This window comes from Amblyraja radiata, chromosome 17, assembly GCF_010909765.2.
Source record: "Amblyraja radiata isolate CabotCenter1 chromosome 17, sAmbRad1.1.pri, whole genome shotgun sequence".
In the NCBI taxonomy this organism is placed as follows: Eukaryota; Metazoa; Chordata; class Chondrichthyes; order Rajiformes; family Rajidae; genus Amblyraja; species Amblyraja radiata.
The window spans coordinates 6,633,352-6,705,440 of NC_045972.1; the positions used below are offsets into that span (position 1 = coordinate 6,633,352).

The 72,089-nt window shown below is 45.7% G+C and overlaps 1 protein-coding gene across 1 annotated transcript; it reads right to left on the reverse strand.

Annotated features, from left to right (window-relative positions):
• Window positions 1–6,089: 6,089 nt before the first annotated feature.
• dpep1 (dipeptidase 1) lies at window positions 6,090–52,017 on the reverse strand. Its single transcript, XM_033035664.1, has 11 exons — window positions 51,833–52,017; window positions 47,886–48,004; window positions 43,260–43,386; window positions 39,165–39,297; window positions 32,378–32,528; window positions 30,265–30,334; window positions 26,951–27,127; window positions 25,170–25,254; window positions 18,908–18,983; window positions 14,565–14,700; window positions 6,090–6,334 (listed from the first exon to the last, which is right to left on the reverse strand). The coding sequence occupies exons 1-11, from the start codon at window positions 51,950–51,952 to the stop codon at window positions 6,161–6,163; spliced, it is 1,368 nt and encodes a 455-aa protein (XP_032891555.1). The 5' UTR covers window positions 51,953–52,017; the 3' UTR covers window positions 6,090–6,160.
• Window positions 52,018–72,089: the final 20,072 nt, after the last annotated feature.

Below are 72,089 nucleotides of genomic sequence, written 5' to 3' on the forward strand. Positions count from 1 at the left end.
CAGTGAAGAAAGCGAATGGCATGATAGCCTTCATAACAAGAGAAGTTGTGTATAGGAGCAAATAGGTCCTTCTGCTGCTGTGAGACTACACCTGGAGTATTGTGTGCAGTTTTGGTCTCCAAATATGAGTAAGGTCATCCTTGCTATTGAGAGAGTGCAGCGTAGGGTCAGCAGGTTAATTCCTGGGATAGCATATGTTGATAGAATGGAGCATCTGGGCTTGCATACTCTGGAATTTAGAAAGATTAGAGGGGATCTTATTGAAACATACAAAGCCCCTGTCCCACTTTCAGGACCGAATTAGCGACCTCTGCCGAGTTTGCCCTTGACTCATACTCGCAGCATGGTCGCCACTATGTCGTAGGAGGTCTTTGTAACTCTTCCTCCTGCTCGTGAGTGGTCTCCGCGTACTCGTGGCCTCAAGTAGGTTGCGCCGTTTTTTCCAGCCTGATAAAAAATGCCCACGAGTAAAAAAAAGGTCGGCAGGGAAAAAATGGATAAATTTTACTCGTAGGCAGGTCGTAAGAAGGTCCTGATGGTAGTCGTAGATAGTGGTAGGTCGGTAACTGGCCCGAGAAAAAAAATGCAAACTTGACATCATTTTATCATGTGATCAATCAATACAATATGTTTTATTCGTCACTGTGAAATGAATTTGTCAGCAGCAGTACAATGATAAAGAACACACAATACACAATAAAAATTTAAAACAAACATCCACCGCAGCATTCATCACTGTGGTGGAAGGCACAAAATTTGGCCAGTCCTCCTCTATTTCCCCCCTACTTCGGGACCTCAACCCTCCGCAGCCGTTGCTGTGGGCATCCAGATGTGCAGACAGATTAAACAGTCCAGGTAAGCTGATTCGGTGCCTCCCCACCGGAGACCGCGTTTGGTGCAGTCCGGCGGTCGGAGTTTTAAAGTACCCGCCGCACCGCAGCCAGAGCACCGCAGACCGCAGGGCCGGCGGTCGAAGTTCCCCTCCAGGGATTCCCAGGCCGGCAGTCGGAGTCGGAGTCGGAGCTTCTTCTTCTCCCGGGTCCCCAGCGAGGGATCCCAGGCTGCGGATGCCGTGCCAGCTGGAGCTCTGCAGACCCCGGCTTCAGGTTGCCGCGGGCCAGCGAACGGAGCGCTCCCCTCCGGCGACCCCCAGCGAGGGCACGCCCGCTCCACGCCGAAAGTCCGCGCTACGCCCGCAGCTGAAGCCCCGGGCGCGTCTCCGGGAAAGGCCGCACCGATCCTCGATGTTAGGCCATGGGGCAGGTGACATGGAAAAAGTCGCCTCTCCGTGGAGGAGGCGACGGAAGCGGTTTCCCCCTTACCTCCCCACACCACCCCCCACACAAGACACACAGAGGGACATTAAAAACCCACATTAGGACATACTAAAAAAAAAAAAAAAAAGTAGAAAGAACTGATACGCTGCTGGCCGGGCTGCCGGCTTGCAGCGCCCCCACCGACCGGAGATCATTTTCCACTCGTAGCTAGTGATAGTTGGCCTTAGGTGTGGAATACTGAGGTCGAGGGGGGTCGTAGGAGGTCATAGACATAGTTGTATGAGGTCGTCGGCATGCAGGATGTCGTACTCATAGTCGTAGTCAAGTGAGAGTTAGCTAGAGGTCTTAAAGATAGCAGAGCCCAGGGATATGGGGAGAAGGCAGAAACAGGGCCTCTAAACCCCTGTAAAGTCTTCTAAATCCCTTTAAATCCCTCTAAATCCCTATAAACCCCTCTAAACCACCTGCAAATCCCTCCAGACCCCTCTAAACACCCCTAATCCCTTGTAAACGCCTGAAAACCCCTGAAAACACCTCTGAACTCATCTAAACCACTGTAAACCCCTCTAAACCGTTGTAAACCCCTCCAAACTTGTCTAAACCCCTCCGGACCCCTCTACACACTTTTAAACAATACAATACAATACAATACAATACAATACACATTTATTGTCATTTGAGCCCCAGTGAGACTCAAACGAAATTTTGTTTCCACAGCCATACAAACAAAAACAATGTCCTACAGACATACACACAATTAAGTTCACACAAACATCCATCACAGTGAACCCACTGTGATGGAAGGCAAAGTCTTTTCTCTCCCCTGCTCTCAATGTCTCTCCCGATGTCCAAGCTCCAGGCGGGTGATGCTAAGTCCCACGGCCATTTTAGGCCGCGCGGTGCGATTTACGGCCCCGCTCCCTGTCTGAAAGTACAAGGTCGGAGCCCCAGCGTGCGATGGTGAGTCCCACGGACATGAAGCCGCGCCAGATGATGTACGGTCCCGGTCCGGGTCGTTCCAACCCCGCGACACGGGCTGGAGAAGTCGCGTTGCGGGAGCTCCGGGAAGCGGTCTCTCTCTCCCCCCGGACCCGCGAGCTCCCGATGTTCCAGTCCACCGGACCTGTGGCTGCGTTGCTGGAGCCTCTGAGCCCCAGGAGTCGAGTCACAGCAGCGAGTCACCACCGCTCCCCACGTTCCGAGGCCGGCCAGCCCCACGATGGTGATTAGTCCGCAGATGCGCAGTCTCCCGAGCCCCCGGGTCGTTCAGGTTGGAGGCCGCTCCACGGTGCTTGGCCCCAACGACAACGGAGACCCGACAGAGAAAAGGTCGGGTCTCCCGAACAGGGAAGAGATTTAAAACGGTTTCCCCCTCCCCCCCCCCACCCCCCACATATACACATTTAAAACCAAGCTTAAAAAAACACAAACACTACATTTAACTAGACAAAAAAAAAAAAAAAAAGACAGACAGGCTGTAGGAGCCGCTGCAACGAGTCGCGCCGCCACCAGGTTCCAACCCCTCTAAACACATGTAAACCCCTATAAACACCCCATGTAAACCCCGCTAAACTTCTCTAAATACATGTAAACACCTGCAAACTCCTCTGAACCCCTATAAACCCCCTGTAAACCCCATGTAAACCCCTCAAAACCCATGTAACCCCCCCAACCCCCTGTAAACCCGTCTATACCACTCCAAACGCCTCTAAAGCCCTGTATACCCCTCAATACCCTTCTAAACCCCTCTAACTCCCGGTAAACCCCTCGAAACTCCTGTAAACCCCTGTAATCATCTCTAAACCCCTGTAAACACATGTAAACCCCTCTAAACACTCCTCACCAACCACCCCATCAACCGTCGCATACAACATATAATCCTCTGACAATTTTGCCACCTCCAATGGGGTCCCACCACTGGCCACATCTTCCCATCTCCTCCCCTTTCTGTTTTCCGCAGAGACCGTTCCCTCTGTAACTCCCTGGTCAATTCGTCCCTTCCCATCCAAACCACCCCCTCCCCGGGTACTTCACCTTGCAACCGCAGGAAATGCTACACTTGTCGCTTTACCTCCCCCCTCAACTCCATCGAAGGACGCAAGCAGTCTTTCCAGGTGAGGCAAAGGTTCACCTGCACCTCCTCCAACATCTACTGCATCCGCTGTTCCAGGTGTCAACTCCTCTACATCGGCGAGACCAAGTGCAGGCTTGGTGATCGCTTCGCCCAACACCTCCACTCGGTTTGCAATAGCCAACCTGATCTCTCTGTGGCTCAGCTCTTCACGTCCCCTCCTCCCATTCCGAATCTGACCTTTCTGTCCTGGGTCTCCTCCATTGCGAGAGTGAGGCCCAGTGCAAATTGGAGGAACAGCACCTCATATTTTGCTTGGGTAGTTTACACCCCAGCGGTATGAACATTGATTTCTCCCACAAGCCTACTGTCTCTGCCTCTTCCTTTCTTTTTCCTGCCCCCCCCTCCACATCAGACTGAAGGGTCTCGACCTGAAACGCCGCCTATCCCTTCTCTCCATAGATGCTGCCTCACCTGCTGAGTTTCTCCAGCATTGTCTACCTTTGATTTTTCCAGCACCTGCAGTTCTTTCTTAAACAAATAAATGTACACACCATATCTTAGGAGGGATGTGCTGGCTCTGGAGAGAGTCCTCAAGGATCTCCAGAGGAGGTTTACAAGAATGATCCCAGGAATTAGTGGGTTAGCATATGATGAGCGTTTGACGACACTGGGCCTGTACTGGCTGGAGTTTAGAAGGACGAGGGGCAGACCTCATTGAAACTTACCGAATAATGAAAGGCTTGGATAGAGTGGATGTGGAGAGGATGTTTCCACTATTGGGAACGTCTAGGACTAGAGGTCATAGCCTCAGAATTAAAGGATGTTCCTTTAGGAAGGAGATGAGGAATTTCTTTAATCAGAGGGTGATGAAAATGTGGAATTCTTTGCAACAGAAGGCTATCGAGGCCAAGTCAATAGACATTTTTAAGGTAGAGATAGATAGATTGTAGATTAGTACGGGTATCAAGGGTTATGGGGAGAAGGCAGGAGAATGGGGTTAAGAGGGAGAGATAGATCAGCCATGATTGAAGGTCGGAACAGACTTGTTGAGCCGAATGGCCAAATTCTGCACCTATCACATGAATTTATGAGGTATCAGGCAGTGCTCTTTTTTTTTTGAGAGTCCACAGGTTTCAGACCACATCCCATGGTCAGAATGAAAGGATGTATTAAAGGATCATCATCAAGACGACACCCTGCCCTGAAAGCAGACAGGATCCTTAGTGGAGCATGGATAAATATGTACCTTGCAGCATATTTAAGGTAGTCCATCTTGGTTCAACACATGTGTAATAATCAGAATATGATTTTTTAATTATATGCTTTATCTCCAACAATATGTCATAAATGATAGGAGCAGAATTGGGCCATTCGGCCCATCAAGTCTACTGCAACATTCAATCATGGCTGATCTATCGCTCCACCTAATCTCATTCTCCTACCTTCTCCCCATAACCCCTGACACCTGTAGATGTCTGGTAGATGTATTGCCTAGATCTAAACTGCCTTTAGAAGGCGATGTTGAGCTGTCATATTGAACCGCTGTACTGAAGATATTCTTATAAGCAACAAGGAAGGAGCGGCTATTTCTATCAGATGCATAAGACTTGAAGGAAATTAAAAAAGGCTCTTCGGAGAAGTTGAGATTGGTTTTTTTAGTGCGCCAAGGAGGTGATGTCATGTATGTCATATGCCAAGAGGAACAGAAGGTTGTAGGTTAGATAAAATGGTAGATCTATACGAAAGCATCTTTAAGTCTCAAAGGAAAACTATGAATAGTTATGGCCACAAGAAGGGAAGAATGTTGAGGCTATGGGGAAAGTAAAAAGAAGACTCACTATAGTGATTCCTAACAAGAAAAATAAAAGAATGGCATGAAACATATGCCTTCTTTTTGTACCCCAAGTAACGTGAAGATATAATGAAATGATTTAAGATAGTAGATAGAAACAGAAGCTTATGGTAATGAGAGATCTACAATGGGGACACAGAGATATAAGGTTAAAGAACAGAGAAGAGGCAGTATTTTACAAAACCCCTTCCAATTACTGGAGTTAGTGATCAATGAGGCGTCCAAGCTAACTTTTGAGACTTGATCAGATTGATAGTTGAAGGAAAGATGAGTGGAAGGATATTAACAATAATTATTGAGTTGAATGGTCTATTTGTATGTTCTATATTTTCATGATTCTGTCGTGAATTAATCCTGCTTCAAAGGGAGACACAAAATGCTGGAGTAACTCAGCAGGACAGGCAGCATCTCTGGAGAGAAGGAATGGGTGAGTGCTCTGAGTGCTCCGGTTTCCTCCCAGATTCCCAACGGCTACAAGTTTGTAGGTTAATTGGCTTGGTATAATTGTAAATTGTCCCTAGTGTGATAGCACAAATGTTCGGGGATCTCTGGTCAGTGCAGGCTCGGTGGGCCGAAAGGCCTGTTTCCACGCTGTATCTCTAAACTAGACAATAAGAAGTTTGGAGGGATATAAGCGAGGTGTGAGAAAATGGGTGCAGCTTAAATGGGGCAGCTTGATGGGCATGGACGCGTTGGGCAAACAGCCTATGTTCATGCTGTATGACACTCCAATTCTCCAAATCTCTATCTGTGTGTTCATGGGCAGATAGTTTAAACCTAGGAATTCTGTGAAAAGGACATAAATAGCCACTAATGCCTCGATCCACAACATTGTTGCTGGTTGTGCTGAAAGATCAGAAGAAACCCTGTAGAAATTATACTGCACCATTTTTCCTTTTATTCAAGTTGCCTTTTGAGAATGAGTGATATTTTCTGGGGCTGCTGCCCCGTTATCTCTTACACTAATAAATGATGTGCTAGGTAAACAGATGTGACCACTGCAGGCATGAAAACCAGTGGATTTCCATTGTTAGTATCAGTTTGATCCTCATAACCAAAGCTTGTCCTGCACGAATTCTTAACCTGGTCATATGGAATGGGCTCATCATCTCCTGGCGTGAAGGTTTTAGCCTAGAAAAGGAACAGAAATAATATATTTTCACTCCTCCAGTCTATTAACACGTAGACCTGAGTTTTTTCCAAGAAGGCACCCAACCCGGGTGACTATTTGTGTGCTAACCACAAAAGCAGATTGACAAACTCATATTACAATCGCTCCACACTCTTAAGTATTTATTCCTACAACAATATTCCTTACTTTAATGATCTTCTTACCCTCGAACTATCCTTGATTGGACTTTGCTGGCTTTACCTTGCACTAAACGTTATTTCTTTATCATGTATCTATACACTGTAAATTGATTGATTGTAATCATGTGTTGTCATTCTCCTGTCTAGTTAGCACACAACCAAAGCGTTTCACTGTACCTCAGTACATGTGACAATAAACACAATAAACTAACATCTTGCAGAAAGCTCAACTCCAACCTAAAATACTAATAGAAAAACATAGAAACATAGAAAATAGGTGCAGGAGTAGGCCATTCGGCCCTTCGAGCCTGCACCGCCATTCAATATGATCATGGCTGATCATCCAACTCAGTATCCTGTACCCTCCTTCTCTCCATACCCCCTGATACCTTTAGCCACAAGGGCCACATCTAACTCCTTCTTAAATATAGCCAATGAACTGGCCTCACCTACGTTCTGTGGCAGCGAATTCCAGAGATTCACCACTCTGTGTAAAAAATGTTTTTCTCATCTCTGTCCTAAAAGATTTCTCCCTTATCCTTAAACTGTGACCCCTTGTTCTAGACTTCCCCAACATCGGGAACAATCTTCCTGCATCTAGCCTGTCCAACCCCTTAAGAATTTTGTAAGTTTCTATGAGATCCCCCCTCAATCTTCTAAATTCTAGCGAGTACAAGCCGAGTCTATTCTTCATATGAAAGTCCTGACATCCCAGGAATCAGTCTGGTGAACATTCTCTGTCCTCCCTCTATGGCAAGAATGTATTTCCTCAGATTAGGAGACCAAAACTGTACGCAATACTCCAGGTGTAGTCTCACCAAGACCCTGTACAACTGCAGTAGAACCTCCCTGCTCCTATACTCAAATCATTTTGCTATGAATGCTAACATACCATTCGCTTTCTTCACTGCCTGCTGCACCTGCATGCCTACTTTCAATGACTGGTGTACCATGACACCCAGATCTCGTTGCATCTCCCCTTTTCCTAATCGGCCACCATTCAGATAATAACATTTTCAAATTGTGGTTTCTAAATAATTCAATGGTTTTTAAATGTATTAATTCATAGAATTTTGTCAATACTGGTATTTATGATCCACTCCACATTGGTTCTGAACTGAGAAGGCACATAAATATCAACCACATTCATGGAATTCAGTCTGAAGAAAGGTCTCGATCCGAGACGTCACCCATTCCTTCTCTCCAGAGACGCTGCCTGTCCCACTGAGCTACTCCTGCATTGTGTGTCCATCTAAATACATTAAAGTGTTGCACATTGTATAAAAATTAGATTCAAGATTCAAGTTAGTTTATTGTCATACACGCACCAGGTGCAATGAAATTTCATGTTTAACACATCGAGGACCTTCAATTTTGTTAATCATTTTAAGTTGATATTCCTGAGTTACAGATGGGACTCATCACAATTGCAATGATTTTTGAAAGGATATATTGACTTTCTGACTTTGAGATAAGCTTTGCATAACACTTTAGTGGACCTAATTTAGTGGAAATAATCTTGGTTCTGATATTAATTGAACTTTGCCACCATCTATGAAGGATCTATGACATCCAGTAATGAAGCAATACACTAGCCAGACAGTTGGGGAATTCTCAGACACACAAAGCAGGAATCAAAGTGCAATTCACATGTACAGAAGTAGCATGAAGACTAGCGCATACCTATGGGATTACAAAACAAGGCTTGAATCTCATTCAACTAAAATTAAAACAAATGTTAACATAATATTTGATATTATTGAGAGACCGTAATTGTAAAATCGTTGTTCAAAATGTAAGTTGTTAACCAACAATAATCAAGATATAGGGCCATCATTAACAATAACTAGCGTTTGAAGAAGGGTCTCGACCCATTCCTCACCAAAGATGCTGCCTGTCCCCTGAGTTACTCCAGCATTCTATGTCTGCAACACAGCTGAGAAGTGCAGGATATCATTAACAACACAAAGGCTGGTGGGTGTATGGAACAAAGGCCTGTGAGAACACTAAAGTAGTTCATAGTCAGAATATAGAGGCCTATTTATACATTAGTTCTACTTCTATTGAAATTGAGACAACCATTTTCCTCCAATCTTAGCTCTCTCATCCTGCCGAGATCTCACCCCTTGGCCGCGTGTTCGGTTCAACACAACTCCTTCTGATTGTCTGTACACCCAACCTCTCCCCCCTCACATGTAAACCTGACCCCTCACCGTGACCTGTCAACCCTGACTTATTCCCTTCAATGTAAATCCCAGACCCTTCCCAATGTCCGTAAATCGAATCCTTCCCCGATGATTAGATGTGATGTGATCCCTGACCCCTCACCGTGACCTGTGATCCCTGACCCTCCTCATAGTCAATGATCCCCAACCCGTTCCTCGTGAATTGGGAATCCTGACCTTTCACCAGCAATGTGGGGTCAAGGAAAGAGTGTTCACGTCGGGGCCCTGTTTCCACCAATCTTTCTACCACCACGCACAAGAAGCGACAAGACAGACACCATTGTATGCAGATGCCGAGAAGTGTGTTGAGCTCTGGCTGAACAACATCTAATCTTGTGTGAGGATTCGATAAGAAGAAGACCGTCTGTGTGAACCGCGGCCCCTTTCCATAGTCTGTAAATCTAATCCTTCCCCAATGTCAGTGAACTCTGACACATGCCTATAGCCAGTGAACACTTCTTCAGACGGAATAAGGGTCTCAACCCGAAACATCACCCATTTCTTCTCTCCAGAGATGCTGCCTGTCCCCCCGAGTTACTCCAGCATTTTGTGTCTATCTTCGGTTTAAACCAGCATCTATTGAATGTCGGTGCTGGCTCGAAGGGCCGAATGGCCTACTCTTGCACTATTTTTTTTGTTTCTATCTGCACTTTCTTCGTACACATACCCTGTCTACTGAACTTCCTTTCAAGTGCTTCCGTACTGACTTCCAACCTCTCACCTGCCTCACTCATGCATTGGAACCCATCCACCTGCTAATCTTGTTTAAACCCTCCCGAGTTGTACTAGCAAACTTGCCTGCAAGGATATTGGTTCCCCTCTAGTTCTCCTTTACAGGTGACCTCTACCCCAGAAGATATCCCACAGGCTCGCGCGGTTGGTTGGACCTCGCAGTCAGCGGAGCATCGACCGACATTGCGGCAGGTCAACGGCACCAGGAACCCGCTCGTAGGGCCAGGTGGGAGCTGGAGAAGTTAGATGCAAGGAGCACGGGCCGGTAAGAGGGTGAATTGGAGTAATGCCTCCAGCACCTTCAGGTCGGCTGCAGGAGGCACCCCCGGGACACAAAGATAGCCGGGCGAGGAGAGGAGAGAGACGTTGCTCCAGTACATCGAGCACGTGGGACGACCGGCCATTGAGCTTTGAATAACGGCGCCGAAACATGTTGACGGCCGCATGTGTGATATGTGCAAAATGAAATTCACTGTGCAGTTGCTTAGGTGACAAATAAAACACTATTGACTACTGAAACATCTGCTCTCACCTGTGCTATCTTCTTGAATATTTTTATATTTTAATATGTTTTGACTTCAACTGTTTTCTGTGACAGAGAAGCCCACAGGTTTAGCACGCTTTGGATGAGGAAATCTCCTCTCATCTCAGAACTAAACATCTCAGAACTAAAGTAATTGACTATTGAATGCTTTGCAAAAGTGTAACATTGTTTAGAAAGAATAGCGAGTGATGTGGTACAGGTCAGCCCAATGGGGCATATATTGCACAAATTTTCACCATAAGAAATAACTTGAATAACTTAACTCCATCCTTGGACTGATCCAAAAATATGTATCTGTATATATAATGTACACACATGCACTCTGAACTTGCCAGAAGCATTTGTAAGGGAAGGGGTTAAATTGTGCAATGTGTCATTACTGAAAATACATGAGCAAAGTTAAAAACCTGTGAACTGTCTATCTTTTATACTCTCCCATCTGTATACACTTATTTGCCTATGTACCAGTTTAATTCATCCACATTGCACATATTGTTTAACCAGTATTGTTATTTCTAATATCTTGCACTCTGACCAGATGCTAAACTGCATTTTGTTGTACCTGTACTCGTATTTGTGCAATGACAATAAAGTTGAATCAAATCGAATCAAATCAAAACTGTAAAGAGGTAATCAAACTGATATTATCATTTGATACACCTCACAATCTGATGTGGCCTATCTGCAAATTTGCAAACATTAGTTGCAAGATGAACACATAAATCTAAAATAAGCTACGTCTGAATCATTATAGGCAGAGATAGAGAGATTCTTGCTTAGTTTAGTTTATTTTAGAGATACAGCGAGGAAACAGGCCCTTTGGCCCACTGAGTCCGCAACGACCAGCGATCCCCGCACATTAACACTATCCTACACACACCAGGAACAATTTACACTTATTCCAAGCCAATTAACCTACAAACCTGCACGTCTTTGGAGTGTGGGAGGAAACGGAAGATCTCAGAGAAAACTCACGCGGTCACGCTGAGAACGTGCAACCTCCGTATCGACAGCACCCGTAGTAGGGTTCGAACCCAGGTCTCCAGCACTGCAAGCACTGTAAGGCAGCAACTCTAGCGCTGCGCCACCGTGCCGCACTTAGTACGGGTGTCAGGGGTTATGGGGAGAAGGCAGGAGAATGGGGTTGGGTGGGAGAGATAGATCAGCCACCATAGAATGGCGGAGTAGACGTGATGGGCCGAATGGCCTAATTCTGCTCCTATCATTTATGACATGAAAATAAATAAGCAGTTGGAGACCAAGTAATTGGGGCAATTGAATGAGTGTGTGTGCCGCAGGGATTTATGGAAAGAGTGAGTTTCCAAGGACCAAGGCCAAGTGAGAAGATACCCGTCTCGTACATGACCCCGTCTCAAAGGTGTCCTTGGGAAGATGGATATAATGAACAAGTTTTGGGTCAAGGGGTGATGGCAAGAGGGTTCAAAGTAAATGAAAACAGCAATATTTTAATCTTCAACTAAAGAAATGAGAAGACCATAGGAAAACCAGCAAGAGGTGGATAAGGTAAACTAGCTGAAAAGTTCCCCAAATTGGGATGATTGCAGTCTTTCTGTCCAACATCAGGATTGTAACGTGAATAACGACCTTGTTACGATTAATGGTGTTTGGTCGATCCTCTACAAATATTACAGAAGTTGCAACATAATGTTACGGTTATCAAAGGTGTTTTTGTGTTGCCACACCATAGGAAGGATGTGATTAAGCTGGAGAAGGTGCAGAAAATATTCTCCTGCATGTTGACACATGAGACTACAGATGCTGGAGTCATCAGCAAAAAAAAGTGTTGTAGCAACTCAGCAGGTCAGGCTGCATCTGTGGAGGGAAATGGACATCAACATTTCAGGACGGAACCCTTCTTCAGACTGATCAATCTGAAGGGTCCCAACCCTAACCATCGTGGTCCATTCCCTCCACCGATGCTGCCTAGCCCACTGAGTTCCTACGAAGATCTTGTCAGGACTGGAGGGCTTGAGTTATAAGGAGAGTCTGGATAGGTTGGGATTGCTTTCCCTGGCATAAAGGAGGCTGAGAGTTTTGTAAAACCATGAGCGGCATAGATAAGGTGGATGGTCACTGTCCTTGTTCCCCCAGGGTTGAGAAGTTTAAAGTTCAAGAGTATTAAGAGGTGGAAAGTCTTAGACAGAGAGTAGTGGTTATGCGGAACGAGCTGCCAGAGGACGTGGTAGAGGTTTGACAATGACAGTGTTTAAAAGGTATTTCGACAGGTTCATAGATAGGAAAGGTTTAGAAGGAGTAGGTTAAATAAAACAGACAAATGGGACTAGCTTAGGAAGGCATCTTGATTGACAAAGATTAGTTGGGCCAAAGAGTCTGATTCCTCACCAGACAACTCTCGGATTCTATGACCTCAGCTTTAATTGAATAAACTTACAGTATTTCCCATCTGTCTTCACAATCACATGGATTATTTCATTTCAGATATTTCCAAAGTTTCGACTCGGAACTATGGAATCAGCATGGGCCTTTGTGCTATTCATTCCTGCATGATGTTTCTCCTTGCGACCTCTGACCTGACGACTTGGTCGACAACTTCAATTGTTTTCATTGTGTGAACACAGAATATGACACTTCCTGTTCTACTGCTGTTTTGAACAAATCTATCTGTACAATGGCAACTGAGGAGATGTTTTCAGCGAGATTGTGGGAGAGATTTACCACTCACCTCAGATTCATAGACTCATACAGCACATGAACAGGCTCTTCGGCCCAGCTTGTCCAGGCCGACCATTGTCTCATCTATGCTAACCACACCTGTCATGTTTTCCAATATCACTCTGATCCTTTCCTATCCATGTACCTGTCTAAATGTCTTTTAACATAGTTTCTGCCTCAACCATCTCATCTGGCAGCTCATTCTATATACCCATCACCCTCTGTTATGAATCCATATTTCGTCATATTTAGCCATATTTAATCATTTAGCCATTCTTTAGTGTGAGGGTAGTTAATCTGTGACTCATTGCCAGAGGGCTGTGGAGGCCAAGTCAGTGGATATTTTGAAAGCAGAGATAGACACATTCTTGATTAGAACAGGTGTCAAGGGTTATGGGGAGAAGGCTGGAATATGGGATTAGGAGGCCATGATTGAATAGCATAGTAGATTTGATGGGCTGAATGGCCTAATTCTACATATGACATATGAAAATATACCCACCGCCCTCTGAACTGAAAACTGAACTGAAATGATCATAAATCTCAATTTATAATTACTTTGTCAAAGATGGCTATAAAAACAATTGCAAAGTTTCTAAATTTACGTGGAAGTCAGCATAACCAGCAGGAGAAGCCTGATGTTCGGTTACAGCTGGCTAACTTGAAGCTATTTGAAGGAACTGCCGATGCTGATTTGCAAAAATCGACACAAAATGCTGGACTAACTCAACGGGTCAGGCAGCATTTCTGGAGAACATGGATAGCTGACATTCGGGTCGGGAGCCTTCTTCAGATAGGTTGTAGGCGAGTGGGGGGGGAGGGGGGGGGTGGGGAACTGGAAGAAAGTTTAAAGCTAAGAGGGGAAGGACAAAGCCTGGCCGGTAATAGGTTGATACACACAATATGCTGGAGTAACTCAGCGGGGCAGGCAGCATCTCTGGATAGAAGGAATGGGTGACATGGTGGGTTGAGACCATTCTTGAGACTTTTCTTCCACACAATAGGTTGATACAGGTGAGTAGAGTTTTTTGATAGACAGATGTTTGGTCAAAGGCCTGCAGAACTCCCAGGCGAGAACAGAGGTCCACCTGCACCTCAACTAGCCTCATCCATTGTATCAGGTGTTCCTAATGTGGCCTCCTGTACATCGGCAAGACCAAGCGACCACTTGGTACCAGTTTCACTACACACTTGCACTCAGTTCACCAAGGCCTGCTGGATCACCCTGTTACTAACCATTTTACCTCCTCTTCCTATTAGCATACTTACCTTTCTGTCCTGAGGCTCCACCATTGCAAGCTTGAGGTCACACACAAATGTCAAGAACAAATGTTCATATTTTGTTAGGCTAGCCTACAACCCAATAGTATGAACATTGAATTCTCTAAGTTTAGGTTACTATATAACCCACTCCCTCACCCTTCTTGCCCCACATTCCCCCCTCCTGTTCTTCACTGCCCCCCCCTCCCCCCCCCCCCACCCTAGTACCCCACCTAGACTCGCACCAATTTCTCCCCTCCCCCTCCCCTTCCGCCGACAAACATTCCTCTAGCTTCACAACTCTTCAATCCTTTTGTCTCACACCTTCTGCCTTTTCATCCCTGGCCTTTGTCCAACCATCTGTCTATCACAACCTGTATCACTAGGTTTTGTCCTGCCCATTCTCTCTTCCAGCTTTCTTCTCCCCACCCCCACAATCTGTCTGCAGAAGGGTCTCGGACCAAAAAGTCGCCCATCCATGCTCTCCAGAGATGCGGCCCGACCCGCTGAATGACTCCAGCACTTTGTGTTGCTATTGTAAAGATATCTTTCTCAGACAATGAGCCAGGTAATCGCTTTCCCAGCTAATCCTTACCTTTTCTACTTCCTGAAAGACTCTGAGAAAGTTATCTCCAAGGGCTGCTTTTACTTCTATGTCAGTCCACTTTCTCCGCAGTAGTTCAGCTACTAAATCAGGATAGAAGGACACATCATCCAAACCTGTAGGAACTCTTTAAAGAGAAAAATTGGAAACTGTAAGTTGTCTGTTTGATGATGAGATGATTCAAATGCTTCCCCCCCTATTATCCATAACCAAAACATTATAATATCACAAGAAATTTTACAGGGCTGGAGGCTATTCAGCCCATCAAGTTTTTACTATCTTGAGAAAAGCATTCCTAGAGTAATACAGCATGGAAAAAGGCCCTTCTGCCAACTTGCCCACACCGGCCAACATGTCCCAGCTACACAAGTCCCACGCCTGCATTTGGCCTATATCCCTCCAAACCTGTCCTATTCATGTACCTGCTTAACTGTTTCTTAAACATTTGGATAGTCCCTGCCTCAACTACTTTCTCTGGCAGCTCATTCCATACACCCATTTGTGTGAAAATGTTACCCCTCAGATTACTATTAAATATTTTCCCCTTCACCTTAAACCTATGTCCTCTGGTCCTCGATTCATCTCCTCTGGACAAGAGACTCTGTGCATCTACCCGACCTATTCCTCTCATGACTTTATACACCTCTATAAGATCATATACACCTCTATAAGATTCCTATCTGGTTTATTTACATAATCCATCCCCACAGGACTCCATTATTACCAAGAGAATGTCTTCAGGATCAAGAGGTCATTCTGTTTCTTACATCACTCTCAGGAACACCTTGGAAAGCGGATAAGATTTTGTCACAGTTTACTGCCTCCTACAGTAAAATCCTCTGCACATGGATTTTGTAAAAGGCCTTGCCAAAGCCAATTCAGGAGGAGCAGGTGAAGAGATAGTCAGAGCAGGAAGATCTTGGTAGAAGGTAATGAAAGGATGATCTCTCTGGATGCATTGTAGGAACCATTTCAATTGCCCAGAGGTTCGTGAGAATTCACTGCACAGGTTTGGAAGATAATGCATGAAATAGGCACACCAATTTCCTTTGCTGTCCAATTGCCAAGGTCATGGGTGAGAAGACGAAATGTGTAGGAAGGAACTGCTGATGCTGGTTTACACCAAAGATATAAACAAAATGCTGGAGTAACAGCGGGACAGGCAGCATCTCTGGATAGAAGGAATGGGTAATGTTTCAGGTGGAGACCCTTCTTCAGACTGTCTATCATGGGTGAACAGTTGTTATCTACCTTTCATCTGCCTAAAGGTCATCTGCAATCAGTTCAGGAGGCATTAACCCTCACCTACAATAACACCAGGATCAGGTTTGCAGAAACCTGCCCATGTTTTGCTTGGCATCAGTGTTTCCTTGTTTCCTATGCAAACAGAACAGGATTTATTGCCTTTATCTCAGGAATATTTTGCACCGTAATGACAGAAAAAAAATAGGAGAACACCACTCGGTCCCTTATTGACTTTATACTTCAGAGATACAGCACAGAAACAGGCCCTTCGGATTAGCACTATCCTACACACTATGAACAAATTGCAAAATTACCTGAAGCCAATTAACCTACAAACCTGTACGTCTTTGGAGTGTGGGAGGAAACCAGAGCACCTGGAGAAAAACCACGGAGAATGTATAAACTCCGTACAGACAACACACGTAGTCAGGATCGAAACCGGGTCTCTGGCGCTGTAAGGCATCAACTCTACCGCTACTGCGCCACTGTGCCGCCCTTAATAAGAATAAGATCATGGTAGATCTATCACCTCAGTGTCATATTCTTGTTCCAACCCCCATATACTTTGACTCTCTCTTCTCAAAAATCTATCCAGCTTTGTCTTGAGTGCATTCTGTGTCTGAGTCTCAACAACCCTCCAAAGATTCAGATAAGGAGCTGCGTAAAGCTGTGACTGACGAGCTCAAGCAGCTCTGGCCCTGGTGGAGCTGGCCGGTTCTTGCAGCATGTTTGTGTGGGAAGTCACGGCTGGGGAGCACTGGAAATGTGGCGCTCTCTCCAGAATTGCTTGGGAAGCTATTAGGTGTGGTCTCACCAGTGCCCTATACAACTGCAGAAGACCCTCTTTACTCCTATACTGAAATCCTCTTGTTATGAAGGCCAACATTCCATTAGCTTTCTTCACTGCCTGCTGCACCTGCAAGCCAACTTTCAGTGACCGGTGTACAAGGACGCCCAGGTCTCGCTGCACCTCCCCCTTACCTAACCTAACCCCATTGAGATAATAATCTGCCACCTTGTTTTTGCCGCCAAAGTGAATAACCCCACATTTATCTATATTATACTGCATCTGCCATGCATCGGCCCATTCACTCAACCTGTCCAGGCCACCCTGCAACTTCCTAACATCCTCTTCACAGTTCACACTGCCACCCAGCTTTGTGTCATCCGCAAACTGTCATTCCAATCCACAGGAACTGATCCTGATTCTATTGAACATTGGAAAATGATCACTAATGTGGCCATTATTTCTAAAGCCACCTCCCTGAGGACCCTGTGATGAAGACCATCAGGTCCAGGGGATTTATCATCCTTCAGTCCCATTAGCATACCCAATTCTATTTCTTGCCTAATGAAAATTTATTTCAATTCCTCTACCCCCTTAGATCCTCTGTCCTTCGGTACATCTGGGAGATTGTTTATGTCTTCCTTAGTGAAGACAGATCCGATGTACTCCCCTTGGAACTTTCTTCCTTTTTGGAATGAAATGATCCTGCGTCTTCCGGATTATGCCCAGAAATTCCTGCCATTGCTGTTCCACCGTCATTCCTGCTAGGATCCATTTCCAGTCTACCTTGGCCAGCTCCCCTCTCATGCCTTCATAGTCCCCTTTGTTCAACTGCATCACTGACACTTCCGATTTAACGTTCTCCTTCTCAAATTGAAGATTAAAACTAATCATATTATGATCACTATCTCCAAGCGGTTCCTTTACCTCGAGTTCTCTTATCATATCTGGTTCATTGGACAACACTAAATCCAGAATTGCCTTTTCTCTGGTCGGCTCCATTACAAGCTGCTCCAAGAATCCATCTCGGAGGCATTCTACAAACTCTCTTTCTTGGGGTCCTGAACCAACCTGATTTTCCCAGTCTACCTGCATATTGAAATCCCCCATCACCACAGTGGCATTACCTTTGTTACATGCCAGTTTTAACTCCTGCTGCAACTTACATCCTACATCCGGGCTACTATTTGGGGGTCTGTAGATAACACCAATTAGTGTCTTCTTGTCTTTACAATTCCTCAACAATCCACAGTGACTCTACCTCGTCAGTCCCTATGTCTTCCCTCGCAAGGGACTGATTCCATCCCCCACTCAGGCTCAGGCACTCCAAACAAAGCTACGCATTCAGTTGGGTCATTGTTGATCCTCATATCCTGGCTCCTTCAACATGAATAGACATTGGAATACATTATTACTTAGGAGTCATTCAATTTCTTGACAAATAGCCTTTGAATAAAATGTTAAAAAAACAACATTGTGGTGTGAAATAATCTGAGGAAAGTGTAAAAATGTTATTAAAGAAGGATCTCAACCAACTGCATTTTTATCCTCTATGCATTTCAGTTCTTTAGTCTTTTATTTTGTGGTCTCTGTACAAATATCACACCACTTAACATTCTATTTAAAAAAAAAACTACGACATGACTCTTCTTGAAGTAGAATAGCCAGGATTTCCTCTGTGGTTTTTGTACACAACTGTGCAGATCTCTTTTGGAGAAGGTTTAGTTTTCAGGCTATTAAACAATTCTGCATTGTTTTTCCAAAGGCACAGGAATAGATTTCTCTTATAAGTTCAGAAGTGATAGGAGCAGAATTAGGCCATTCAGCCCATCAAGTCTACTCTGCCATTGCCATTCGCTCTTAACCTCAAGGGCCTGTCCCACTCACGCAATTCTTTTGGCGACTTGCCGGCACCCGTCATAGCCGCAGCAGGTCGCTGAAAATCTTCAACATGTTGAAAATCCAGCGGCGACTAGAAAAAGGTACGACTCTTAGGGCGACTACTCACAACCATACAGGCGTCTCCCTGTAACATGTCGCCTGTGTGACACCTGTATGGTTGTGAGTAGTTGCCCTAAGAGTCGTACCTTTTTCTAGTCGCCGCTGGATTTCCAATATGTTGAAAATTTTGGGCGACCTGCTGCGACTATGACGGGTGCTGGCAAGTCACCAAAACAAATTGTGTAAGTGGGACAGGCCCTTCATTCTCCTGCCTTCTCCCCATAACCACTGACAACCATACTAATCATAGTTAATGCAAATAAATTATAGGTTTGTGCAAATGATAGATATAGAATATTACCTGGGAACGCCATCATAATCTCCACCAAATCCCACAGACTGATAACCAGCAACTTTTTTTATGTAGTCAAAATGATCTACGGAATGATTTGAAAACATAATTTCAAACAAATGCTTAAGTTTCATTGCACAGTTTTACAATATTTAATGTACTTCAGTAAATAGTTTCCTGACATTGTGGAGGGGAATTTGGACACTCTCTGGGAGTGTAGATTTACAATGTTACACTTAGTTGGTGGCTGCAGAAACCATTTCAAGTTGGCTACGTCACAAGGTGACCCAAACATGTCTGTCCAAATTTCTTACTAGGATCAGAAATATGTATAGAGTTTACCAACTTTTTCAAATGTGCTTATCTACTGCTTTTAGTGTTGTGTATACTCTGAGTATGGTCAGGTGCAGTCCACAAAGTGGCATATTCCCCCCCTCCCCCCCACCCACCCCCATATATCTGATGAGTGAACATAACAGGTCCCAATTCCGCCTTTGAATTTAATGCTTCACACCAACATATTTGTGTTCTCAAACAAAAAAAGCTGTTACTTCCTGCCATTCAGAATGTTTCATCTTGAGGTTACTATATTTTCGAATAAGTGCTTCTTAAAAAGATATATACTGTAGCAGTGAAATTCTGAGTTAAAGACAAGGTATGCCCCACACATTAACACTATCCTACACACACTGGGGACAATTTAATTTTTTTAATACCAAGCCAATTTAACCTGCAAACCTGTACGTCTTTGAAGTGTGGGAGGAAACTGAAGATCTCGGTGAAAACCCACGCGGTAATGGGGAGAATGTACAAACTCCGTACAGACAGCACCCGTAGTTGGGTTCGAACTCGGGTCTCTGGCGCTACAAGCGCTGTACGGCAACAATTCTACTGCTGCGCCATCGCGCCGCCCAATGTACTCTTGGGTTTTAAGTACATTCTCTTTTCCTTTTGTCCTTCCCTTGTCTTTTGTTGAATATGGGAATTAGGATAGAAGTATTTGAGGGAGAGGTTATGCCCTAACATACGTGGCAGGATGGCACCTATCGAGGTCAGATAAGAGGAAAGGGCACATGGCACACAAACGCTGGAGAAGGAAAGGGCCAAGTACTGTGTAGAGTTGGGATTCAAGTAGAGAGGGAGGGAGAGATATGGACAAGAAAGGGATAGAGGAATTAGAACAATATAAAGGACCAATTAGTTAGGGACCTGGATAGTTTGAGTGATAAATGGGGCAGGTCCCAAGCGTTCCATGTTCTCCCACTTTCTCACCCACTCTGTACACACTAGGTAGCTGTCATGGGAATGGCCAAAGATGAAGGTGAAGATAGATTGGGATGTGCTGGCCTGGGAGTATTCTGATAATCCCAGCCAGCTCTTTACACTGAGTTCCACCAGGCATAAGCCCTTCACCCCAGGGAGAAGCACACCATTATGTCTGGGCTGCCTGTGAGAATGCAGAATGTTAGCTCATATTAGAAGAAATGATTGAAATTGACCAGATGCACCTCAGAGATATGAATGTGTTGATTAAAGCTAAATGCCCAAGGAATATGTAGGATGGAGAGGATGGCCCAGGAGCTGTAGGATCGTACACTGGCGTGGGGGTGACAGTAATGAGGACAGGTATTGCAACTTTTCGGGGGGATGCGAGGCAGTGACTGGGAGATGAGAGTCATTGGTGAATGATCATATCAGTGGTTCACAAAGGTGATGAGCCCACCATAGATGATGTAAATATTGGACAATAAACAATAGATAATAAACAATAGACAATAGGTGCAGGAGTAGGCCATTTGGCCCTTCGAGCCAGCACCACCATTCAATGTGATCATGGCTGATCATCCCCAATCGGTACCAAATTCCAGAAGATTAGTCAAGCATGATTTCCCCTTCATAAATCCATGCTGACTCGGACCAATCCTGTTACTGCTATCCAAATGTGCGGCTATTTCATCTTTTATAATTGACTCCAGCATCTTCCACACCACCATTGTCAGGCTAACTGGTCTATAATTCCCTGTTTTCTGTCTCCGCCTTTCTTAAAAAGTGGGATAACATTGGCTACCCTCCAATCCACAGGAACTGATCCTGAGTCTATAGAACATTGAAAGATTATCACGAATGCATCCACGATTTCTAGAGCCACTTCCTTAAGTACCCTGGGATGCAGACCATCAGGCCTTGGGTATATGAAGAATACTCCGATGTGGACAATTCTGGTCAGGATGACCCAGTCTTCCTGAAAATAGCGAAGGAAGGGGGGAGCTGAGCTCTCCAGGAGGTTTTGGACATGGGACTAGCTGTGGGATCCACCTATCCTACAATAGTATCAGAGGCCGGCGAGATAGACTGGTGGAGCAGAACGAGAGGTCGCAAGGTGGGTGGAATGAACGTAGTTGCTGTGAGGACAGAGAGGACTTGCTTTACGCGGCAGCTCTTTACACTGAGTTCCGCCAGGCATAAGCCCTTCACCCCAGGGAGTAGCGAGGGACTGCCGCACTAGACGTGGAAGGGTAAAGGAGATGATGTGGCCACCCACGCCATGGTTGGAGGCGGTGTCCCGACAAGTGTGGAAGGTGTGAGAGTCGCCCACCAAAACAGGCCGAAACCACAGTGGCTCCTTCTCACACCATGGAACTTGTGACCACAGCAGCCAAGTCAGATAAGCAGTCGGAGTCAGCCCCCATTGCCAGTACTGAACATAAGAGCCTAGGTGGCAAGCAAAGTGGCATAAGTATTGATAACTGATCTACTTGTGCCAATGGCGGGAGAGGTTACTTATATTCTCAGCAAAGCACAGATACTTGAAATAGGGAGAATGCACCTCCCATTATATTTCTGGGCCTGTTAAAATAATGATGGTACTATCCTAGGAACAGGTACAGTAAGGGAAGCGTGATCCCTAGTAGACTCAGGAAAGAGGGGACTAATATGGATAAGTTAGGGAGAGGGAAGAAGCAATGGAGTAGACAACAGAGCCAGTATAGGCACAGCAGCCTCAGTCATCAGCAACTGGAGCAAGGCCGATGTGTATGAGTTACTTCAAATCCTCCCTAAAAACACATTTTTATTCTTTGGCTTTCGACACTGGCTGAAGCATTGCTCCTGTTCTTAGTGCTTTTAATGTCTTTTAATTTTTAGTGTGTTTTTTATAGTCCTTCGTTTTACGGTTTTTAAAGGTTTTTAATGGTTTGTAATAGCTTTTTGTCCATGAGTTCTCATGTACAGCACTTTGTGGCAACTGCAGTTGTTTAAAGTGCTTTATAAATAAAGTTATTATATTATTATTATATTATACTTTGTCAGCAGTTCCCACCTGGGGGCTGCACACAAACACAACTGTGGGCAGGTAAAGAAAGGCTGAGTAAAAATGAAAGTGGAACGTTAGAAGCAGAAGGGAAATGAGTGGGTGGATGTCAGGGCAGAAAGAGCAGCAGAAGAACAGGAGAGACAGAAGATGCTACTGGAGAGGAAGAAGATACCAAAGCCAATTTAGAAAAAGTACATGGCGAGGTGGGGGCAGAGGAGAAAGAAAAGTGGAGAAAAGAGGGAGCAGAAGAGGAAGCAAATAGTCGGCGGACCCATGTGAAAGCTGGAGTAACAGTGGTAACCTTTACCCAGAGGTGAAACACTTCTGTAACCAGCTTCAAATGTTGCGGCATCAAATCAACAGCATCAGCACAACACTGATCAGAAAGTGCCAAAGGCAGATATTCCCGCAGTCAGGTGACCAGGTCATTTAGTTTAGTTTAGAGATACAGCGGGGAAACAGGCCCTCCAGCCCACCATGTCCATGCCGACCAGCGATCCCCGCACATTAACACTACCCTACATACACTAGGGACAAATTACATTTATACCAAGCCAAATAATCTACAAACCTGTACGACTTTGGAGTGTGGGAGGAAACCAAAGATCTTGGAGAAAATCCACGCGGTCACAGGGAGAACGTACAAACTCCCTATAGACAGCACCTGTAGTCAGGTTCGAACCTGCATCTCTGGTGATGAGGGCACTGTAAGTGCAGCAACTCTACCGCTGCGCCACCATGCCGTCATGGTAAGAGAGTTGCCTGAAAAGGTTGGGTTCACTCCTGGATGGATAGGTGGGCAGTGCTACTGACAAGTGGCACCCGTGTCTGTATACAGACCTGGCGAGACAGCCGCTGGAACCATTGACTCAGGTTAAATATCATGACTTACCTTCCTCCCGCCCACACACGCGGACCAAGGGACCAAGTCCACCCACTAACAATCTAATCTCATTTCAGGGAAGTAACTGATGAACACCAGCATCTTGCTTCACATTCGACCACTCCGATGAAATTTGCTGAAATCATTGAGAGGATAAATGTATCCAGGGAGTGGATGAGATCAGGTGGCTGGAAGAACAATTGCTGCTAGATTCATATAAACAGCCCATTCAGGATGACAGATAGTTCAGATGGATATCGACCTCGGGACGTTGTAATTTAGTCATTGGGAGGGGAGTAGAGGACATTTTTGCAGCCCTACTTTTAACCGCAATAACTTTTGGCCTCCCTGGGACAAGTCTGTCCAAGTGCCAAGATGAGGATATGTTAGGTATTATTTAGAGGTGATGAAATTATGTGGAGGAATCAGACATTAATATAAAACAAGAACCAGCCTTCAGAATATCTGTTCCAATGTACAGTGAAAACAGTCATTGGTTTGAAGTTAAAAAGACAGTTTTGCAAACAGACAGGCTGCCTACTAAATGACCATGACCTATCTTGTATGCACAGCAGAGTGTAAGACAATGATGTACGTTAATTGGCCTACATCAAATCAGAAATGTGTAGGAGGGAACTGCGGGTACAAAGAGACTCAGAGTCAGGTCAGTTAGGAATGAAGTAAAGAAGCACTTTGTGACTTGCAGAAGTGTGGAATATGTTCTCAGCAAGGAATAGAGATCCTGGCACAATTACTAATTAAATCCTGACACTGCAGGATGCAGGTTACCCAGTTTATCAATAGATATGGGGTGAAGGATGACGAGGGGAATTTGGATACAATGTAACAATGATGTCGTTAAATAGTAGAAAAGGCGTGAGAATAAAGAATCTATTTTTAGATTATGTTGAGGGACAGATTATGATAAAGGGACTGATGTTACATCTCCGGTAGTTGCAGATGAAAGTACCTGGAGAGTGGATGGTTTGGGTGGGAAGTCATGAGTGATCCAACGAGTTGCGGAGAGAGCAATCTCCATGGAAGGCGGAAAGGGGTGGAGATGGGAAGATGTGACTAGTGGTGGGATCACGTTGGAGATGATGATATGTCAGATGATGTGTTGGATATGGAGGCTGGTGGGGTGAAAGGTGAGGGTCAAGGGAACTCTGTCCTTGTTGCATCTGGGGGGGAGGGGTTGTGAAAGAAGAGACTTGGGTGAGAGATCCATCTATGGCAGTCAGGTGGAAGCTACATTCACTAAAGATTGCGGACATCTCAGATGTCCTTGAATGGAAAGCCTCATCTTCAGAGCAGATGCGGCAGGGACGGACGACTTGAGAGTAGGGGATAGCATCTTTGCAAGAGGCAGGATGGAAAGATATAATTATAGGAGGGAACTACAGATGCTGATTTACACCAAAGGTAGAACCAAAATGTTGGAGTAACTCAGCAGGACAGGCAGCGTCTCTGGAGAGCAGGAATGGGTCGAAACCCTTCTTCAGTCCGAAGAAAGGTCTCAACCCGAAACGTCATCCATTCCTTCTCCCCAGAGATGCTGCCTGTGCTGCTGAATTACTCCAGCATTTTGCGTCTATCGTGGGAAGATATAGGGTATATATAGTTGTATAAAAGATCTGCTGCGAGATCGCAGGTCTGTACATCGGGCCATCCGTAGCGGCGACTGCGGAGGGTCCAAACGCCCCTACCACGGGTGAACAATGAGGAAGATGACTGAACTTTATTGCCTTCCATCAGAGTGGGAAACACTGATTCCACTGTGGTAGCTGTTAATATTAAACTCTATCATGTATTGTGTTCTTTTTATTTGTATGGTAACTCAAATATCATTGTACCAATTAGTGCATGTGACAATGAATGTGAACTTGAACTTGATATTCTACTGTCTAGATTGGCCTTACATGTGTTGTTTAAACATGGTGTTATGGTAGAAGAACGTGGGCATTGAATCGGAGGATGGAATGGAAGAGGGTACACTTCCCACCAAATAGTCCACCATGTTTTTGAAAATATTCCTTCACATGAGATGCAACAATGAGAACAATGCAGATACTGACCCGCCACATCTGAGAGTGTAGCTTTAACCTTGCATGTAACAAAGTCGTTGAAGAAGTTCACCATCACAATACCATTCTTCTGACGCTGTGAAATGAATGTATTTATTGAAATGATTGACCACATTAACCAGTACATTCAGGACAGGTAATATTCTTAAGGAGATCTCTAAACACATTTTAAAATTGCTTCATATCTACATTAAATATTAGTCACAAAGGCTTTTAAAAACGGAGTCAATGTTTAATCCTGAAATAGAACTGTCTCACCCTTTGATAGACACAAAAAGCTGGAGTAACTCAGCGGGTCAGCATTTCTGGAGATGAGGAACAGGTCACGTTTCGGGTCGAGACCCTTCTTCAGACTGAGAGTCAGGGGATAGGAAAACAAGAGATATAGACCGTGATATAGAGATGTATAGAACAAATGAATGTAAGATATGTAAAAAAATAACAATGGTAAAGGAAACAAGCCATTGTTAGCTATGGGCTAGGTGAAAACGAGTTACAGGCAATGAAATTCAACAAGACAACTGAAGCTAGAACAACAACTTGGATGGGGGTGAGACAGAGAGAGAGGGCCTGCAAGGGTTACTTGAAGTTAGAGAAATCAACATTGATTCCGCTGGGGTGTAATCTACCCAAGCGAATATGAGGTGCTGTTCCTCCAATTTGCGTTGGGCCTCACTCTGACAATGGAGGAGGCCTAGGACAGAAAGGTCAGTGTGGGAATGGGAAGGGGAATTAAAGTGTTTGGCAACCAGGAGATCAGGTAGGCCCAGGCGGACTGAGAGAAGGTGTTCAGTGAAACGATCGCACAGTCTATGTTTGGTCTCACCGATATCACCCTTTGATATATTGGAAGTAAAAAGAATTCTAAATTACTGAACAGATTGTACTTATTGTACAATCTTTAGTTATTGCAAGCCACATCATTAAAGCAGCACAGCATGTTACATGTTGGCAGTCTCTACCTGATGAGATTGTGTTTTACTGCATCTGTGAAACTCAGAGATGCAGAGACACAAAAAGCTGGAGTAACTCAGTGGGTCATACAGCATCTCTGGAGAGAAGGAATACATGACTTTTGAGGTCGAGACACTTCTTGAAACTCAGGGTGGCAGCTGTGTAGTTGCATTCTGCAGCAAAGTTCACTCTAGGTTTCATGTCCTTTCTGTGAGGAAGTACCCAATTTCCGCTTCACACTTGCCCAAAGTTACAAAGTTATTCAGCACTTTGCAGAATAAGATAACTATTCATAGCATTATCACTCAGCTATTCAACATTTTGGTTTAGTCAAAGACAAAAGGCCCATCATTTAAATAAAAAGAAAACTTAAATCACAATAACATTAAAGATAAACACAAAATGCTGGAGTAACTCAGGCAGCATCTGGAGAGAAGGAATGGGTGATGTTTCGGGTTGAGACCCTTCTCCAGATTGAGTGAGGGGAGAGGGAGACACAGTGATTAGGAAGTGTACAGAGTGAGAACGAGACATCCACTTAAGTGCTTTTTCAACAACTGCCATCATTGCACCAACTATGTGCTCATAGTACAACTAATGTACAACTCCTGCAGATTTAAAATATCCAACATTCAAATACCACAAATAGTCATATGTTAAAAAAAACCCCTTGCAAAATCTTCTGTGCACTTGCATCTGCCATTGAAGGTGGTGGGATGGGGATTCCATGAAGTTTTTACAACAATTTTACAAATGCAACTTGATAAATGCAGGACAAGATGCTTCAAAATTGATATAAAGTTTCGTCAAAATCTTACCACTTTTTTCAGAATGGCATCTGGTACATTGCGATTATGGTTACACAGGGTGTAGGCACTTGAGTGGCTAAACATGACAGGAGCCTTTGAAATGTCCAATACATCATTCATCGTCTTGACAGAAGTGTGTGCTAAGTCAACAATCATTCCTAGTCGATTCATTTCTAAAATAACTTTCTTGGATTTAATGAAAACAAATTAGTTAATCATACTCAAAACCTGGCAAAATATTCATTAAATTATTTCACGGGCTTATTTTATTCCGAGTACAGTACTTGTAATGCTTCACTAATTTCATGTTTGCTCTGAAAGGAATTTCTGGTCCAGTTTAATGCTTATTCTGATGAATAACTTATTTTTAGCTCAATAACCTCTGTGAACTTTGCTGCCCCAATTACCACCAAAACAATGCAGAAAATTATATAATTTGGTTTAAATAACCTGAATTAAGAAGGATGTTAACTCACAAATAAATAGAATGTCAAGGAAGACAAAATGGTGGCAAACCCAGGTGACTATTTGCGCGCTAGCCGCAGAAGCTGATCTACAATCACATATTATAATTGCTCCACACTTTTAAAACTCTACTCCTGCAGCAACATTTCTTACTTTACTCCCTTTATCATGTATCTGTACACTGTGAATGGTTCGATTGTAACCATGTATTGTCTTTCCGCTGGCTGGTTAGCACACAACAAAAGTTTTTCACTGTACTTTGGTACACGTGACAATAAACTGTAACAAACTAACTAACTAAACCAACTAACTAACTAATGGGCCTATCGCCAGTGCTGACATCTGTGTTTTCCATTGGCGACTACCTACATCAACCGGCGACAGGTACCGGCGTCAAGAGAAGTCTTCAGTTGTCTTCAGTTGACGCCGGCAGGGTCGTAGCTTGTCGTGAGTGTAAGTAGGTTGACTTTGGTTGTCGTAGGTTGTCGCCTGTGTGGTCGTAGGTTGTCGTAGGTGTGGTCGTTGGTGGACGTCCTAAGCAGCGACGATTGGGTCGCCGGTTGTCGTAGCTGGACGTCGACTAGGTGGAAGGTTGTCGCAGACATTGTTGTAGGGGGGGATCCAGTCGGCAGTTTTGCAGCGACCTGCTACGATTATCACAGTCGCCGGCAGTCACCTAAAAAATCGTCTAAGTGGGACTGGCCCATAACAGTCTGTAGATGATAGAATCTTGAGAAAGAATGAAGTGCTGAAGGAGCTCAGCGGGTCAGGCAATACTTATAGAGGGCAATAGACAGACAATATTTTGGGTCGGGACCCTTCTTCAGTCAAGTGAAGATCAGTTCCTCCAACAGTTTTGATCAGAACTTCAAGGATTAAATCTGCCATCATCGACAACTTTGGGCAAATAAGAAGACGTAATGGATGTGGTATCATCTATATTCTCAACATACATTTTAGAAAATGAAGATTTATAACTTTGAAGGGTCATTTAGAATTTCAGGAATTAAGTAAAAATTTTTCCACAAAATATTTTTTCTGCAAACGATTAAGTGTTGTTTGCAAATGCACATAATGACATTTCTTCCAGTGAATATGAAAACAGAGTAATGTTGCACTGTTTAAGCATCTGTGGGATACTACTGTTGAAAACCTACAGTATGTAGGAATGTCATGAAGTTAGAGTATTATCATTCCTCTCACATTTAAAGGTACAGAAAATGCAGGGGGGGGGGGGGGGGGGGTTTGTGGATTCCCCCAATAGCCAAACCAAGTGACAAGAGACGATAGACAATAGGTGCAGGAGTAGGCAATTCAACCCTTCGATTCACTGTGAATATGGCTGATCATCCACAATCAGTACCCCGTTCCTGCCTTCTCCCCATATCCCCCGACTCCTCTATCTTTAAGAGCTCTGTCTAACTCTCTCTTGAAAGCATCCAGAGAATTGGCCTCCACCACCTTCTGAGGCAGAGAATTCCCCAGATTCACAACCCTCTGTGTGAAAAGATGTTTCCTCATCTTTGTTCTAAATGGCTTACCTCTTATTCTTAAACTGTGGCCTCTGGTTCAGGACTCCCCAACATCAGGAACATGTTTCTGCCAAACCCTTAATAATCTTATATGTTTCAATAAGATTCCCTCTCATCCTTCTAAATTCCAGAGTATACCAGCTCAGCCGCTCCATTCTATCAACATATGACAGTCCCACCATCCCAGGAATTAACATCGTGAACCTACGCTGCACTCCTTCAATAGCAAGAATGTCCTTCCTCAAATTTGGAGACCAAAATTGCACACAATACTCCAGGTGTGGTATCACTAGCCCTGTACAACTGCAGAAGGACCTCTTTGCTGCTATACTCAACTTCTCTTGTTATAAGGCCAATATGCCATTCGCTTTCTTCACGGCCTGCTGTACCTGCATGCTTACTTTCAGTGACTGATGAACAAGGACCCCCAGATCCCGCTGTACTTCCTTTTCCCAACTTGACACCATTTAGATAATAATCACATTAACCTGCATCTGCCATGCATCTGCCCACTCCCCCAACCTGTCCAAGTCACCCTGCATCCTCATAGCATCCTCCTCACAGTTCACACTGCCACCCAGCTTTGTGTCATCAACAAATTGCTAATGTTACTTTTAATTCCTTCATCTAAATCATTGATGTATATTGTAAATAGGTGCGGTCCCCGCACCGAGCCTTGCGGTACCCCACTGGTCACTACCTGCCATTCTGAAAGGGACCAGTTAAACCATACTCTTTGTTTCCTGTCTGCCAACCAATTTTCTATCCATGTCAGTACCCTACCCCCAATACCATGTGCTCTAATTCTGCCCACTAATCTCCTATGTGGGACCTTATCAAATGCTTTCTAAAAGTCCAGGTACACTATATCCACTGGCTCTCCCTTGTCCATTTTCCTAGTTACATCCTCAAAAAATTACAGAAGATTATTCAAGCATGATTTCCCCTTTGTAAATCCATGCTGACTCGGACCGATCCTGTTACTGCTATCCATTTGGAGTATAAGTGCAGTTTTATGACACCATAAACAGATGCCTCTACATGTTCGACAGAAATCTCCGGTATTGCAGATAAAGGAAGCTGAATTAAAAAAATCTCACCTTGGTCTTCATTATGTCACTAGATTTAAATATGGGGAAGAGTGCTTGCAGGAAATGATAAATGAATTTGCCAGTTTCTATTGCTGACTTTGCCTTTCATATTTGGGGAAAATGCCATTAAAGTATAAACTGGATTCGATTCTAGAAGACTTGTAGTTACATAAGGTTTATATTATATAACAGCTTTCAAAATAAATATCATTGGACATTGATGACAGGCACTGACCTTTCCAAACTCAGACAGGCCATTACTTTGAGCTGTATCTTTCCCCGCATCCACGCGCCAATTATCAGCCCTGAAAATGGTAAAGGTGCTATAAATACTTAGATATGGGTTAAAATCAGGCACATTGATGCTTGTGAAATTATTCTTCATACCAATGCAGTTGATGAGGCCGGAGGGGGTGCACGTGAACCTTTGTCTCACCTGGAAGGACTGCTGGGGTCCCTGGATGGAGTTGAAGGAGGAGGTATAGGGACAGGTGTTACATCTCCTGCGGTTTCAGGGAGAGGTACCCGGGAATGGGCTAGTTTGGGTGGGAACGCATTAGTACACCAAGGAGTTGTGAAAGGAATGGTCTCTGTGGAAGACGGAAAGGGGTGGAGATGGGAAGATGTGATTGGTGGTGGCATCATGTTTGAGGTGACAAAAATATCAGAGTATGATGTATTGGATGCAGAGGCTGGGGGTGTGAAAGGTGAGGATCAGGGGAGCTCTATCCTTGTCCCATTGTGCGGAGGGGAGTTGGAGAGGAATTACAGGACACAGAGGAGACCCATCTATGACAGAATGGGATTGATGGGATTGTTAGTCTGTTTGCACCACGGTTGCTGGAGTCACGGTCTGCGAGGAAGGCTCTCAAGGTACACAGCAGGATACAGACCATCTACATAGATTGATAGAGAAATGACAGATAGTGAGGTGTGCTTAGGGAGATCAAAAAGTATGTGTTATTCTTTGGTTTGTTTTATGTGGGGCGTGGATGGGGGGGGGGGGGGGGGGGGGGGATCGGGGGGAAACTTGTTTTCAATCTCTTACCTTGCCGGAGATGCGATTGTTTTCCAGATCGTATCTCCGGTCACTCTGTGGCCTAACATCATGGAGCTGGAGGCCTTGCTCGAGACTGACTTTGAGCACCATGACATACCATCGGAGCCTGCGATCCCTTGCCTGGGATCGACGCTCCCAACCGCGACCTGCAGATTTCAACATCGAGGAGCTTGCAGTGTCGGGTAGAGACTGATGTCGGGAAGCTCCAAGCCGCAGGAGGTCCAACCAGCCCCGGATCGGGAGTCTGATCGCTCGGCGCGGGGAGCTGAAATCACCCCAATGCGGGAGTTTGATCGCCCCGATGCGGAAGGTTCGAATGCCCCGACCGCGGGAGAACAAAGAAGGGAAGAAGATTGAACTTTTTTTGCCTTCCATCACAGTGAGGAATGTGGGGGAGTAGCTGTGGTAGATGTTCATGTTAAACATTTATTTGGGTGTTGCCCTTTATTGCTATGGTCATCTGAATTTCACTGTTACCTTAATTGGTGCATGTGACAATAAACTCACCTTGAAACCATGAAAGGGGAATATATGCAATTACTGGCAAGACCCTGAACAACATTGCTGTACAGAGGGATCTTGGAGTCCAAACCCATAACTCCCTGAAAGCGGAAACATACGTAGATAGAGTGCTAGAAATTACATCTGCTATGCTAGCCTTTGTTGGTCGGGGCATTCAGTATAAGAGGCAGGAAGTCATGATGCAGCTTTATTGGCCCTTGGTTCGGTTGCAGTTGGAGTATTGAATGCAGTTCTGGTCACCCCAATACAGGAAAGATGTGGAAGCTTTGGAAGGGTGCAGGGGAGGGTTATAGAATGATGCTTGGATTAGTTAAAAGGAGAGGTTGGACTGGCTGGATTATTTTCTCTGGAGCACGGGCGATTAAGGGGACAGCTGATAGAACTATATAAACGTATGAGAGGCATAGACAGGGTAGACAGTCAGAACTTTTTTCCCATATTGAAAATATTAAATATTATTAGCTTTATGGCAACCGAGGCAAAATTTAAAGGATATGTATAGGACAATTTTATTTTTACCAAAGAGAGGTGAATGCTTGGAACGTGCTGTGAGGTTGACAGTGGAGGCAGATATGATAGTGGCATGTAAGAGGCTTTTGGATCGGCACGTGGATATGCAGGGAATGCAGCGATATGGATTCTATGCAGGCAGATCAAAGTTGGTCTTGGCATCATGTTCATAGGCACAGACATTGTGCGTCCTAGGATGTTGTTGTGCTGTGCTGTTCTATGTTCGATAGGGAACATTGTCCTCATTTTACCTTACCATGGTGTGTTACAGCTATGCGTGATGGTCATGTAACGAACTCCCATTTGGTAGAAGAGGCGTAGTGTAGCCATGCTGCTGTCTATAGAGTGTCCACCCTCGACACCAATTAAACTGGCCACTTGCTTACCCTGGAAAGCTGTGGTAATGCCTGTATTAGGAAGGTATTAGAGGTTATATACAGATATTATGTGCAATCTATTTCATGCAATTGAATATTTGACTGCTCATTTAATATAAAACATTAATATGAGCATTTGAAAAATACACATTAATTGTAAAATAAAGACACAAAGTGTAGGAGTAACAACAGGTCAGGCATAATCTCTGGATAATTGTTAAATTAATTGTACAATTAGAGCATATCTTCTCTAATAACTACACTTCAATTATTTTGCTCCATTTGATGGTGAGAATTAACTATAAGTGAAAATGCCAGCTGGACTATATGTCACTGTTTAATACTTCTTTAGTTTAGTTTAGAAATACAGCGCGGAAACAGGCCCTTTGGCCCTTCGAGTCCGCACCGACCATGGATATCCCTACATTAGCACTATCCTACACACACTAGGGACAATTTACAATTTTTACCGAAACAAAATAACCTACAAATGTCTTTGGAATGTGGGAGGAAACCGGAGCTCCCAAGGAAAACCCAGACAGGACACGGAGAGAACGTACAATCTCCGTACAGACAGCACCCATAGTCAGGTTCGAACCCGAGTCTCTGGCGCCGTAAGGCAGCAACTCTACCACGCCGCCGCCGCCGTGCCGCACATATTCCTTTCAAATAAATACTATCAGAGAGAAAATACATTTTTGTTTACTTCCAAAGTTTGGATCTTTAATAACCCTGGGACATTTTATTTCTTTTCAGAAGTGATGTTTATTGGGGGATCTAATGGGGCTTTAAAATGGAGAGGTTGGTTTACAGGGAGATTTTGGGCAGATTTTCTGTCCATTGTGGTCGGCATCTGACTTCTTGATCATTCCTAACTTCCACCCTGTGACGTGTAGGTGTGGAAAGCACCTGAGATTCCCCATTAATCACCTCACATGATCACAGCTTCACAGAGGCATGGCCCTTTCGAAAATTCCAGTATGTGAGCTGAACAAAGACATCAATTTTGTGCAATAAATGAATGTTCCACAGAAAACGTTACCTTGAATTTTACCTGAAAAGCAATTGGCTTGGAGATGAGACAAGCCCGGAACTATTGTATATTTCATCAAGTTTGGTTTAGTTTAGATTAAAGATACAGTGCAGAAACAGGCCCTTCGACCCACTGAGTCCGCACCGACCAGCGTGCCCCACACATTAACACTATCCTACACACACACTAGGGACAATTTTACATTTATACCAAGCTAATTAACCTATAAACCTGTACGTCTGGAGCGCGGGAGGAAACCTAAGATCTCGGAGAAAACCCATGCAAGTCACGGGGAAAACATATAAACTCCGTACAGACAAGCACCTGTAGTCAGGATGGAACCCGGGTCTCTAGCGCTGTAAGGCAGCAGCTCTACCGCTGCGTCACCATGCCGCCCACGTGGTTCAGAGCTAATCTTCAACGTGGGCTTCTTTATCCCGCATGATCCCCGTATCCCTCATTTCTCGTAACATCCAGAAATCTATCAATCTCTATCCTGCACAAAGTTAACATCCGGGCTTCCTCAGTGCACCAGACTGGAGAATGACAAAGACTTACCAGCTCTTATGTGAAGACATTGCACATGTCATCTCAGTCCCAGTCTTTGCCTGAGACTGCAGTCTCTGGCTCTAGACCCTTCAACAAAGTGAACCATCCACCCTATATCCAGCCATGGGAGGACTTCGTACGTTTCAATAAGATCTCCTCTCATACTTCTAAAATCCAGAGAATACAGGCACAGTGTGCCCAGCCTCTCCTGTACACAAAACCTGTTATCCCTGGAATCAGTCTGGTGAGTTCAAGGAAAGTTTAAACTTTAAGGATGTAGCGGCCAAAGTTGTGCACAATTCTCCACATGTTGTCTCACTGACATCCTAAGTAATTTTAGTGCAATACTTGCAACACTCATACAAAAATCATCTTGCAACAGAGGCCATCTTACCATTTTTCATTCCGAACAGTTTGCTGCATCTAGACACTGGCTTTCGGTAACTCGAATGCAAGGACATCCAGATCCTTTTGTTCGCCTGGACCTACCTGATCGCCCAGTTGCCAAACACTAAATCCCCTTCCCATTCCCACACTGATCATTCTGTCCTTGGTCTCCTCCATTGTCAGAGTGAGGCCAAATGCAAATTGGAGGAACAGCATCTCATATTTCGCTTGGGCATCTTACAACACTGTGGTACGAGCATTGATTTCTCTAAGTTCAAGTAGCCCCAGCATCCCCTCTCTCTCCATCCCTCCCCCACCCAAGTCGTACCAGCTTCAACGTTGTCTTGTTGAGTCTCATTGTCTGTACTCTTTCTCACCAAGCTCACAGCTAACATTGGCCTGTTTCCTTTATCTTCGTTACTATTTTGCATATCTTTCATTGATTTGTTCTTTATCTCCCTATATCACCGTCTATATCTCTCGTTTCCCTTTCTCCTGACACGCAGTCTGAAGAAGAGTCTCAACCCGAAACGTTACCTATTTCTTTTCTCCAGAGATGCTGTCTGTCCCGCTGAGTTATTCCAGCTTTTTGTGTCTATCTTCAGTTTAAACCAGCATCTGCAGTTCCTTCCTACACAGATACTTTTGAATATCAACACTACCCAATTAATAAAATAACTTTCTTTTTTGATTGGTACAGTGTAAGCAACTTTATTTTTCTCACAATATATTGTATCTATCAAGTACATACCTTTCCATTCAGCTCATCTGTAAATCTTCACTATTCTCAACCCCGCCTAGTTTTGTATCATCAGCAGACTTGGTGTTGAAACATTGGTCAAGTCGAGATCATTGTCTTAAGCACATGTAAGATGTGGTACATGTATAATACCAACCAACTCCAGTAAAACTGTAATTGTAATGCAGCCGTTATCAGTGAATGGCAGAAGCCTGTCAAACAAGCCTGGATGGAAGTGAACACCAAATGTGCTGGAGATAGACACAAAATGCTGGCGTAACTCAGCGGGGCGGACAGCATCTCTGGAGAGAAGGAATGGGTGGCATTTCGGGTTTGAGACCCTTCTTCAGACTGAGAGTCAGAGGAAAGGGAAACGAGAGATATAGATGGTGATGTAGAGAGATATAGAACAAAGGAATGAAAGATATGCAAAAAAGTAACAATGATAAAGGAAACGGGCCAGTGTTGGGCAGGGAGACCGTTCACTACAAGAAATGCAACTGGGAGATGAAGGTGATGATTGCAGACAGAGTGCAGGCATTCAGCAAAGCACCCAGTCTGCACTCAGTCTGGCCAATGTAGATGGAGTCACATCGAGGACACTGACTGCAGTAGACAAGATTGGATCAGGTTATTGGAGAGAGTTTTAATGCTGGATGAAGTTCAAAGAAAATGTAGAATAGATTATTGTTAGCTCGGAGAAGCTGACAACAAAGTATACAGAGATAAAATGTAATCGAGGACAGTCTGGCTGGTCGGAGAACTGGGAAGGGGGAGGGAAGGAAGATAGGGGAAGCAAGGGTTACTTGGTCAATATTCATACTGCTGGGGTGTAAGCTGCCCCAGTGAAAAGTTCCCGATTACATTTCATCTGTTTTGTTGTCACCTTCTCCGAGCTAACAATGATCTATTCTACATTTTCCTTGATATGCATCTCTTTTGATGGGGTCAAGGAAAGAGTATTCATGTCGCAGCCCAATCTTTCCACCAATAGACAATAGACAATAGGTGCAGGAGTAGGCCATTCAGCCCTTCGAGCCAGCACCGCCATTCAATGTGATCATGGCTGATCATCCCCAATCAGTACCCTGTTCCTGCCTTCTCCCCATATCCCCTGACTCCGCTATCTTAAAGAGCCCTATCTAGCTCTCTCTTGAAAGTATCCAGAGAACCGGCCTCCTGAGGCAGAGAATTCCACACACTCACAACTATCTATGAGAAAAAGAGTTTCCTCGTCTCCGTTCTAAATGGCTTACCCCTTATTCTTACACTGTGGCTCCTGGTTCTGGACTCCCCCAACATCGGGAACATGTTTCCTGCCTCTAGCATGTCCAAACCCTTAACAATCTTATATGTTTCAATGAGATTCCCTCTCATCCTTCTAAACTCCAGAGTGTACAAGCCCGCCGCTCCATTCTCTCAGCATATGACAGTCCCACCATCCCGGGCATTAATCTTGTAAACCTACGCTGCACTCCCTCAATAGCAAGAAAGTCCTTCCTCAAATTAGGGGATCAAAACTACACACAATACTCCAGGTGTGGTCTCACTAGGGCCCTGTATAACTGCAGATGGACCTCTTTGCTCCTATACTCAACTCCTCTTGTTATAAAGGCCAACATGCCATTCACTTTCTTCAATGCCTGCTGTATCTGCATGCTTACTTTCATAGACTGATGAACAAGGACCCCCAGATCCCGTTGTACTTCCCCTTTTCCCAACTTGACGCCATTTAGTTAGTAATCTGCATTCCTGTTTTTGCTACCAAAGTGGATAACCTCATATTTATCCGCATTAAACTTCATCTGCCATGCATCTGCCAACTCCCCCAACCTGTCCAAGTCAACCTGCATTCTCATAGCATCCTCCTCACAGTGCACACTGCCACCCAGCTTTGTGTCATCTGCAAATTTGCTAACCACCATGCACAAGAAGTGGCATGCCGAGAAGTGTGTTCAGCTCTGGCTGAACAACTTCTAATCTTGTGTGTGAACTCGATAAGATCTCTTTTGATGTCTCGTTTTCACACCTTACACTTCCTTATCTCTGTGTCTCCAGCTCCACTGACTCTCAGTCTGAAGGGCCTCGACCCAAAACGTCACCCTTTCCGTCTCTCCAGAGATGCTGCCTGTCCCGCTGAGTTAATCCAGCATTTTGTGTCTATCTTCGGTGTAAACCAGCAACTGCAATTCCTTCCTACCAAATGTGGTGGGGCCTTTCCTGTGATGGGGCCAGGTAGCAACAAGACATTACGACAAATGGTGTCATCATGGTAGACATTCAAATACCTATTGCCCCTGTAGAGAGATCAGAGAGACTTACCAATGGATTTGTGATGATCACAACCCAGCCGTGTCAAGGCAAACGATATGTGATCATCAACCTGAGACAAATCAAAGTTACATAGCTAGGACCCCTTGTCACTCAACTACTGACGGCCATGTCTGACTGTTTCAATCGCAGAGGCACCAGGCAGGGGAGGGTAAGAATGAAGGAGGTGGGTGTTGTCGGGAATTTTGAGTATTATAAAGAAGATGAGCAGGTTATAGTTTGGTTAACCCTAGAACTCAGATACTGGGGAGCATGATGGGAAGAATGGCCAAGAATGTAGTCAGAATGGCTAAAGCTGAAACATTCTGCTGAGAAGCAGGCTTCCTTATCTATTAGGGGTGCGGGATATAGACCTTCACAGTTCTGTCTAGATTCTTATATGTTGCAATCTTCAGTTCAGTTCAGTTCAGTTTTATTTGTCATATGTAGGTAAACGCAGGGTCAACGGTACAATTAAATGTTTTTGCCAAGACAACGGGTCACCTCAGCAATGATATTACTTGTACTACGGCTGCTCTTGAATAGGCCCCGACCACAGGTGAACAAGAGGAAGAGGACTGAACTTTGTTGCCTTCCCTCTCCGTGGGAAACTTTGATTCTGCTGTGGGGGGATGTTTTTATGTTTTATGTTCAATTCTATAGTGTTGTCTTTGTCTTATTTGTGTGCTGCATGGTAACGCAACTTTCACTGCACCAATTGGTGTATGTGACAATAATGTCCTTTGTCCTCTTGGTCACTGTGTTTAGCAGGCACGTCTTCCAAAGGTTATCAAACAACCTCTTTTACGAGGGGACTCCATTTGGCGAGTAGAATCTGGACATTTATGGTATCCACATGTTAAATATATGGGAGGATTGCTAAACAACAAGAAACGTAAGATTAAAGTTAACTCTGGGGAACGACAAAGATGGAAGGTTACAGAGACAGATTAATGATGGTTCATGTCAACTCCACAAGTAACCATTGTGTCATGAGCATATGAAAATTGTAGTTACTTTGACTTAGTGAAGCAGTTTGGACTTGCTCACACTGCTTCCCGATGTATGTGGCTGATAAACCGACTTGTTTGATAGACTCAACAATGATCTATGAGCTGTTTTATTTTATGTTTGTGCCCATCTGAGTAAAGACAGATATAGGGCACGGGTAAAGTTTGAAATTCGAAAGATATGCAAAAAAGTAACAATGATAAAGGAAACAGGCCATTGTTAGTTGGGGGCTAGGTGAAATCAATGAGTTACTCCAGCTTTTTGAGTCTATCTTCGGTGAAGCTCCTTCTTACACAGTGATGAAGTGCTCAGTACTTTGTATCCTTTGTATCTTTGTAGTACTCTGGGTCAATGATGGAAGATACTGTCGATCTTCAGCATCGATGTTTCCATTGCTTAGGATCCACTACGGGATCATGGACCTCTGAACAGCCTCCTGACAAGGAGTCACACAAATTAATATGCGAAAGACTCTTGCATGAAAGGGAAAGATATCAATTATTGCTCATACCAATGGTAGTCACCAGAGGATGTGGTGAAGAATAGTTTTAGGTTTAAGTAGGTTACAAGGCCAGCAACATCATTGAATATGTTCATAGATTAATTGCAACTGCTAGTAGCAAATGTGATAACTTACCTTTGCTTGTACGTGCACTACGGAAAGTTTGAGAATACAGCGAATCCATTCTTTGTATGACGTCAATTTGCTCCAGCGTTAGTCTCACAGCATCCTTATACTGCGTGCTACACGGTGCATATGCGACCCAAAACTGCAACAACAGGTTGTATGTTATTTTCCAATTTTGAACTTGTACATACTAAATTAAATAAAAGCAAATGCACGAGAATCAATCTAATCGCTTGGTAGTTGCAGAATAGTGTCAAGAATATCATCATGGGTATTAAACTTGTTTTAGGGGTATTGTTCCTGATAAACAGGAGGAAAACCTGGGGAGCTGAGCTATAAGGACATTCCTTGTTCTATTAGTGGCTTAGAAACTTTGAACTAGACAACTTAAAAACAAGCCCTTCGCCCATCTTGACCATAACAACCAAATTGGCATTCAAGGCTAGGCCCATTTACTCGTTTTTGGCACATAGCCCTCTAAACACATCCTCTCTTTATATCAGTCACAATGTCTTACATCGTAGAGTTTACAATGGTAGAATTGTCACCATGAGGCCTGGCAAGTAAAAAGTCACCTCGCTAGAGATTTGATCCAGTCCCGTTCTTAACTCTTTGTTGATAGCTGATCGGCTCAACAATGGACAACCCTCATGCTGATTGTGGGCAACCTTTTTTTATTGCCAGCAGAAGGAAAAAACAGCTTGGAATCTAATTATTAACTACACCCAGATATTTGTATATAGATTATGGTGATATTGCATTCAAGTATGGATTAGATTGGATTTTTTTTTTAGACACTCACATTTTGTTAGGCTCTGGGGTAGTAGACTATAGGAACAGAATTAGGCCATTCAGCCTATCGAGTCTACTCCACCATTCAATCACGGCTGATCTATCTCTCCCTCCTAACCCTATTCTCTTGCCTTCTCCCCATAACCCCTGACCCCCGTACTAATCAAGAATCGATCTACCTCTGCCTTAGAAATAGCCATTGAGTTGATAGTTTGTGGTGGGCGAGTTACATGGCAGTATGTCACAATGCTTACTAGCACCCATTGAATATTCTGAGATTTATTATGGACGATTTTGAGGTGAGTCACTCTCTAACACTTTTAATAGAGAGGTCTTAAGTGATAGGAGTAGAATTAGGCCATTTGGCTCATGTAGTCTACTCTGGCACAATAGTAGAGTGGCACAAGAAGATGAGACTTGGGACATCAAATCTTTGTGCTGGATCATGCAAGATAGAAAGTCTTCCTTCACTGCACACATTCCACTATTTTACAGGGTTTCCTTCTCTTAAACTAAAAGATTTGGAGATTCATTTAGCAAACTGCACTCCAATTCAGGTGACACTCCATTGATTTAGCTTTCTAATTACTTTCTATGAAACCAAAAGCTTTTATAGTAGACTATCTCCAAATCGGTATATCCAAAATCAAATGCCATTACTATAAATTTTAGGCAGATCCAGAGGGAGATGGAAGTCATATTGTTGGTGTTATAGATGGCTTGATGACCTGTACAGCAAGTTAGTACTCTGCTGATTTGGAACATTTGGATTTTGGCCACGTTCTATGTTTCTATTTGCTTATTCACATTGGCCAATGACATGTATTATTTTTCCCCATACATTGTGAGATAGTCATAGAGTGATACAACATGGAAACAGCTACACTAGTCCCACTTTTGGCCCGTATCCCTCCAAATTTGTATTCTTCCAAACCATGTACCTGTCTAACTGGTTCTTAAAAGTTGGGATAGTCCCTGCCTCAACTCCCTCCTCTGGCAGCTTGTTCCATACCCACAACACCTTTTGTGTAAAAAAGGTACCCCTCAGATTCCTATTAATAGATGTTTTTCCATATTGGAATGTTATAAAAGTCCAACTTTTGAAATGAGTGGCAAAGGCATACTCATATTAAACAGATGGGGCCATTCTGGTTCAATTAAATTCTTTCATGAGAACTGATTAACATATTTGTTTGACAATGATAATAATAGAAATGTAACAAGACTCTGACATGAATAAAGTCCAGACTGTAAACGGCAATATTGCACGTTTCCCTAAAATGGTAGACATTATGATAAGATGACGCTCATACTCAATGTTTCCCTGATGGATTTGTATAAGGCTGTCCACCATTCTCCCTGCCTAACAGAGATTCAATGCTTTAATAAAATAAATTACCTCAGAAATAGCAATTTACTTCTCTTAGTCCATGTTATTCTCCCTGCAACTGAAGAGCTTGATTTAAACTTACCCAGTTTATATCTTTCAATTTACTTTTCTTTATCCACCAATACAATCTGAACTTGAATACTTGAATAGGGTGGCACGGTGGTGCAGCAGTAGAGTTGCTGTCTTACAGCGCTTGCAGTGCCAGAGACCCAGGTTCGATTCTGACTACGGGTGCTATCTGTACGGAGTTTGTACGTTCTCCCCGTGACCGCGTGGATTTTCTCTTAGATCTTCGGTTTCCTTCCACACTCCAAAGACGTACAGGTTTGTAGATTAATTGGCGTAGTATTAGTGAAAAAAATGTCCCTAATGTGTGTAGGATAGTGTTAATGTCCATAGCACAGAAACTGCTCTCCTCAAAGTCCTCAACGACCTCCTCACCTCTGCTGACACTGGTTCCCTCAACATCCTCATCCTCCTCGACCTGAGCGCAGCCTTCGATACAGTGAACCATAACATCCTGCTCACCAGATTCAAAGACCTCGGCATTGAAGGCTCTGCACTCAGCAGGCTCCGTTCCTACCTTTCCAACAGATCCCGCTTCATCTCTCTCCACAACCACACCTCTGCTACAGCCGCAGTCACTCAAGGCGTTCCCCAAGGCTCCGTACTCGGCCCCCTCCTCTTCATCATCTACATCCTCCCCCTTGGTCAGATACTCCGCCACTTCAATCTGGACTTCCACTGTTACGCGGATGACACCCAGATTTACCTTGGCACCAAATCCCCCCACAACGCCCCCCTCTCCCATATCAACTCCTGTTTGTCAGCTATAAAAACCTGGATGCAACATAATTTCCTCAAACTAAACAGCGATAAGACAGAATTCCTCCTCATAGGCTCCAAAGCCACACTCAGCAAAATCAATAACCCCACTCTCACCATCGACGGCACCACTGTCTCCCCTTCTCCCCAGGCCCGCAACCTTGGCGTGATCTTTGATTCCACCCTCTCCCTCGAGCCTCACATCCGCCATGTCATTAAAACCTCCTTCTTTCATCTCCGCAACATCGCCAAACTCAGACCCTCTCTCACACCGCCCGCTGCTGAAAGACTCATCCATGCCTTCATCTCCTCCCGACTGGACTATTGCAACTCACTTCTCCTTGGCATCAGCTCCACCTACATCAACCGACTCCAACTGGTCCAGAACGCAGCCGCCCGACTCATCACCCATACCAAATCCTGGCATCACATCACTCCAGTCCTCAAACAACTTCACTGGCTTCCCATCTCCCACCGGATCACCTACAAAATCCTGATCCTCACGTACAAAGCCCTCCACCATCTGGCCCCCCCATATCTCATTGACCTCCTCTCCCCCTACCAACCCTCACGGTCCCTCAGATCCACATCAGCCGGTCTCCTCTCCATCCACAAGTCCAACCTCCGCAGTTTTGGGGACAGAGCCTTCTCCAGGGCAGCTCCCAGGCTTGGGAACTCCCTCCCCGAACTGATCCGCAATTCCGTGTCCCTCACCATCTTCCAGTCCCGCCTCAAGACCCATCTCTTCACCTCTGCCTATCCTTAGCCCCACGTCCCCGTCCCTTTTCATCTGTGCATTAATTGCCTCATACTGTGTTTTGTATTGAATTCTGTCTTTACTTTGTGTACTAGTCATGTCTCTACTATTTATTTCATTCCCCTTACATGTTTTTCCTCTACATGCTCAATTTTTGTAAGGTGTCCTTGAGACTCTTGAAAGGTGCCCATAAATAAAATTTATTATTATTATTATTATTAATGTGCGGGGATCGTTGGTCAGTACAGAATTGGTGGGCCAAAGGGCCTGTTTCCATGCTGCATCCCTAAATTAAACTAAACTGGAAAATGAATGCACAATGAATAAGCAAATCAAATACCTGTGCTCCCACAAGCCCAGCTTTCAGCTTATTGATGTTAGTGTGGGTTTCATTCACTTTATTCAGATCCACTTTGCTCAGTTGGTTGTGGTAACGCAGTAGAAGTTGGTAAGGGAAGTCATTGTGTCTAATTTTGGAAAGAAAAGCCTTCAAATGTCAAACAACAGGATGGGTTCCGATACGTTAACCAGCATATATTCTGTTAAAATTCTTCATAAATTGGGAAATGTACTAGCTATGTAATTACCAATTTACTTTGAAAAACCACTTCAGTACGTTGAGAATGAATGACGATTCTTGTGTTTTCAAAAACTTTTTTCCATTGACCTTTGCATTCCAATAAAATGGGAAATGGTGACATGGGGGAAAATGCTTATCAATGTTATGGAGGAACTATTACTTCTGTGCTTGCTCTCACATAACCCAATAACAAAACACAATCAAAAGACCAAAAGCACTGGAACAAATGAGTCATTTTTTAATGGAACAAATTATAAATTCTTTATCTATCTGACGAAGAAACATTATAATCTTATAAACTACAAGAGACTAGTTCAAGTTCAAATCAAGTTCAAATATTGTGGTTCCAATCTCAGCTGGTGATAAACTTCTCCAGCATCTGCACCACTAATATGCTAGCATTGAAATGATCCCAGAGAATGATCTAGGGAATGAGTGGGTTAACATATGATGAGCGTTTGACGGCACAGGGTCTGTACCCGCTAGAGTTTAGAAGGATGAGGGGCACCACATTGAAACTTACCGAATAGTGAAAGGTCTGGATAGAGTGGACGTGGAGAGGCTGTTTCCACTAAGTGGGAGAGTCTTGGACCGGAGGCCATAGCCTCAGAATTAAAGGACGTTCTTTTAGAAAGGAGAAGGGAAGGAATTTGTTTAGTCAGAGGGTGGTGAATCTGTGGACTTCTTTGCCACAGAAGGCTGTGGAGGCCGTCAATTGATATTTTTAAGGCAGAGATAGATAGATTCTTGATTAGTACGGGTGTCAAGGGTTATGGGGGGAAGGCAAGAGAATGGGGTTAAGAGGGTTAAGATAGATCTGCCATGATTGAATGGGAGAGTAGACATGATGGGCCGAATGGCCTAATTCTGTTCCTATCACATGAATTTATGAACATTTCAGGACACTCTCAGATTACATTAACTCCATTGAAACTGCAGCAAAGTGAGTCTCCTGGAAATTAAAAAACCTGAAGGACATTTGCTGCGGATAAGCCCAGATCCCTGCTTGTACAGAATATGTTGCTATGACCATTCACCTCGCTGACATTTCATGGGTATTTTGAAGGCCTGCAAGTTGAGACAAAGGCAAGAAATGACGTCATATTTATAGCACTGAAAAATAAATGGTGCCAGGATCTGGTAATGGGGGATGAAAAATATGAAGTTGGTATATCCCTTTTTGCGTGGTTTTTTATAATAGAGCAATTGTTTCTCTTTCTTTCTCTCTTTTCTAGGGTCTTTCTTAACTTTCTTCTCTAACTCTATCTCTAATGGGCTTATTTTTTCAACACTCTCTCGCACTATCACAACTCTCTCTCACTTTCTTTACTTCCTTTATTTCTATCTTTCTTAAAGCTCAAAAAATGAAGGGGTACAACAAATGTAATAAGATATATCTGGCTTGTACTACTGTAACTTATTGTACTTCTAATAAATTTTAAAAAAATAAAAAATAAAAATAAATATTTATAGCACTGGGAAGCTGATGTCAAGGCACACAAACTCTGCTGGATGATGATTACTGCATCTTGATATCAAGCACCTGCATGAAGTGGCCAACCCATAACCCTAGGATACTGAAACCAACCCCAGCCCAGAGGCTACAAACCCCACATTCTCTAATGAGTCTAGCCAACAATCTCAAGAGTGGATGGACTTATATAGATAGAGCCTTATAGATTCATAGAGCATAGAAACAGACCATTCAGCCCAACGTGTCCATGCTAATCAAGATGCCCCATCTACACTAGTCCCACCTGGCCGCATATCCCTCTAAACCTTCCCTATCTATGTACCTGTTGGGATGGCTTGCAAATGTTGTTATAGTACCTGCCTCAACCACCTTCTTTGGCATCTCATTCCATTTACCCACCACCCTCTGTATGAAAAGGTTTCCTCCGGTTTATGATTTCCTTATTCTGGATAAAAGACCTATTTATCCCACCCCCCCCCCCCCCCCTTGATTTTACAGAGCTATATAAGATCACCTTACCGTCTCCTGTTCTGCAAGAAATAAAGTCCTAGCTTGCCCAACAAAGTCCTCGTCCTAGCCCTTAAAGCTCAGGCCCTCAAGTCCTGGCAACATCCTTGTAAATCTTTTACGCACTCTTTCCATCTTAACAAAACCCCTCCTATAGCAGTGACCAAAACATAGAAACATAGAAAAAAGGTGCAGGAGCAGGCCATTCGGCCCTTCGAGCCAGCACCGCCATTCAATATGACCATGGCTGATCATCTAAAATCAGTACCTTGTTCCTGCTTTTTCCCCATATCCCTTGATTCCCTTAGCCCTAAGGGCTAAATCTCTCTTGAAAAAAACCCAGTGAATTGGCTTCCACTGCCTTCTGTGGCAGAGAATTCTACAGATTCACAACTCTCTGGGCCTACTCCTTATTCTTAAACTGTGACCCCTGGTTCTGCACTCCCCCAAATGCGGGAACATTTTTCCTGCATCTAGCCTGCCGAATCCCTTCAGAATTATTTTAAACTGCATAAGTGCTCCAGTCATCTTGGACAGCAAATCCCCCACATGGCCAAGATCTCTTCTGACATCAGGCACTTGTCTCATCCAGGGTAAAATCCTAGTGCAAGTACAAACTTCATGTGTAGGAAGGAACTGCAGATGCTGGTTTACACTGAAGATTGACACAATTGCTGGAGTAACTCAACGAGACAGGCAGCATCTCTGGATAAAAAGAATGGGTGATATTTCGGGTAGAGACCCTTCTTTAGACTGAGAGTCAAGGGAGTGGGAGAGATTGAGCTATGGAAAGATAAAGTGTGAAAACGAGACATCAAAGCGGAAGTATATCAAGGAAAATGTGGGGGAAGGTGATGAGACATTCAAGGTAAAATTTAATCAGGAAGACAGTCAATCTAGTCGGAGAATTAGGATGGGAGAGGGATGGAGAGAGAGGGAAAGCAAGGGTTATTTGAAATTAGAGGTCAATATTCATCACACTGGGTTGTAACATGCTCAAGAGAAATATGCAGTGCTGTTCTTCCAATCTGCGTTGGGCCTCACTCTGACAATGGAGGAGGCCCAGGACAGAAAGGCCAAAATGGGAATGGAAGGATGCGTTAAAGTGTTTGGCAAATGGGACATCATGTAGGTGTAGGTGGACTGAGCGGGGATGTTCAGCTAAACGATCGCCGAGCCTGCACTTGGTCTCGTATATTGGAGTCCACATCTGGAACAGCGGATACAGTACTTGAGGTTGGAGGAGGTGCAAGTGAATCTCTGCCACCTGAAAAGACCAGTCTGTCATTGCTATTTAGGACATTCTGTCATGTAATCAGTGCCACTGGAAATTATTTTTTATCAACTTTCAATACATTTTATAACAAGATTAAAAACTATGTTTAGTTTCGTTTAGTTTAGAGACACAGCCCGGAAACAGGCCCTTCGGCTCACCGAGTCCGTGCCGACCAACGATCCCTGTACATTAACACTACCCTACACAGACAACGGACAATTATTTTTACACTTTAACCAAGCCAATTAACCTATAAATCTCTTCGTCTTTGGAGCGTGGGAGGAAACCTAAGATCCCAGAGAAAACCCACGTAGTCACGGGGAGAACGTACAAACTCCGTACAGACAGCACCCGTAGTCAGGATGGAACCCTGGTCTCTGGCGTTGCAAGCGCTGTGAGGCACCAACTCAATCACCGCGCCACCATGCCGCCCTAACATGTGTGGAGATGTAAGGATGTATATCAAGAAAAAGAGACAAACATTGCCAAGAATGTTCTTGAAAGCTACCTACACTGGGCGGCACAGTGACGCAGCGGTAGATTTGCTGCCTTACAGCACCAGATGGGGTCAAGGAAAGAGCGTTCACGTCGCGGCCCTGTTTCAACCAATCTTTCCACCACCACGCACAAGACGCACAAGAAGCGCAAGACAGATACCATTGTGCAGATGCCGAGAAGTGTGTTCAGCTCTTGCTGAACAACTTCTAATCTTGTGTGTGGACTCGATAAGAAGAAGAAGCACCAGATACCCGGGTTCGATCCTGACTATCGTTGCTGTCTATACGGAGTTTGTACTTTCTCCCGGTGACATGCATGGGTTTTCTCCGGGATCTCCAGTTTCCTCCCACACTCCAAAGACGTACAAGTTTGTAGGTTAATTGGCTTGGTATAATTGTAAATCATCCTTAGTGAGTGTAGGGTAGTGTTTGCATGCGATGATCGCTGGTCGGCGCTGACTCGGTGGGCTGAAGGGCCTGTTTCCCCTCTGTATCTCTAAATTAAAAAACTAAAGGACACTAAATAAACTGCAATGAAGTTTCAAGTGTGATTTAATGGAAACCCAGCTTGATGACATTTGAGATAGTGACATGATGATTAGTAACTTCACCTAGAAATCTGTTTCACTCACCCATCTACAAGAGGAGTTTCTTTCATTAATGCCTCTGCTCGAAGTCTGAACTGATCCGCAGAGCATTGACAAACACACAACAGGAAGAGAGCAATCCACATCTTCTTTATCACTGATTTCTGTGAATTAGATATAAATTGATGTGAATTTCCTCTTTTCTCACACTTCATATCAGAGATATAACATAAAACACATAATAAACAAGAGCAGGACTCAAGAACCTGTAGATGCTGAAATCATCTGAAGAAGAGTCCCAACCCAAAGTGTTGTCTGGCCATCCCCAACACAGGTGATTACATAAGACATAGGCGCAGAATGAGGCCACTCGACCCAGAGAGTCTGCTCTGCCATTCAATCATGGCTGATCTATCTTTCCCTCTCAACCCATTCTCCTGCCTTCTCCCCATAACATTTGACACCCTTACTAATCAAGAACCTATCAATCTCCACTTTAAAACTACCCAAAGACTCGGCCTCCTCAGCCATCTCTAGCAATAAATTACACAGATTTACAGCTGTCTGGCTACATAGATTCCTCTTCATCTCCTTTTTAAATGTATGTCCTTTTATATCGTGGCTGTGCCCTCTGGTCCATGACTCTCCAACAAGTGGAAACATCCTTTCCACATCCCATCTATCTAGGCCTGTCATTATTCAGTAACTTTCAATGAGATCCCACCTCACCCTTCTAAACTCCAGCGAGTACAGGCCCAAAACTGCTTACATTGCTCCAAAATGTGGTCTAAAATTCCTCAGCATTACATCCATGCTTATATATTTTAGCTAACATTTCATTTGGTTTCTTTACTACTGATTCAACCTGTAAATTATCCTTTTGGGAATCCTACACCAGCACTCCCAAGTCTGAAACCTCTCTATTTAGAAAATAGTCCAGGCCTTTATCCCCACAACTAAAGTACATGACTGCATAATTTACGATGCTGTATTCCATCTGCCCACTCTCCCAGTCTGTCCAGGTCCTTCTGCTGACTGCTTCCACCACTACCTGCCTCTCCACCTATTTGTTTCAAGGTTCAAGGTCAGTTTATTGTCACATGTACCAATTAAGTACAGTAATACGTGAATTACCATACAGCCATACGGGGAAAGAAAAGCAACAAGACACACAACTACATAAAAGTTAACATAAACATCCACCACAGCTGATTCCCCACATGCCTCATTGTGATGGAAGGCAATAAAGTCTAATCTTCTTCCTCTTTATTCTCCCGTGGTCGGGGCAGTCGAACCACCCTTAGTGGGGGCGATCGAACCTCCCGCAGCTAGCGGTCGAAGCTCCCGCGTCAGGGCGGTCAAAGCTCCTGCGGCGTGGAGCTCCCGAAGTCGGTCTCTAACCAGAGACCGCGAGCTCCACGATGTTAAAGACCGCAGGCTTCCACGGTTGGATCTCCCGAAGTCGGTGTCCAGCAGAGGCCACCAACTCTTTGATGTTAGTCGCAGTGAGGACGGAGATACGATACGCATCTCTGTCGAGGTAAGAGATTAGAAAATGTTTTGTCTGCTCTGCCTTTCCATATCCACACACTAGCATGTGATACCAAGTTAGCCCACAAATCCTGGCTGTTCACTGGCTCCTTTGGGTCATCCTGCAGCCATTCAATGACACCTTTGTTCCTGGATGAAATAAGGGCAGCACGGTGGCGCAGTGGTAGAGCTACTACCTTACAGCGCCAGAGACCCAGGTTCGATCCTGACTATGGGTGCTGTCTGTACGGAGTTTGTCCATTCTCCCCATGACCTGCGTGGTTTTTCTCCGAGTTCTTCGGTTTCCTACCGCACTCCAAAGACGTACAGGTTTGTAGGTTAATTGGTTTGGATTTAAATGTACAAATAAATGTAAAATTGTCCCTAGTGTGTGTAAGGTAGTGTTGATGTAATAGGGAAGAGTATTGGTGCGGACTCAGTGGGCTGAAGGGCGCTGTATCTCTAAACTAAAAATGGTGCAACCTCAGTATTACCTGCCCGCTCCCATCTTCTTCCACTAATACTCTTCCCAATTTCCCTCTCCCTCTTCTCTCCAGCTTCAAGAACAAAATGCGTTGGAGAGATTCCAGCACTAGCTTCCCCATCTCCTTCTTCCATCGGTGGATATCCATTCCCTCACTGTCCATACATTGGTCAGCTTTGAGTCGACAACATTTTTGTGGCTCTCAGCCTCACGGATACACAGCAGTGACTGCAGCACTCTCACCAACCCCATAACCAGGCACTTGTACCTGGTACTTGCAGGCACTTGCTGCATATTTGGTTATTCAAACTATGGGATCTGGACACAGGATGCGCAACCCATAACGCTGCTTTACAGACTAAAGCTTTAAAGGGGACCCGAGCTGCAAGCTTTTCATATGGAGGGTGGTGCGTGCATGGAACAACGCTGCCACAGGAAGTGGTAAAGGTGAGTATAATTTCCATATTTAAAAGACAAGTACGTGGTTAGCAAAAATTTGGAAGGATATGGGCCAGGGGGGGCAGGTAAATGGCAATAGTTTGGTTAGACTTGGTCAGCATGGACGAGATGGGACAGTCTCCCATCTGGTGGGAGAGTCTAGGGCCAGAGGTCGTAGCCTTAGAATTAGATAGATAGATAGATAGATAGATAGATAGATATAATTTATTGCCACACAACCAGGATCGGTGGAAACTTGGGTTGTCAGCAGCAGTACAATAATAAAGAACACACAATAAAACTGTAACACAAACATCCACCACAGCATTCATCACTGTGGTGGAAGGCACAAAAATTTGGCCAGTCCTCCTTCATTTCCCCCCCGTGTACAGGGCCAGAGTCCAGAGTCAGTCCAGGATCGGCTCTTCCTCACCGGAGACCGCGGCTTTAAGTTGATATAGGCCGCAGGCCGGCGGTCGAGATTTAAAGTCCCCGCCGCAGCCAGAAGCACCGTAGACTGCAGGGCCGGCGGTCGAAGCTCCCCTCCAGGGGTGATGGTAAGTCCATGCCAGCCCCGCGGTAGAAGTTGGCCGCGGGCCGGCAGTGATGGCTTCTTCTTCCCCCGGGTCCCCCACGAGGGATCCCGGGCTGTAGACGCCGCACCAGCTGGAGCTCTGCAGACCGCGGCTTCAGGCTGCGACTTCAGGCTGCCGGCTGCCCCGGGCCAGCGAAACGGAGCGCTTCCCTCCAGCGAGGGCTCACCCGCTCCACATCGAGAGTCCACGCTGCGCCCGCCGCTGAAACCCCGGGCGCGTCTCCGGGAAAGGCCACGCCGATCCTTGATGTTAGGCCACGGGGGAGGCGACCTGGAAAAAGTCGCCTCTCCATGGAGGAGGCGACCGAAGCGGTTTCCCCCTTACCCCCCCCCCACACCACCTCCCACACAAAACACACGAAGGAACATTAAATACATACTTTAAAACATACTAAAAAAAATTTAAAAAGTTGAAAAAACGGACGCGCTGCTGACATGGCTGCACACAGAGGAGCGCCCCCTACAGTAGTAAAGGAAGCTCTTTTAGAAACGAGGTGAGGAGGAATTTCTTTTGTCAGAGGGTAGTTAATTCTGTGGAACTCATTGCCACAGGGCGCTGTAGAGGCCAATTCAGTGGATATTTTTAAGGCAGAGATAGACAATTTCTTGATGAGAATGGGTGTCAAGGGTTGTGGGGAGAAGGCAGGAAAATGGGATTAAGAGGCAGATATCAGCCATGATTCAAGAGTGTTGAATGGAAGGAGTAGACCTGATGGGCCAAATGGCCTAATTCTAATCCTATAATTTGTGAACTTGTGAGATGGTTCTCTGCTGCATAGCTCTATGGCTCTGCGATTCCTAACCTGGATGGAATAAAGGCCAAGTAGCAGCCTCTCACCAGCTGGTTCCGTCCCCCTGTGTTGATGCCACTGTTCCCATGAGATGGCCTTGGATCTGCTGTTGAATCACTCCCCCAGACCAACCTCACCAAGGTCCCTTACTCACCACAGCCTCTACTCCAAGCACCAAGTTCTGATGGAAATTCTGCAAGATCTGCTGTATCCAAACGACAATGTGCTTTTTGAGCGTTAAATACCTAGCGAGCTGGTTGAGTCTCTTTTGCATTAACCTTTAGCCTCCGGCGTTCATTATAAATGCATTATAATTTGGCCCAGGAACTAGAAAAACAGCTATTCATTAACGACATAGAGAAAGGCGACATGCAAAAATATTAAACAAGCCATACTCACGGTTCAATTCTTTCCCCTGAGATTTAGCAATTGCACTGTTGCAACATCAAAAGATTGAAGAGACTGTTAACAAGCTGCTCACACTGCCAGAGCACTAAATACAATGGTCCCAGAATTGAGCTAGCTTAAGGCTTGAGCCCATGCAAAACTCATAGGTCTTATTTGCATCTGGGTAGTATTCACAGATAACACTGCTTTTATTGCATGACTTCACTCTAGGTAAACTAAAGAAATGCACACAATACAATACAATATCAATACCGTTTATTTGTCATTTGAACCTCACATGAAGTTCAAACGAAATTTGGTTTCTGCAGTCATACAAGGAAAGAACCAAAACACACACCAACACAATTTACACAAACATCCCTTACAGTGAATCTCCACCTCACTGTGATGGAAGTCTTCCATCACAGCCAACACAACTGTACAACTCCCCTCCCTTCCCTTCATGGGGGAGACTGGCTCCTTTCCCCTGCATAGCTCTATGGCTCTGTGATTCCTAACCGGGATAGAATAAAGGCCAAGTAGCAGCCTCTCACCAGCTGGTTCCGTCCCCCTATGTTGATGCCATTCCGCTCTCCCCACCCCTCCACAAATCTTTGCACATCTCCAATCCTGGACTATCCACTCGTCACTATAATTTCACTTCATGTATCTTGTATTTTATGACTGATGGCAGACCAATTTCCCTCCTGTACTATATCGTACTGTACAAGATGCAAATACTTCTGATCACCTGACACAAGCAGTGGAGAAGGTTCAAAGGTTCAAAGGTTGAATTTATTGTCACATACACCTAGGTGTAGTGAAATTCTTTTTGCCAATGCAGCACATAAAAGAGAATACAAACATAGCAATAATAAATAGCTTCAACATAAAAACATAAAAACATCCCCCCACAATGGTTCCCATATGGGGGAAGGCACAAAGTCCAGTCCCATCCCCAATGTTCACCCATAGTCGGGCCTATTGAGGCCTCCACAGTTGCCTTCACGGAGGCCCGATGTTCCAGGCCATCCTCGCCGGGTGATGGTGTTCCGGCGTCGGGAGAGTCCTCTCAGCGGCTTGGGAACCCTGGAACGGCCGCCTCCCTACTCGAGACCGTGGCTTCCGGAGCCGACAAGGCCGCGCCGAATGGAGCTCAACTGGCGATCTCATCGAGAGATCCCAGGCTCCTGATGTAAAGTTTCAGCGCCGCCGCCCGCAGCTCCGCGATGTTTTTAACGCCGGTCCCAGCTCACCGGAGTTCCAGCGCGGCGACTCAGGCAAGGCACCGCCCGCCCCGCAATGGCGCTCCAGCGCTGCACCGCCGTCCTCACACCCGCAGCTCTGCCGCCGCCGATGCCGGTGCCGCCGCCGCCGATGCCGAGGCTCAGGGCGGTCCCCTCGCTCCTCGGACCCGCAGCTCCGCAGCCGCCGCCGATGCCCCGGGCGATCCCCTCAGGAAACGCTGCTCCAGGCCTGCTGGTAGGCCGCGAGGACGGGTCGAAAGTGCAGCCCGGAGAAAAGCTGCATCTCCGACCAGGTAGGGACCCTGAAAATTAGTTTCCCCCTTCCCCCCCCCCCCCCCTCCCCCACACATAAAAAAGCTAGAACTCCTCAAAAACAAAACACTAAACTAACTAAAAATTAAAAAAAAGATGAAAAAACAGACAGCTGCAGGCTAGGCAGCCATACCCCCTACAGGTCGGCGCCTTGAGATGTTGGGCAGTGTACCCAGACCATTTCGTGCTGATTTTCTTCACAAATAACTTTCAACTGCGTTGTTCTCAGTTATTTTATCTGAGATTGAAAGTAACTGAGGAAGACTGAATGTGTGTGGTGATGATAAGTGTGGCCAGGAAAATAGTGTGGCTGCTGACCTCACTCACCTGAAGACTTGGGGGTCTCAAGGCCTCTCCACTCCCAGGCTCTGTGTACAAAGGGGATCAAATGGGGATCATTACAGAGGATTGCCCTGCTTGAATTGTGCTTTCCTCAGGGCATAATACCTAGACTTGGCACACAACATGGCAAGGAAACTAACACAAGGCTTGTAGTTAGTGAATGTGTGGCAAGAATAATGAGGGTGATTATTCCAGAGTAAACTGAGCGGAGATAATAATTATGGGGAGACTCAGCAGATCACACATCATCAGTGGAGCAAGTCAGGTTTAAATCTGTTGTATTATTGGCCACAAACCTGCTGGTCATGCTGTCACACGGCACGGAAACATGCCCTTCAGCCCAATTTGCTCATCCCAACTAATATACCCCATCCACACTAGTCCCACCTTCCTGTATTTGGTGCATATCCATCTAAACCTTTCCTATCTATGTACCCATCCAAATACCTTTTAAATTATGTGATAGTACCTGCCTCTAGCAGCTCATTCCATATACCCGCGTCCTCATTCTGAAAAAAATGGCCCCACTGGTTCCTATTCAGGGCTCTCACTTAACTTTTTTTCCCTTGCCAGCGGGGCAACCTTGGCAGCTTTTTAGGTTGCCAAATGACACTTTAGGTGGTCATTTAAGACGGCTTGCATGACGCGTGCGATAATGTGCTCGGACGAAGTGCGTAGTTACCAGACGGAATTATGCTCAATGAAGCATTCACATATTATTTCCGCTTCAAATAAAGTCACAAACTAAACATATTCACCAATCATGGCATGATATATGCCACAATGACATGCAGCAAAGTTACAATACAGTATCTCAACTGTTTTTACACTTGGCAATGAATGCAATTTCTATTATTTCTTTCAACTTCCAAACAAAAATGTGCTTGGATTATTCAGCATATGATCAACCTGTGTCAATAAATCCTGGACCATGGTAACATATATGCTTAACCATGCACACTACAGATTGATGCAAGCATGTTTTTTGTGAATAACTGAAAATTATCATGACATGGCCATAGCATGGGTCGTTATTGCTATTGGTACAGAAACACTCTCGCTTCCCACATAATTTATCCACAACAAAATAGACAGGTTGCAAGGAAATTTCTAAAGGCATTTTATGATAGTTGTTAAAACCAACTATACCCATCTGACAGGTTAAACATTACACTAACTGACAAAAGATGGCCAAAGGACATAACTGCAGCAAATGTTCTTTTGGTAATATGTTTAAAGGTGTCAAAACGCCACATTACCGGACATTCAGATTAGATGTATGTGTTGTGAACAGCAGATTAAATTTTTTTATTAGATAAACGCTGTTTCCATCATTCCCACTTCAGAATTGACATTAAATTTCAACTGAAATATCTCCTGACCAAATTTGTGATGTATATGGCCGACTGTAGAAGTAAAACCTGGATAAATCCAACGTATAGTTGTGAATGTTGCTCATTAAATAACTACAGTACTGATACTCCATATTAAGAGCATTGATTGCCGTTAAAATGAATTCTGTAATAATGTGTCAATGGTAGCAGTGACAATTGAACACTGCGGTTTTAATGCTTCACGTGTTCACAGTTGAATTCATCCATCTTTATGGATTAAAACAAATAATAACATTGGTAATTGAAACACATTTGATTGCATTCCGTTATCAAACATAGTCAATGTTTGCTCTGAAGACATTTCCAGCACAGTAGGGTCAGGGGGGGGGGGGTTGTGAATCAGTGCAGGGGGAGGGGTGGTGGTGGTTGAGAAGGCAATCGGTGCGGAATGGATGGATTGAGGCAGGGGAATTAGTGTGTGTTGGTTGGAGTAGGTAAAATTGTGAGGGGAGAGCTCGGGGGATGTCAGTGTTTTTGAATGGGGGTGCAGGATGGACGGGGGGGATCTGTGCATGATGGATGGGGGGGATTCAGTACAGGATGAATTGGGGGGGGGGATCCGCACAGGATGAATGGGGGTAGAAAAAAATTCTGGAGAAACTCAGCGGGTGAGGCAGCATCTATGGAGCGAAGGAAATAGGCAACGTTTCGAGTTGAGACCCTTCTTCAGACTGATCCTGCCATTCTTCTTGAATAAGGGGATCAGTTCAGGATGGATGGGGGGGGAATCAGCGCAGGATGAATAGATGGGATCCGTACAGGATGAATGGGGGGGGGGGGGGTCAGTACGGTGTGAATCGGAGGGTCCGTGCAGGATGAATGGGCGGATCATTACTGGATGAATGGTGGGGATCAGTACAGGATGAATGGGCGGGCGCATTACAGGATGAATGGTTGGAGCAGTGCAGGATGGATGGGAAGGGGGTTCAGTACAGGATGAATTGGGGGACCAGTGTAGGATACATGGGGGGTGGCAGGAAAATCAATGTGAGGTGGATAGGGAGATCAGTGCAGGATGAATAGTTGGGGGGGGGCAACTGGGGAGGGGAGCACAGGGGATGTCAGTGAGGACTGAATAGAGGCGGGAACGGGGATCAGTGTGGGATGGAGAGGAGGGGGTTCCAGGATAAGGGAGGTTTAGGAGGAAGTACGAGATGGGGAGAGGGGAGAGGGGGAGATAGAGAGGGGGGGGAGAGGGAGAGAGAGGGGGGGGAGAGGGGAAGGGGGAGAGAGGGGGGGAGAGAGAGAGGAGAGAGAGAGGGGGCGAGAGAGAGAGAGAGGGGGAGAGAGGGAGAGGGGGGGGGGGGGAAGAGGGGGGGAGGGGGGGGGGGGGGGGAGGGGGGAGGGGGGAGGGAGGAGAGGGGGGGGAGAAGGGGGGAGAGGGGGGGGGAGAGAGGGGGGAGAGAGAGGGGGAGAGGGGGGGAGGGGAAGGGGGGGGGGAGGGGGGGGGGGGGGGGGAGGAGGGGGGGAGAGGGGGGGAGAGGGGGGGAGAGAGGGGGGGAGGAAGGAAGGTCAGCACTCCTCGGACAACACCGGCATCATCGCCCTGCTGCCTTGGCCATCCCTGTCCGCCGCCAAAGGGGGAGGCAGTTGGGATCTCCTCGCCACCGCCTCCCCTCCTCCGCCAGCCAACAGGAAGGTGCAGGGCCGAGCGGTGCAGGTGCTTCAGACGACGGAAGGGGGCCTCTCCCTTCCTCCTCCCGGCCTCGATGTGAAGGAGGGTTTGTTTTGAAAGCGGTTATCGCCATTGGCGGAGTGGCAAGCAGCGGCCGCTATCAGGGCGGGCAGGGTGCGGGAGGAGGAGGTGGAACAGCCGTCGCCGCCACTGCTGTTGTGCGGGCCTGTCATTCGCTCCTACCCTCCGTCACCCTGCACCTAGTATCTTTGCCCCACACTACAGCCGTCGCCGCCGCTGACACAAAACGTCACGTTCCTTTTTTCCAGAGATGCTGCCTGACCCGCAGAGTTACTCCAGTTTTTTGTATCTATCTATCTTCGATATAACCAATATCTGCAGTGTCAAGCCGGGCAAAATGACTCGGCATTTAGGTTGCCCGGCGGCACTTTAGGTGGCCATTGGCACCCGGGCAACCGTTAATTTCGAGCCCTGCTATTAAATATTTCCACTTTCACCTTAAACCTTTTTTCTCTGGTTCTTGATTACACTACACTGTGCACTTTTAGACTGTGACACCGGTGGAAACTGCACGATTTCCAGAATTACATCATTTTGTTTTAAATTTACACCTTCCGTGGAAGGTTACCCCAGAGTAAAGTATAACAAAATCATTGTGGGTTTTTTATGCAAGGCTTCATGACATTTCTATGATGTAATAAATCATAATTATTGCTAATAAAATTACTGCACTCCCAATAAAATGAATTCTATGGTGCTATATTCTAATCCCCTCATTTAAACATTTTAAGCACTCCAACGCCCCTAATTTCTTAGGCTTAGGAAGTTTGGCCTGCCCCGAAGAACTCTCACTAATTTCTACTGATACACCGTAGAAAGCATTTTATCGGGATGCATCACAGCTTGATTGAGTGCAGCTCCATCCAAAGCTGCAAGACATTGCAACCAATTGTGGACGCAGTCCAGACCATCGCACAAACCAACCTCCCTTTCATTGACTCCATTTACACCTCATGCTGTCTCGGCAAGGCCAGCAGCATAATCAAGGACAAATTGTACCCTGACCACTCCTCCCTTCTCCATTCAGGCAAAAGATATAGAAGTGTGAAAACGCACACCTCCAGATTCAGGGACAGTTTCTTCCCAGCTGTTATCAGGCAACTGAACCATCCATCCTACCACAACCAGAGAGCAGACCTGAACTACTATCTACCTCATTGGTGACCTTGGACGACCATTGATTGGATTTTACTGGCTTTATCTTGCACTGAACATTACTCACTTTATTCTCTTTATCATGTATCTGCTCACCGTGGTTCGATTGTAATCATGTATTTTCTTTCCACTGACTGGTTAGCATGCTACAAAAGCTTTTCACTGTACCTCGTTACACATGACCATAAACTAAATTGAACTAAAACATAAAAGATTTTAAAGTGATAAAATGAAAATATTAATGATATTACAACTAATTTAATCAAAAGCTCCAATTTTTATTAATGCATGAGTTTTACAAAGTTAATTAAAAGTTGCGCATTCTGCTTCTGCTGTGCAGTCTGCAAGAAAACTTTGCTCCCCAGCCTGCCTGATGTCATACAGAGGGCATCGGAGAAGGGGAAAACATTCTCACCACTGCAGCACTGGGTCTTTGTGGGCAGCTTTCTTCAAGACCATCAATGAGCATCTTAGTTTCAACACTGACCCCTAAGTCTATTGAAGTTATCAGAAGCGGGAAGTATAAGAGAATGCAGGGAAGGTAAAGCAAGCAGAAAACCCCAAAGTTAATAGAGGTGAGGGAAGGGGGCAAAAAACAATTATAGGATGGAGGATTTGCCAGGGAAGAGTAGCAATAGTCAAAATATAATGTTTAAGATAAAGTAGCCATTAATATAAACAAGAAACAATCTCCATGAACTATTTCAAAATGTAAAGTACAAGCAGTACACAGTGTTGGAAGTAAAAGGAACGCTATTTATTAACAAACAGTACTGACTGCAGTTCACAGGTTGCTGGTTCACTGCAGGATGTGCCCAGGAAACATTTTATCAAGATGCAGCAAAGCTTGGTTTGGGAACAGCTCCAAGACCGTAAGAAATTGCAGCGATTTGTGGACGCAGCCCAGACCAACCAACCTTTCTTTCATTGACTTCTTTAATTGACTTTATACCTCATGCTGCCTCGGAAAGGCCAGCAGCATAATAGACAATAGACAATAGGTGCAGGAGTAGGCCATTCGGCCCTTCGAGCCAGCACCGCCATTTAATGTGATCATGGCTGATCTTCCCCAATCAGTACCCCGTTCCTGCCTTCTCTCCATATCCCCTGACTCCGCTATCTTTAAGTACCCTATCTCGCTCTCTCTTGAAATTATCCAGAGAACCGGCCTCCACCACCCTCTGAAGCAGAGAATTCCACAGACTCACAACTCTCTGTGAGAAAAAGTGTTTCCTCATCTCCGTTCTAAATGGCTTACACCTTATTCTTAAACTGTGACGCCTGGTTCTAGACTCCCCCAACATCGGGAACATGTTTCCTGCCTTTAGCGTGTCCAAACCCTTAACAATCTTATATGTTTCAATAAGATCCTCTCTCATCCTTTTAAACTCCAGAGTATACAAGCCCAGCCACTCCATTCTCTCAGGCAAGAATGTCCTCCCTCAAATTAAGGGACCAAAACTGCACACAATACTCCAGGTGTGGTCTCACCAGGGCCCTATATAACTGCAGAAGGACCTCTTTGCTCCTATACTCAAATCCTATTGTTATAAAGGCAAACATGCCATTCGCTTTCTTCACTGCCTGCTGTACCTGCATGCTTAAGGGCCTGTCCCACTGTACGAGGTAATTCAAGAGTTCTCCCGAGTTTTCCCCTGATTCAAACTCGGAGAATGTCCGAAGCGGGTCGGTAGGAGTTCGTGGATGTCTCGTAGCGGCTCGTACGAGTAAAAAGTGACAATTTTTTTCATCACAAGTATTGTTTTAGTCGTGGACATTTTTGAGTGTTGAAAAAACGTCACGAGTTTACCAGATTTCCCGAGTACCTACCGTTACTTGTACGAGCCGCTACGAGACATCCACGAACTCCTACGGACCCGCTACGGACATTCTCCAAGTTCGAATCAGGGGAAAACTCTTGAATTACCTCGTACAGTGAGACAGGCCCTTTACTTTCATAGCCTGATGAACAAGGACCCCCCAGATCCCGTTGTACTTCCCATTTTCCCAGCTTGTCACCATTTAGATAGTAATCTGCCTTCCTGTTTTTGATAGCAAAGTAGATAACCTCACATTTATCCACATTAAACTGCATCTGCCATGCATCAGCCCAATCACCCAATCTGTCCAAGTCACCCTGCATTCTCATAGCATCCTCCTCACAGTTCACACTGCCACCCAGCTTTGTGTCATCTGCAAATTTGCTAATGTTACTTTGAATCCCTTCATCTAAATCATTGATGTATATTGTAAATAGCTGCGGCACCCCAATAGTCACTGCGTGCCATTCTGAAAGGGACTCGTTAATCCCTACTATTTGTTTCCTGTCTGCCAACCAATTTTCTATCCATGTCAGCACTCTACCCCCAATACCATATGCCCTAATTTTGCCCACTAATCTCCTATGCGGGACCTTATCAAATGCTTTCTGAAAGTCCAGGTACATTACATCCACTGGCTCTCCCTTATCCATTTTCCTAGTTACATCCTCAAAAAATTCCAGAAGATTAGTCAAGCATGATTTCCCCTTCGTAAATCCATGCTGACTCGGACCAATCCTGTTACTGCTTTCCAAATGTGCCGCTATTTCATATTTTAATAAAGGATGAGTCGCACCCTTCCCCCTCTCCCATTGGGCAAAAGGTATAGAAGTGTGAAAACGCACACCTCCAGTTTGAGGGTGAATCTGACGCTACAAGTCTGCTTAGGACAAAGAACTTATGAACTTAGGGATAAACCAAGGCACCCAAGTCTTTCTACATAGAAAATGAAGCCTGTTTTTCAGTGGAAAGTTAATGATTGCTGGATCACAATAGTTAACCCTGCAAACAATCGTACGTGACCAACCTTGCTTCTATGCTATCAAAAATTATATTTAAATTCTGCATGCTTTGAATCGAGAGTCGTCTGTTGCTTGACTATTCTCCTTGTCTGAGAAGTTATGCAAATAAATTATTTGCTTGTGCAAACTGTCCCTGTAGCTCAGACTTTCGAATCATGGCAACACCTTGTAAATGTCGCCTGCACTCTCTCCAGCTTAATGTCACCATTCCTATAGCAGGAGGACCAAAACTGAATGCAAAACTGCAAATACAGCCTCACAAATGGCTTGTAAAGTCTTAACATAATGTCCAAAACTTTACCCAGTACCCCGACTGATGAAGATCGATGTGTAAAAGGCTTTCTATCTACCTGTGGTGCCATTTTCAGGGAACTATGTACCTTCACTCCTAGTTCCTATTGCTCCACAACACTCCCAGAGCCCTAACATTAACTTGCTCTGGTTTAACTTTACCCTGGCCACTCCCTCTTACACCCCATGCTGCTTCTGCAAGGCCAGCAGCATAACCAAGGACAAATCACACCCTGACCACTCCCTCTTCTCCCTTCTCCCATCTGGCAAAAGGCAGAGAAGAGTGAAAACGCACACCTCCAGATTCTGGGAGTTTCTTCCCAGCTGTTATCAGGCATCCTGAATCATCTTACTACAACCAGAGAGCAGTCCTGAACGACTATCTACCTCATTGGTGACCCTCAGACGATCCTTGATTGGACTTTGCTGGCTTTACCTTGCACTAAACGTTATTCCCTTATTATGTATCTATACTCTGTGAATGGCTCGATTGTAATCAGGTATTATCTTTCTGCAAGGAAAGAGCGTTCACGTCGCGGCCCTGTTTCAACCAATCTTTCCACCACCACGCACAAGAAGCACAAGAAGCGCAAGACAGACACCATTGTGCAGATGCCGAGAAGTGTGTTCAGCTCTGGCTGAACAACTTCTAATCTTGTGTGTGGACTCGATAAGAAGAAGATCTTTCTGCAGACTGGTTAGCACGCAACAAAAGCTTTTCACTGCACCTCGATACACGTGTCAATAAACTAAACAAAGAAAAACACCTCACACTTTTCTGCATTAAACTTCATTAGCCATTCCTCAGCCCACCTGCCCAGCTGACCGAGACCCTATTATAATGTTCAATAACCATCTTCACTATCTGTGATACCACCTAATTTAGAGTCGCTTGTGTACAATATATATGCAGATGCAGACATGTCTCAGAGTAGTGATCATTCACCATGTCTGAATCCATTGGCAAGCAGCCATACTAAATGTGTATGTAGGAACTGCAGATGCTGGTTTAAACCAAAGAGAAACACAAAGAGCTAGAGTAACTCAGCGGGACAGACAGCATCTCCGGAGAAAACAAATAGGTGACGTTTTGGGTCGAGGGTCGGGGAAAGGGTAATGAGAGATATAGACGGTGATGTAGAGAGATTATAGAACAAATGAATGAAAGATATACAAAAAAGTAATGATGATAAAGGAAACAAGCAATGTTAGCTGTGGCCGAGGTGAGAATGAGTCACAGACAATGAGAATCATCAAGACGACCTTGAAGCTGGTACAACTTGGGTTGGGGAGGGATGGAGAGAGAGGGGGATGCAAGAGTTAAATAATAAAGACTCATGTAATGCTCAATCTGGGCAGTGGGCAGGTGCTATAAACCTGCACGGGAAGGTAGGCGCCTATGAGTCTCGGGCAGATGGGGCTCGTCAGCCTGGGAAGGCGGTCCATCTAGGAGAGGGAAAACTCTGATTTAAAACCTCCACTGCCTTGTGGCCACATCCAGTCATGGAAAAGGCTCCAGGAGTAAACCTCAAGAAAATCCGGAGTCAGAGCCCCTAAGGCAGTTCGTTGTTGTCTACAACCTCGCTCTGGCAGCTCCTGCGACGGCGCTGGTGCCAAACTGTAACAGCCCTGCTGTTCCTTTGGATCGATCAGCGACGTGGAAGGGGGAGACGTGCTGCATGGGCAACAGCCTGTCCTCCATATGACATCGCCCAGGCTTGTATCCGATCACACATCACCTGCAAACTAGGATGCATCACCCATGGTCAATCATGACCGAAGGGGGCCTACTACTCATGTAAATAAAGGTTTGATAATACAAGTCAACCAAGTTTCAATCCACCTGACAAACAAATGTACTCGGGTGGAAGCGGATATTGTGCGTAAGATAGGGGTCAGTGTGTACCAGGCAGGGACCTCAGAATGGTTGTGGATGCTGTGAGCTGCACCACATTGACTGCAATGAGTGGTGAGCTTGCAGGAGGAGTAGAACAACCAGGAGGAGATGGAATATGATGTGATCAATTCACCAGCGACCGCACACATTACCGCCAGGATACCACACAACCCTTTCATCATTACAAGGTATCTTTAGATTCCCCTGGTCCAGCATTTGAAAATCACATGCAAACGCCGACCTGTAAGCAACCAAGCAAGAATTTCAAAACCTGCAATTGCTCAACATCAAAGCACATCTTTGCTTTCATCACTGACTGGATCGGAAAGGTTTAGAGGGACACGGGTCAAACGCAGGCAAATGGGACTAGCTTAGATGCGGCATCTTGCTTGGCATGGCTACGTTAGCCTGTCTCTGTGCTACATGATTCATTGGCTAACTGAAAGGCCCCCTGCCAACAAAAATATGGCAATGTATTGAAAAAAATACATGAATATCAAATATAAAGTTAAAAATTCAACATTGTGTAATATCCTCTCGTGCAGCACTTACACAATTATGCGTGAAAGCTTCTCAGAACTTGCACATGGTGTAACCTTGTAGCTTCAGCAGTGGGAGGGCTAGACTGCTCGAATGACTGTGATGCTTCCTGATGGTTCAATTTTGCAGCCCTTCTAAAGATTGCTCCACCTGCATCTGTGCTATTTACCACACCTTTCATATACTTCCCCGTATAATTCCGAATCCTGATTGATGTGGGTGGGGTTTGATGTGGAAGTGTTCAATCGTATCTCCATCATCACTATCCTCTGCACTCTTCAGTAGGCAGAGACCATTTTGCTGGATAGTCAACATGGTCTTGTTTGTAGGAAATTGTTTAGTTTAGTTTAGTTTAGAGATACAGTGCGGAAACAGGCCCTTCAGCCCACCAAGTCAGCACCGATCAGCGATCCTCGCACATTAACACTACACTACACACACTAGGGACAATTTTACATTTATACTAAGCCAATTAACCTGCAAACCTGTACGTCTTTGGAGTGTGGGAGGAAACTGAAGATCTCGGAGAAAACCCACATGGTCATGGGGAGAACGTACTAACTCCGTACAGACAGCACCCGTCATCAGGATCGAACCCGGGCCTCTGGCGCTGTAAGGCAGCAACTCTATCACTGTGCCACTGTGCCGCCCTGAAGGCCTGCACAAACTTCAATTGTGACTTGCAAATTCAATCGAGTTTTTTTTGTAAAAGTGACCAAGGAGATTGAAGATAGCAATGCAGTAGACATTGTTTACAAAGACTTTAGCAAAGCTGTTGACTAGGTACTGTATAGTAGGTTGGCCTGGAACACCAACTCAATCTATAATGAGTGGTGTGCCACAGGGATCGGTGATGAGTTCGCTGTTGTTCATTATTAACAATTTGGATGTGAATGTAAATGGCGTGGCTGGTAAGTTTGTGAATGACATTAAAATTAGTGTATACAGTGAAGAAGGTTATCTGGGATTACAATGTGATCTTGATCAACTGGGCAATGGGCAATGGAATTGCATAATTTAGAGAAATGTCGTTTTGCATTTTGGTAAGACAAACCCAGGCAGGAATTATACAGTAAAATATAGGAAATCTAGAGGTGGAGGTAAATGATTCCATGAAATTTGGCGACACATGTAGACAGGGTGGTGAAGAAGACATTTGGCATGTTGCCTTCAGGCGGCAACTCTCAGACACCTCCTCCTATGGTGCATATATAGAACAAGCTGCCAGTGGTAAAAATAGAAACAATTAGGGCATTTTAAAGACACTTCGTATATAGGATAGGAAAGGTTTAGAGGGATATAGGCCAGGCACAGGCATGTTAGATTAGTTGGTTAGGCAACCTGGTTGGCATAAACAAGTTGCACCAGATGGGCTGTTTCCATGCAAGTGGGGCAATGAACAGCCAAGATATCCTTAACATGGCATTGATAGTGCACCGGTAACCCATGAAGGTCTGATGCACTCATTCCATTACTGCAATTGATCCTTCACTCTTTTCATGGAAAAAAGGAATAACTACAAAGAATTTTGATGCATATTCCCACCACTCATTTGCAAGACAGACCGCTCCCTCCACAGACGCTCCTCTCTCACCCGTAAGCCCGCCCGGGGCTGCTCCACCGCCGCTGGCCCGCGCCGCCAGCCCGCCACCACCAGGCCCAGTCCCAGGCCCAGGCCCGCCATCAGCAAGAGGGGCCGCACTAACACTCACCCGCCTTCCCGGCCCAGCCCACACCCGGACCACCCAAGCTGCCGCCGCCGTCGACCCTCACCACCTCCCCGGTCATCCGCTGACCGGGACTATCGACGCTTCGGCCGCTGACCCGGACCACAGTCCCCCGCGGACCTCCACCAGCGACCCTCGCCACTCCACCGCCCACCAGCGACCCTCGCCACTCCACCGCCCACCAGCGACCCTCGCCACTCCACCGCCCACCAGCGACCCTCGCCACTCCACCGCCCACCAGCGGGCCGTCGCCTTACCTGAGTCCCAGGCTCAGCACCGGGTGATCTGACTGTTCTGGGTCCTGGGCCTCTCCTCTTCCCCACACCCCTCCTTCTCCCCCCCCCCCCCCACACCCCTCTTTCTCCCCCCCACGCCCCTCCTTCTTCCCCCCCACACCCCTCCTTCTCCCCCCCCCCCCCACACCCCTCTTTCTCCCCCCCACACCCCTCCTTCTTCCCCCCCATACCCCTCCTTCTTCCCCCCCACACCCCTCCTTCTCCCCCCCCCCCCCCACACACCCTCTTTCTCCCCCCCACACCCCTCCTTCTTCCCCCCCACACCCCTCCTTCTTCCCCCCCACACCCCTCCTTCTCCCCCCACACCCCTCCTTCTCCCCCCCCCCCCCCCAACACCCTCTTTCTCCCCCCCACACCCCTCCTTCTTTCCCCCCCATACCCCTCCTTCTCCCCCCCCCCCCCCACCCCTCTTTCTCCCCCCCACACCCCTCTTCTTCCCCCCCACACCCCTCCTTCTTCCCCCCCACACCCCTCTTCTCCCCCCCACACCCCTCCTTCTTCCCCCCCATACCCCTCCTTCTTCCCCCCACACCCCTCCTTCTCCCCCCCCCCCCACAACCCCGCTTTCGCCCCCCCACACCCCTCCTTCTTCCCCCCACACCCCTCCTTCTTTCCCCCCACCACCCCTCCTTCTTCCCCCCCACACCCCTCCTTCTTCCCCCCCACAACCCCTCCTTCTCCCCAGCCCCCCCCCACACCCCTCCTTCTCCCCCCCACACCCCTCCTTCTCCCCCCCCCACACCCCTCCTTCTCCCCCCCACACCCCTCCTTCTCCCCCCCCCCCACACCCCTCTTTCTCCCCCCCCCCCACACCCTCTTTCTCCCCCCCACCCTCCTTCTTCCCCCCCATACCCCTCCTTCTTCCCCCCCACACCCCTCCTTCTCCCCCCCCCACCCCTCCTCTCCCCCCCACACCACCTCATTCTCCCCCTCCCACAGCCCCTCCTTCCATCTCCCCCCCACAGCCCCCTTCTCCCCCCCACACCCCTCCTTCTCTCCCCCCCCCCCACCCCTCCTTCTCCCCCCCAGCACCCCTCCTTCTCCCCCCCCCCACACCCCTCCTGTCTCCCCCCCAACAGCCCTCCTTTCTCCCCCCCACACCCCTCCTTCTCCCCCCCACGCCCCTCCTTCTTCCCTTCTCCCCCCACCCCTCCTTCTCCCCCCCCAGCCCTCCTTCTCCCCCCCCCAGCCCTCCTTCTCCCCCCCCACACCCCTCCTTCTCCCCCCCACCCCTCCTTCTCCCCCCCCACACCCCTCCTACTCCCCCTTCCCCCCCACACCCCTCCTCCGCAATTCCCCCACCCCCTCCTTCTCCCCCTTCCCCCCTCCTTCTCCCCCCGTCCCCCCCCTCCTTCTCCCCCCTCCCCCCCCCTCCTTCTTCCCCTTCTCCCCTCCTTCTCCCCCCCTTCTCCCCTCCTTCCTCCCCCCTCCTACCCCCTCCTTCTCCCCCTCCCCCTCCTTCTCCCCCCCTTCCTTCTCCCCCCTCCTTCCTTCTCCCCCCCTTCCCCCCTCCTTCTCCCCCCCTTCTCCCCCCCCTTCCCCCCTCCTTCTCCCCACCCTTCCCCCCTCCTTCTCCCCCCCCTTCCCCCCTCCTTCTCCCCCCCTTCCCCCCCTCCTTCTCCCCCCCCTTCCCCCCCTCCTTCTCCCCCCCTTCTTCTCCCTACCATTTCTAGATCTCACTGTCTCCATCACAGGAGACAGACTATTGACTGACATCTATTGCAAACCCACTGACTCCCACAGCTATCTAGACTACACTTCTTCCTGTAAAGACTCTATCCCCTGCTGCCAATTCCTTCCTCTACGTCACATCTGCGCCCAGGATGAGGTGTTCCATACCAGGTAATCGGAAATGTCCTCATTCTTTAGGAAACGGGTGGTCCCTTCTTCCATTATAGCTGAGCCTCTCACAAAGGTCTCCTCGATATCCATACACTGTAAATGACTCGATTCTAAGCATGTATTGTCTTTCCGCTGACTGGAGTGCACGCTACAAAAGCTTTTCACTGTACCTCAGTACACGTGACAATAAACTAAACTGTAAACATTGCCCCACCTGGGTGGCATGGTAGCAGAGTGGTAGAGCAGGTGGTGGAGCTCATAGATCTCGCAATCCACTTCCAATCCTGGTCACTGGTGCTGTCCTTGTGGAGTTTGCACATTGTCCTTGTGAACATGTTACATTAAATGCTCAGTATTCTTTCTGGATATGCTGGTTGATGGGTTGATTGACCACTGCAAATTGCCACTATTGTAGGTGGCTAAGGGATTGGTGGATATGTGAGGTTACTGGGAAACAGGGATGTAAGTGGGGCCAAGGAAAGAGCGTTCACGTCGCGGCCCTGTTTCAACCAATCTTTCCACCACCACGCACAAGAAGCACAAGAAGCGCAAGACAGACACCATTGTGCAGATGCCGAGAAGTGTGTTCAGCTCTGGCTGAACAACTTCTAATCTTGTGTGTGGACTCGATAAGAAGAAGAAGTAGGGATGTAAGTGGGGAATGGGTTCGAGGGGGTTTCTCTGAGAGCTTGCATGGACCTGAAAGGCTGACCAAAATCCTGTCAGAAAGAAGCCTGTACAGCCTGAAAAAGGGTCACCTATCCTTTTTCTCCAGAGATGTTGCCTGACCCACTGAATTACTCCAGCACTTTGTGTCTATCTTTGGTATAAACCAGCATCTGCAGTTCTTTGTTTCTACAATGAGGAATGCCTGTTGTAAGGAAATATTTAAAAAGAATGATATAAACGTAATTATATTTCACTCATTGATGATGTGAAGTCGATAATGAGTGTTGTGTTCTGTTTGACCATTGATCAATATTTCATTTTATCACTATTTATATTTTGTTATATATAATGTAAAAACACCAGTTATAGGAAGTGCAATGTAAGATAAGCATATGTGAGTGTGTGCTCAGTAACATATTCTAAGGAGAATTTGCATGTACCAGTGTGTGCTTTCTTACTTTCAGGGAGTTATTTCAGGAAGATCCTCAAAATGACGCCTTTGATTAGACAGATTCCATGAATTTACTACAGTTAGTTTAGTTTAATTTAGAGATTACAGTGTGGAACAGACCCTTTGGCCCATCGAATCCACTCCAACCAGCAATCCCCGCACATTAACACTATCCTACACACACTAGGGACAATTTACACTTATACCAAGCAAATTAACTTACAAACCTGTATGTCTATGGCGTGTGGGAGGAAACCGAAGATCTCGGAGAAAACCCACGCAAGTCACGGGGAAAAAGTACAAACTCCGTGCAGATAGCACCTGTAGTCAGGATCGAACCCAGAATCTCCGCTGCTGTAAGGCAGCAGCTCTACCGCATGCTACCCAGGACAGGGACACTTTTAATGATGCTTTGGAACCAAAATACTGTTACTGTTCCCTGCGGAAATGTATCAGGTATGAACCACTCTTACCTCTCATGCCCTTTCTGTCTCATCACCTTTTACATTCACAAATATCTTTACATAGAATATAGGACAGGGCAGCACAGGAAGAAGCCCTCAAGCCCACAATGTCCATGACAAACATGATGCCGAGTTAAACTAATCTTCTCTGGCTGGACATGAGCCATATCCTTCACAAGAGTAAAGGTCAATCAATCAATCAGTTTTATTCATCACTTGCACATAAAGTGCAAGTGAAATGAATTTGCCAGCAGCGGTACAATGAAAAAGAACACACAAAAACACAATAAAAATTTAACAAAAACATCCACCACAGCATTCATCACTGTGGTGGAAGGCACAAAATTTGGCCAGTCCTCCATTTTCATCCGTGGTTGGGACCTCAACCCTCCGCAGTCATCGCTGCGGGCGTACAGATGAGTAAAGGTAAAGTCCAGGTAAGTCCTGAATTGGTGCCTCCCCACCGGAGACCGCGGCTTCAGGTTGGTGTAGACCGCAGGTCGGCGGTCGTAGATCTAAAGTCCCCGACGTGCTGCAGCCAGAAGCACCGCAGGGTCCGGCAGTCGGAGCTCCCCTCCAGGTTTCCCTGGCGAGGGACCCCACTCCGGATGGTAAGTCCCCGCCGCGCCCGTGGTAGAAGTTGGCTGCGGGCCGGCTGTCGGACCTCTTCTCCTCCGGGGTCCCCAACAAGGGATCCCAGGCCCAGGATCCCAGGCTGCTGCGGGCCAGCGAATGGAGCGCTCCCCTCCGGCGAGCCCCTGCGAGGGCTTGCCCGCTCCACAACGAGAGTCCACGCTGCACACGCAGCTGAAACCCCGGGCGCGTCTCCGGGAAAGGCCGCACCGATCCTCGATGTTAGGCCACGGAGGAGGCGACATGGAAAAAGTTGCCTCTCCGTGGAGGAGGCGACCGATGCGGTTTTCCCCTTACCCCCCCACACCACCCCCCACACAAGACACACAGAGAAACATTAAAAACATACATTAAAACACACTAAATAAACAAAAAAAAAGTAGAAAAAACTAACACGCTGCTGGCAGGGCTGCCGGCTTGCAGCACCCCCACCGACCTCAAGTGTGTTTTATTGGCACAAACAGAACAATGAATTCTCGCAGCAGCACCACAGGATTGTAAACACATATCTCAATAGATAACAATAAACAAATTTTAAAAAGTTCAATAAATTAAAAAAAACAATATATTGCAAAACATAACTTGGTCCAAACTCCCTAGTAATAAATTTTATTTATGGGCGCCTTTCAAGAGTCTCAAGGACAAAACAATCAAGGCAGTTTATAGTTCGAAGTTCAGTTCGTGTTCGTAGCATTTAATAGCGTGACAATTGTTGGGAAGAAGCTGTTCCTGAACCTGGATGTCACAGGTTTCAGACTCCTGTACCTTCTTCCCGATGGCAGGAGTGAAATGAGAGCATGGCCAAGGTTTTTTATTGAGGCGGGGCTTCCCTCTTTTTGTAATCTCCTTCGTTCCTGGGTGTTTGAGTTCCAATTCGTGCCGAATGCATTCTGTTGATGAGGAAGTCGTGGATCCGGTTGCTGAGGTGAGGGATGCACGGAGTCCCAGTTCCCTGGGCTTGGTAACGTGTTTGGAGGGGACAATGTTGTTGAACATGGAGCTGTAGTCCATGAGCAACAGCTAGGCATATGTGTTTTTATTATAAAGTAGTCCAGTGCAGCGTGGAGAGCCAGCGAGATCGCAGTCCATGTTGATCTATTATGCTGATAGGCAAATTGTAGAGAGTCCAGGCTCTTGCTGAGGCAGAGATTGACGTGTGCCATAACCAACCTCTTGGTTGGTAGTCGTCACATTACTATTCTTGGAGTACCTAGGCGGGCGGCAATGTGGCTGGGAAGGGATGAGTGAACTAAGCTCAAACACTTAGTCTGCCAGTACCTGCTGGATCTCCCATTATAACTCCCCTTCCCAATATGTACCACATTCACCTTTCTGGTCCTGGGGCTTCTCCATTGCCAGAGTGAGGCCACAGGCAAACTAGAGGAACAGTGCCTCATATTTTGTTTATTTGTCATGCACAAAGGGCTGAATCAGCAGTGGTTGTGCAAGAACACAATGAAAAACTCAAGACTCAATAAGCAATGATAAACTCAAGACTCATAAACACAATCAGATGAAAATGTATCATTCTGTGGTAATAGATCTTTATTTGAATTAAGTGATTACAAGAAATTAATGGTACTTCAGCACGTTATATTCTCTTCCTCTCAAAAAATTCGTACCAATTTTAAATTTAACCTAAATATTAGTTAGAACCAAAATTCATAAACAAAATCAGGAATATTACTTCCAGGAGAAAAAACTTCTCTGAAGAGGACATCACGTGAGATTACCTCCAATTGTGTCAAAATATTTCCAAAAATATCAATTCAGAATGTTTAATATTTGGGAATATATAAATCATCCCCTCCCCCTCCCATCTGCCCCTACCTGTACCCACCTATCACTCGCTAGGCTTTGTCCCACTCTACCTCTATTCAACCTCTCTCCCCATTACTCCAACTATTTTGAAGTGGTGTCCTGGCCTAAATTGTCACTTATCCATGTTCTCCAGAGATGCTGCCTGACCTCAATAGTTATAGAGTTTTATTTGTCTTATGCAACTGCACAGTGAAATTTATTTTGCACTTATTACACATGGAGGCACCGCCATTATTGCCGCCATTATTCAGAGTCCGGTCGGCCCGCGCGCTCGTAGTACTGGAGCAGTTCCTGTGAACCGACGTCCCTCTCCTCTCCTCGCCCGACCATCTTTGTGTCCCAGGGGCGCCTCCTGCAGCTGACCTGATGGTGCTGGAAGCATTATCCTGGTTCACCCACCTACCG

Bases quoted from the DNA above. Each gene is read 5' to 3' on its own strand.
- dpep1 (XM_033035664.1), bottom strand. From the start codon at position 51,952: ATGCAAAAGAGACTCAACCAGCTCGCTAGGTATTTAACGCTCAAAAAG. The intron at 27,128-30,264 runs GTCAGTGCCTGT...ATTAAATCCAAG, and splicing joins GCCTGTCTGAGTTTGGAAAG to AAAGTTATTTTAGAAATGAA. The intron at 25,255-26,950 runs GTAAGATTTTGA...TTCATTTCACAG, and splicing joins ATGCCATTCTGAAAAAAGTG to CGTCAGAAGAATGGTATTGT.